The following is a 68,802-nucleotide window of genomic DNA, read 5'->3' as shown; positions in this document are numbered from 1 at the left end:
CCATCGATTATGCTGGTGATTAGACAAGTATATTTGTTATATAGTATTAATAAGCTTTGCTTAGCTATAAACAACGGTATCCAACAAATTAAAAAATCGCATATCTGAGAAATACACACATGTTATCCAACTCATGTGTGTTTTATTTTCATAACTGTATTGATAAGCATGTGAAAAATAAAGAGGACTTGTTAAAGAAATTAAATGACATTCTAGGCAAAGTTCGATAATTACGATTTATAGACTTTACATTTGATAGTATTGAAAATAATTAACTTGTCAACAAGGCCTATTATTTCATTAGTTTCATTGAAATGGTCATCGTGTCATTTATTGTAGGCCAATTAAGGTACATAAGAAACTTCTTCTTTGTTCATTCTTTTTTTATGGTGTGTTTTCCCAATTTCCGCTTGTTTTGTCTTTACTTGAACACAAGGAGACAAATGAGCCACATTGTTTGAAAAATTGGCTCAATGCATGTGTGTAAAGAGAAATCGCAGATTAGCCTTGGAAGTGTCATCTCAGATTAGCATAACTCTAATGCTAATAAAGGCCGATACTCTCCATGTTAACTGGAATTATGTTGCCAATAAGAGATTTCCTTTTAAGAAAAATATAATTAAAGCAGAAAGTGTCGTCCCTGAGTAGCCTGTATGGACTGCACAGCCTAATCTTGAATGACACTACGCATCTGTATGTATCCCAGTTTTTCCACAAAATGAGGAGAAAATGTTATTTTCCTGGTTAAAATGGTGGCTTATATGTCAAATAGCCTTTATAACCTTGCACCTTTAAGAATCGGTGGCATTTGATAGGCCACCTATGCTTATGTTCTAAGCATAACACTGCTTGCCAGTATTGTGTACATTCTTGTTTGGTCCTTTTTTATATGTTTTCAAAAACAAAGTGTGTTAATATGAAATATAAATATCAAAAGCAGTTGTTGGGTTATAGTAAATATATGCAACTCAAGGGAAGTGATAACTCTTTATTTTAGCAATATTCACTAGACCACAAAAATGTCCATCATACTTGTATAAATATTTTCAGCCGGTTTTGAAATGTTGAACAATGACTAACAAAAGTGCATTAAATATGAAAATCAAGCGCTGATAAACCTTAAGTTGATTTATATGTTAGTATCTACGAATTTTTCACTTAAAGGATTTACAAAAAACAAATGATGCTGCTTTAAGCCCCAAGCGTGGGTTCAATTGCCCATCATAGCTAATTGAAAAATGATAAACAATTTGTGCATGCTAGACTTTTTATATATTTTGTCCGCCCCAGCAGCTGGTGCAAGATATGGGACCCAATTTTGACCGTCTCTGGTCGTACACCTTGCAAGGGCATGAAGGAAAGGAACGTCATGTGTCTGTCCTGGAACAAGAGCAACCCGGTAGGAGACTTGTCTTTTTCCAAATAGTTTAGGGGGCAAGTGTCGTCCCTGATAAGCTTGAGGTAAAAGAAAGAGTTCAAAACGTTATAGATATTAATAACTTGTTTACAAAAGTACGTTCTATTACAATCAAGTCACTCCCTAACATTAATTTCATTTGAAAAGTAATTTAGAATCCAGATAGTTCAAAACTGGTATACAACTCGTATCACATACGTTTGTTCATTCTAATTCAGTCACTTTCAGACCATTATTTTATTTGAAAAAGTCATTTGGATTCCAGTCTGATTTAATGATAAAAACTTATAACATTAAGATCTAAAGCAAATTTACAAAGAAGCTTGTTAATTATGCTGATTAATGTACATTAAAACATTCAATTATATGATTTAACTGCAAATGCCAGATCAACGTTGGAAAACTAGTCAGAAAACAGTGACAAAAAGTCATCAAGAAGCTTTATGCTGAGTGACAGAATTGCAAATCTGTGCTTAACAGGTTATTAATAGAATACACATGTAGCATATGAGACATTGTCATGTATATCTGGCTGGGTTATAGACTTCTTAGCTCTATTTATTAGCCTTGTGAGACTGCAGTGAACCAACTACAGTTCATTTCTAACATCTTAATGATTTGTATTTATTTAAAAAAAATTTGCTAAATATTTGATTGCTCCTCCTTGTGTTTGTCAAATGTTTTTTTTATAACATGATTTGATGCTTATTATTGTATAATGCAAATACAGTGTAATGAGCAACAGAAATAAACAGCCATGTTTGTTCAAACCTATCCATTCTCTTTCTCATTTAATGATTTGATAGCTATTGGTATGGGCAGTTTGAATTATTCAATCAAAAGGAAGGTTTGATGATGTGCTTGTCTCTGACAAACCCAAAGGTAAACCCCAGTTGAGGCTTTTCAATTGTTTGAAAGTGCTATGTAGATGTTTATGCCCCCAGAATCTACAGTTGCCTTTCTATAATTCAGTTTTTGTAAATTTGAGTATGAGAATGATACCCACAAACATTTGAACGAATATTTAGCAATTGGAAGTTTAAAAGAATGTAATGATAATGCAGGAAGATAATATTTGTCTCTATATTCAAGCCTTTTTTGGCTTCAGTTTCCAGAGAGAGTGTACACATGCAAGGAGGGGTGAAAGCAGCTGACTTCTCCAAGGTCGATCCCAGTCTAGTAGCGGTGAGGAAAGCTTTTTTTGTTGATAAAAATGATTGATACAAACTTTGTTTGTGTGTGTATGTATTGTATACATGTATACAAATAAACATCGATAAACTAAATTTATTTTGCTGTGTATGTATTGTATACATGTATACAAATAATCATCGATAAACTAAATTTATTTTGCGGGGCATATCAATTCAATTAATTTGCTTGTTTGTCATAGAAGTGGTCATTGACAGTTTTCAAACTGTTTACATTGATATTTATCTCTTATTATCATTAAGAGATTGGATCCATCTCATCTGTTTGCACTTGTTCATTGTTTATTATAAGCTCTACATCTGTATCTGCTTGTATTGAAATAAAAAAAACACTTATTTTTAACCAAATGGATCTTATGCCATATGCCGCCAGTGTAGCTCCAGACCAGTATGTGCATTCACTATGAAACCTTGCTTGACCTAACAGCAGACAGATTAGCTATTGGCCAGACTGTGAATGTGCAGGTTGATCTTGAGCTACACAGGCCACATATTTCATTAGCATGTCCATCTGTAGTATCGGCTCTCTTAATGAATAGATACGAATTTTGGAAGTGAACAAATACAAAAATACTTTTTATGATAAACAGCATCCAAAATTAAAAGTTATCCTAGTAAATTGTCAATCCATAGTGAACAAAAAGCCTGAATTTATAGCTCGAATCGATCACCGTCGTCCAGATATTGTTGTAGGAACAGAGTCGTGGCTACATAACGATCATAAAGATAATAAAAATGTTCCATAATGTTTAGGTTAATCCTCTTTCAGACAAGACAAATCAAGCAAAGGAGGCGGAGTATTTATCCTCGTCAAAAGTTCCATCGTCGCCACCGATCAAAAACAACTAAAACAGATTGCGAGATCATATGGGTAAAATTGCTTTTTGAAACATGTAAACCTTTATACATTGCAGCTTATTACAGACCTAAAGAAGCAGACACCAACAGCGCCTTGGAATTTAGAAAATCTTTAGACCTTGCAGGTAAATTAAAAGGAAATCTCTGTATCCTAGGTGACTTCAACTACCCAAAATTCTCATGGAGTACAGATCATGTTCCATCTATTAAACCCAATTGTAATTTTGCTTACCTTTATGATGATTTCATTGACTTACTATCAGATTTTGGACTGACTCAAATGGTTACTGTTAGCACAAGAGGCGACAACATTCTTGATCTTTTTCTCACTACAAATCACACACTAATGAATGATATTTCTTGTCTTCCATGTATCTCAGACCATCAAATTGTTTCCTTTACAACCAGTGTTAAACCAAAAACCTGGAACAGTACACTTATATAAGAAAGCAGACTGGGATGGTTTCAAAAGTACATGGAGGATGTATCTAATGATATTTTGTCCAATCATTCAACAGCACCAGTGGAAGTCGTCTGGGAGAAATTTTGTAATGCCATATCCACAATATATTTCAGATTACGTCCCGACAAAAAGAATAGGTCCAAAAGTCTCCCTACCGTGGATAACACAGCCCATCAAACGTTTATTGAGAAAGAAGGACAAACTCTACATCAAAATGAAGAAAAAGAGAAAAACAACAAACTTAAATCTACATTTTTAAATCTAAAGCACCTGATCAATAAAACCATCAAATTATCATATAATAATTACATTGAATATATTTTAGGTATACAAGACCAAAATGGAGAAACAGATGAATCAAGCTCAAAATTTAACATAAAAAAACTTTTCAGCCTAATCAAGAGCGTCAAACAAGATGCATGCGGTATATCAACATTATATGATAAAGTTTCAGGTACCACAAAATCCTCAAATTAAGACAAAGCCAATATCCTGAACCAGCAATTTCAATCAGTTTTAGTCCCATGTTCCCCTCTAACTCTATCTCAATCTTGCTTTTCAGCCCTGGATAATTCTGATGTTCATTGTTCTTCAAGTAGCAGATACCCAATAATGCCAGAAATTACTATCTCGGTCAACGGCGTTCTGAAGCTCCTTTCCAACCTGAAACCCCACAAAGCTGCAGGTCCAGACAACATCAGGCCACTAGTCCTCTTCGTCATCAAATCTCACCAATACTATCTCTTCTCTTTCAGAAATCTCTTGACACAGGTATCTTACCGAAGATTTGGACCACTGCAAATGTCGTACCTCTGTTCAAAAAATAAAATAAATAAGATCCAGTCAACTATAGACCCATCTCACTAACATGTATTCTTTGCAAAGTTTTTTTGTATGACCTTCTACATGGTTTTAGGGAACGTCGATCCTGCGAAACTCAACATATCCAACTTGTTGACGAACTGGCTCGAAATCTCGTAAATGGTCATCAAACAGATCTCATACTTCGAGATTTCAGCAAAATTTTCGATACAGTCAGCCACCTTAAATTACTTTTTAAATTACAGCAACATGGAGTTAACAAATCTACAGTCTCCTGGATCAAGTCTTTTCTCATAGGTAGATCGCAAACAGTTGTACTGGACGGAGAATGTTCATCAGAAGTCCCTGTAACATCGGGCGTGCAACAAGGTTCAGTACTTGGTCCCTTACTCTTTCTTTATACATAAATGACCTTCCAAACTCTGTCTCCTCTCAAGGCGGATAGGCCTGTGCAGGCTAATTTGGAACAACACTTTATGCACACGCATTAAACCCCGTTTTCCTAGAGCGCAGCTGATATGTATGTTATTTGTTTTTCAGCTACCTTGCAGGTACAGATGATGGTCACATACACAAATGTTCTTGTTCTTACAATGAGCAGTTCCTTGAAAGCTACTTTGGCCACACTGTAAGTATCTGGATGTATTACATTAGAAGTTCCTGCTCTGTCGTACACTTTCTGTTTGCGGTTCCAAGTCAGTTTTATTATCTTGGAGCACATTTTTGGTTATTTCTCATCATATGACAAATTTACACTTATTATAATGCTACGAGGATATTTATGATATTGATTAAATCATCATAATATACAAATTGTACATGTAGGTGATTGTTACTGTGTTATCATAAAACAGTTTATTACAAACATAAACTGAAAATTTGACTAACTTACAATTCCACAATTCTTGCAGTGCATATTGATAATGAACAATTACCGGTATTTCAGACTTTATCATCACTGTGCAAAACCAAGTGATATTCGGAATATCACACATACATTATTACAAAAACGATACATTAATTTTCAATATTTACTATTTACGATAATTGTTAGTTACACTTCTACTTTCTCATCTTGTATGTACATGTGATACAGGGTCAGTAAATAAATATTGGGTTAGAGCATGTGCTTAAAGTGTCATCCCATTTTAGCCTGTGCAGGAAAATGTTGTTTCTGATTAGCCTGTGCAAAGTGCACAGGCAAATCAGGGAATGACAATTTACGCACATGTATTAAACCCCATATTTCCAAAACCCGGCTCATATTAACTTTTAAACCCTTCTTCCAGGGCCCTGTATACAAGATCAAGTGGTCGCCATTTGCCCCAGACGTGTTTTGAGCTTAAGTGCTGACTGGAGCATACGATTATGGCACCAGGACAAAGTCCGGCCCATCCTAAACTTCTTCTCCTCAACTGTATGTTCTTCTTTATGTTTTATTAATGATTATGGCTTACTTTTTTTTGCATCAAATTCAAACCTAATCATTTGTGAATTGGCAATACTTTTGAGTGCAAATCATGAAAAACCTAATTTAATAATCTTCTGTTTTGAATCATTTACCATGACTATTTGAGAGTTTGAAGATATATATTTTGTTATGTATACTTTTCATATCAATTGGCATTAAAACAATGCTGGTTAGCTTAAAAAGAAAAATAAAGTTTCTACTAACAATATGTGTCAATTAAATGCTTGCTTAACAATGTCCTCAAAGTGTCAGGTAATGCTGAAAATCCTTAAACAGCGTTTTGGGAAAACTGCTGAAAATCTCGTCCCAGATTAGCCTGTGCCTGTGAGCGAGGCTCCAATAAGCCCTGATCATTCCAGTTTGATCATTGGGATTGTATTACCCAGGAACTTGTATAATAGCATAGCCTGGCCACTGAATACCTTGACATTGTTCTACCATGTAACAAACCTAATGCAAGATTGTGTGTGCAGTTATTATCCTCACTCATAAAAAGATTAACCGTGTTTGTATTTCATTTTGCAGAAACCTGTGTATGACATCGCATGGTCGCCCAATTCTTCGACAGTGTTTGCGAGTGTAAATGAGGGCTCTGTGGAGGTGTGGGACCTCAACACCAGCACGTAAGTGGGCCTACAGATATATTTGGTCGTGCCCTCTGAAAAAAGGAGTTTTGATGAATTGTGTAAAGTGTTGCCCCAGATTGACCTGTGCAGTCCTTATAGGCTAATCAGGGACAACACTCTCCGCATTAACTTGATTTTTGCTAAGAGTAGACTTTATTATGCCCCCCCTTGAGAGAAGGGGCCGCATATTGTTTTGCTGGATGCCAGTCAGTCTGTCGGTTGGTCTATCTATCGATAAACCAGTTCGTTTCTGATCAATAACTCGTCAACGAGTTAACTGATTGGCTCGATACTTTCCATGTGCATTAGCCTTGAACAGTAGATGACCCCCAATGTATCTTGGGGTCACTTCATCAAAAGTCAAGGTCACTGTCACTATAATAGATGAAGTCATTTCTGATAATTAACTCTTCAACAAATTGAATGATTGGCTTGATACTTCCCATGTACATTGGTCTTGGAAAGTAGATAGCCCCTATTCAAATTGGGGTCACTAGTTCAAAGGTCAAGGCCACTGTGTTAAGGCCCTGTTTGGGAGGGGGGAAACAGTCTCCGACTGCGTAGCTCTTGTATAAACAAATGCTATCATTAAAGAGGAAAGTGTCACCCCTGATCAACACATATGCTTTAAACCTGGTTTTCAAAGAGCATGATTTATGGACCATTAGGCATCTATGTACACATAGAAGTATCCATATCACAGTAATACTGAATAAGTTAACATTATGTTAAAGTTTCAATATTGCAATTATTCTGCTAATAATTCAAAAGGGCCACACTGTGGGAGAACCAGGCTTGATGCATGCGCAGTCAACACAAGCAGTGACAACACTTTCAGCTTTTATGGAATCTTCATTGTAAAGGAAGTCTTTGCTAAATGAAAGTCCAGTCTAGGCAGAAATTGTCGCCTCTGATTAGCCTGTACAGACTGCACATACAAATATGTGATGTGACTTTAGACTGATGCATTGAGCCCAGTTTTCCAGTACAAGTTTCAAACATTATTTGAAAATTTCATTTATGCTGCTACTAATTCAAATTATTGTCCTCTTTCCATTTCAGCCTAGATCCCATTATCATAATGGAGACATCATCAGGAGCCAGACAGACGAGTGTGTCCTTCTCAAAGAATTCAGACGTGAGAATATTTCTGTGTTTTAGTTAGTTTGAGCCCTGTTTTGGAAAAAGTGGTGTAAATGCATAAGTGTCAAGTGTTGTCCCAGATTTTCCTGTGCAGACTCCATAGGTTAATTTGGGATGACATTTTATGCACAAGCATTAGCCAAGTTTCACCAGAGCGTGGCTCATTTGTAATGAAACCTTCCCCTCCACCACTCGCAACTAAGAGTGTGGTATCTAGGAAGTACTATTGATGTCCGTGTGACCATTTATTTATAGATATCTGTGTGCCCTTTTATTCAAAGAAATAAACTTCTCAATAACGTATCCATACATTTTCAATTCAACAACATTCAATATTAAATGGATGTTAATATCCTCTCCATCTACTGTTGCATAGTGGCAAACAGTTTTATTGCCTGTTAATTTGTTTATTTCTTTATTTTAGCCTTTCATCAACTCTAGGCATCACTGACACTTATCGTGTAATATCAATAATAACAACAGTGTTGATCTTGCTTAAGCTTTTAGCAGTTGAATGACCATAATGTGTAGATCATTGATAACAAGCAATTTCGGCCGCAAAACATTTTGAAGGAAACACAAACTTACATATAGTTGCACAATTTAGCTTTCCACCCGTTTAAATTACTGTATGGATCTTGCTTATAATTTAACAATAAAATAACAGTTATCTGTTGATGATTGTGGAATTGTGGCTGTGACTAATTTTTGTACAATTATGGCCCTTACTTATATTTTGCCTTATTTAACATGTAGTCCTAATATGTTGTGTTTTCATCTGATGTTTTACTGCTTGGCTGATTTTGCTAAAACTTTTACAGCTGAATAAACCTACTGTGTCAATAATCGTTAAGAAAGGAATTTGGCTGTAGTCAGTTTTGGATGAATTATGGCCATTAGTTTTGTCTTTTTGTCCACTATAAAATATATAATGATATATTGGAATTGTCCATGTCCAAAAGTCTGTTATGCGGGCATCATTGTCTGTGAGACATTTCGAGTTTATAATGAGTCTCCATCTGGAAAAACTGTGTGTGATGCATATACGTAAAGTGTCATTCCAGATAAGCCTGTGCAAAATTCAAGTTTAAATAATAAGTGGCATATATGGAAAGCACAGGCTAAACTGGGACAACACTTTACACACATTCATTAAGCCCAGTTAGCCGAGAACCAGGTTCATATGAGTTCCATTGACATTGCACCTCTTGTGTTCACATTTCAGTGTCTAGTTGGTGGGAGACAGTGAGGGTCAGGTGACGGTACTAGCAGCTGCGCTCCATGGCCCATCCACCCAGCCGTAACAAACAGGTACACAGATATTCTGTTATGTACAAGTTGAGCAGTCTGTTATATTTGTAAGCCTTATGCTTTTAAACCAGGTTAGCTAAATGAATTTTAAAAAAGTTTGAACAATTTTACCATAACAATATATTCAATGGTTGATCAAAGTGCTCAATCTTTGACATGTGTGTCAGATGGACTCACTGCTGAAGATAATCAACACCAGTCTATCAAGCCAGCTACAGAACCAGTCTGAATCAAAATAAACCCAACCTGACCGACAGGAAACACATCTTGAAGATTATTTGCCTCCTGATACAGACCAAAATAATTCTTAACCTGTTACCACTCAGATGTGCATTTTGATTCGCGTGTAGTTCTTTTGAAAATCTGATCAAATTACAGACATTTCGAACTAAATTTAAGTACCAACGGCTTTATTTCCAATCCTAATATACTGATGATCAGCAAAAAATGATTAACTTTAAAATATGATTCTTAATTTATTTTTGTTTTTCAGTTGAGGTCTTGAAAAAGACAGAAATAGTTATAACTTAAAAATAAACATTAGAAAATTTCATTTGAATTTTTAGCTCACCTGAGCAAAAGGGTGAATTTTGAACTGGGACCTATTCAAATTAGCGATTAAAACAATACTTTTAAGTCTGAGGGCATGTGTACTTAAACGCTGCATATTGTTTTTTGTATGGGTTTGTAAGTTCTCGCACAATAATCAAGACCGTTTCAATTTTTAGATAAGTTTTGCTTATTAAGGTCAGAAATTTAATGACTTCATCAAAAGAACATATACCAGTAATACCTAAAAAAAAAAAAAAAAAAAAAAAAGGGAGGTCAACATGAGTATTTCTTTGATATGTCATTTTGTGTCTATTACGTTGTAAGTGCCTTATTTTAAAGATTCAAGACCACACTTCAACAACTTTAAATGTAACATATTCTTGATAATGAATACTCCATTATGTCATACACGTACATTGATACTTGTTTATTTTCTTAAAATAAGGAAAAATAAATTATCAAAACAGATTAACATAATAGATTGTTTTAGTAAAAATATATGAAAAGCTATCAATTGAGAGTTGAAAGCAATTGTGTACTGTTCAATACTGATTACATTTAAATTTGCTCATAATATAAACAATATATATTACATGGATTTTAATTTGTTTTTTTATAGGAACTTGTATTGGTATTGAGGGGTATTTTATCTGTAACATTTAAGTTTTTCCCTCATTGTGTGAAATCTATTGGTCATAGTATTTGCACTTGCATTTAGGGACTTTTCACTCGTACCTCTCATCAATCCGTCCATAGGTTTTTTACTTGTATGTATATTATTTTATGCAAATTGTCTTTGACATATGTATGTTATGTTAAATTATTGTTTATAGATCTTTTTAAAAAATAAAATCTGTGATGCCACTGAACAAAAAAATAAAATTAAAAGAAATGTCAAAAAGAATTTTTTATTTAGTCACCTGTGCACGAAGTGAGCTTATGTGGTCACCCTGTGTCGGGCGTCAGTCGTCGTATATTGATTGTCGTCTGTAATCAGTTTGTACTTCGTTACGACTCTCGATGCCATGTTGTTCAACCAATCTTGAGGAAACTACGCCAGGTCCAATTCGAATTGGGTTACGTGCGTGTTAAAGATATGTCACCTAGTCGAATCCTAGAAAACCTTCATACCACTTCAGCAGCCATATTTGTGACTCAATCTTTGATCTTGGTAAGAATGTTTATCTTGACAATAAGAAGGCTGCATTTGAATCTACAACACGTGCGTCCAATTATAAGGTGACCGGGTCAAAACTTAGAACAACTTAAATACTGCTCTTGAGGCCGCAATTTTCATCAAATCTCCTGATGAAACTTGGTGTTTTTTTTTAACTAGATCGAGTTTGAATCTGGTGACGAATGTCCAAAACTAGGCCACATAGTAAAATGTGTGAAAAGAAATCACTTTATAAAAGTAGCCATATACATATATACAATATTCAATCATCATGAAACTTCTCCTTATTGGAGCGCCGTAGCAACCTTCTTGAGCTCCGTGAGGTGGCTGTACCGCGACTACATGTCTTGAGCACATGGTGTGCGCGCTATGGCAATGACAACTTCTTGCGTGCGAGGACGGTATAGGGACGTCGTGATGACTAAGAACGGGATAAGGACACTGTAAGAATGCAAAGTTAACGCCATAAAATACCAATTTAATACTTTTTCAAAGGTTTTTACATATTCGCTTCGATCACACGTCGATCGTACAGATTTAAGAACGAATTGCAAGCGATGTGGCATTAGTGTGTATTACATAACTAGTTAAATAAGTATCTATACTATAACATGGACTCAATGTTAAATGTTTTATAATTATTATATAAATAATGTACATTGTTTGTAATTATTATTGAGATCAGTATCCCACAAATCAAGACATGCACATCTTATAAGAAAAAAAGAAATACTTTCCAATTGTTATTGTTTACATGCAGATGAAAACAATATGGCGTGCATTTCAAAAACTTCTATTGGTTTAATATCGACTCATCTGTATGTTACAGAGCAAAGATCCGAATATAACAATACATGAAGATTAAATTTCAAGGTTAATGCAAGATTCATTTAGTCTTTCCTCGTCCATACATTGGAGTTCTTACATAGAAATATTGACTAACGGTATTATTGCTTTTTGTCTTTGTTCACCTGCTTTAGAATATGAAACAGATAACAGTTTAGACTTCGAAACTTTAAAAAAGACAGCGTATCGGCTACAGGTTATGCCTGTGCAAATTGGATTATTTTCAAATCAGGACAACATGTAAAATCAATCTGTTGTTTAAATGTGCATTTAAATTATGATAATTTTATGAATCACATTTTTTTCGATTGAAAATAAGCGCTTTTAATGATAACTTTAAAGGGAACTTGTTGACAGACTTGTGTAGTTTTGAAATATAACATAACATGAATTCCAAAACAATTACATAATATTTTGAATAGTCATATCAAATTATAATAGAAAGAGAAACATAGAAAAACAAATGTTTGTAAGTCGTCAAATTTGTTTCGCTTTAAAAAAAAAAGTACTATAAACTCTAAAACAATATTTGATGTGTACTTTATTTTCCCCTTTTTTTAAACAATAAAAACGTCCTTTTATTGCTTCATCTTTTTCTCTTCCGTTTTGTAAAATGTTGATTCAAATTACGTTGCAGAGTGGAACAAAAAGGGAGTATTTAAACAATTCACATGTTCAAATCAATATCGTTGCAAGAAATGTAGGTCTTAAAGTTGTTTTCGTGTTATAACGCTGTATGTTATCACCTGGAAAAGGGGACAAACAGAAATTCCAATGTCAATTATGTCACTTTTTAGATAAAATAAGAATGGCAGACAGAAAATACGTTCTTAATGTAATTTTAAACATTATTTGTAACAATAAATATGTTTGTATGAGAATATTTTCTATTGTATTATGAGTCATTAAAATAAATGGTCTGGAACAACTAATGTCAGCTGCAACATGCATGATTAAATGAAATCACATTCAGGACTACAGGAGAATTATGTTCTTAATATTAGCGCGGTCATTAACAATATTGCCTTCCATATTCATCCGTAGACAGACCTCTATTTCTATCTCTTCTGTGCGTCTGTATATCTCCTGCACGATGATTTCACAATCCCCGAACTCAAAACAACATTGAGTGCATTTGATATGACTCTCCAGGTCCAGCATCTCCAGCTCCATCCTTTTCCTGCTGAACCACAGCAGCGGCTCTGGATGGACCGATAATGGCTTGTCGTATCCTCGGCAATCTCAGTATCACCCTCGGACCTTCCTTAAGCATTTCCGTGATATCTGCTACCCATTTACGCTGCTGTACTTCCTGCTATCCACACGCTGCCATCAGATTTCGTTCAGAAATCATGTAATATGAAGCTGTGTATTGGATATGACAGTTCTGAGTGATCTCAGTGCGTCATGTAACCAGTGAATCTAATTCCTGTCTTGAAACATTGCGGGGGTATTGCTTTCAGCTTGCCAAAATATTATATTTTTCAGCATGTAAGATGTTAGTTCTTTCTTCTTTGGCTTTAATACATCTCGTATAATCATTTTCAAAATAACATACACTTTTGTCTGATTGACGTTCATATTGTTAATGAGTTCTGTTTCACCCGTGTTAAAGCAAATCCTCCACTCAAAGAATTTGAACTCACTTCCTTTAAAACTTACCGGGGTAACGACAGATCCCAATGATACGACTTTCAGGACGACATCCGGCGCCGGCAAATGTCGAGGTCGTTCAGCCCAGCGCTGCAAGATACTTGGACATTGACACCGTATTGCGTGAACAAAGTCCATATTAATAGTCGGTCCTAATGAAATCGGTAGTGACGGACCCACACGTCGACCCCGTAGGGTCTGAGTTTTCGCATATTCATCAAGATAACAACCACTGCTAAGTATAGCGTTTCCTTGTCCGTCATCAAACAGAGCATTCTGAATTTGATTTGAACGATTAGAACCTTGTCTCTCCAGTAACATCCTGCAGTGCCCTGGGTATGCACGTGTATCCATCCTGTATACTTCTATAGCGTCTGCTATGTTGTGTAGATCAACTCCCGCTTCAACACAGAGGACATCTTTCTGTACAAATAAATTGTCAATGTCGCTTTCGTTGCTTCAGGTGGGCCCTTCAGCCTAACTTCCAGCAGTGGTTATTAAGTTGTGATAAACTTTTGAATTTACTATACTATCCGTCTCCCTGAACTTCAAAATTCTTCTCCGTCTTATTTCCTCTCCGTATCCCAGATGTGTCATTATATTGCAGACTTCTACGGACGTTTTTTCGACATAATTCTAAAAATAAATAGACTGAATAGTTTAATCCATTTAGGTTGATTTAAAATATCACATTCCAGCATTTTACAAGTCGTTTTCATTAATTGATAAAGATTGTAATATCCGCTTCAAATTTTAATCGATACCATAAACAGTATGAAAGCCTTTGACCACTGAAAACGGTATCAGATCCACCGGAAATAACGAGAATTTCACTAAAAACTATTACGTTTGCGAAAAATGTTTTAAATTATGTTTTTATGTTCGAAAGCTCTTAGCGCGAATGGAATGGGTTCAAGTGCTTCTTAATTGTACACTTGATACAAACGTAATGTACTTACTTGATTTAAGCCAAAGACATCACCTGCTATCATATGTTTAGAATAACGAATACCCTATGTTTATAACGTTGCAAGCGCGGATTTCTTATTTTTAAGACAACGACATATCTATCGGTAAGTATAATAATCAAAGGCAAGCGTTATTATCTGTGGATTTTAGTTGCAGAATCGGTACTGCATATGATAAAATATGAAATTGCGGTAACTTTACTGATGTCATTAAGTTCAAGCCCTCTCCTTTGTACACTTAGTCCCAGCATCCGTCGATAAGTCGCACAATAATCACGGGTTTAAACATATACATCTTTGTAAATCCTCGTGGTACCGAAATGGGAACGGCAGAGTAGATAACAATCGGTGCTGTTATTGTAAAAACACATATTTTACACGTGTTGGATTATCTACAATTGACTATTTGCTTTACCAAGAATAATCTTTTTTTAATTGATTAGTGATTTTACGGTGAACAATGTTTACGAGTTAAGTGATCATGCTTTATTGACATATTAGGCCGATATATAACATATTATAACAATTATTCAAGCTCATGTATTTTTTTTCCAAATTTGAGGATTTTAACAGAAACTAATGTTTATTGTGGCAATTATAACTCAACTAACATCGCGCTTAACAAATCACCAATTTTGTTCGCAGCGAAGCGGACCCGTTATTTCAACAACAACAAATCGTAACTAAAACGGCATTTGAAAAATGCGACAAGGTAAAGCGTAAAGCTGGGTTCCCACTGCCGATCATATCAACTCGATCAAGCCCGACCAAGCGGCCGAGTACTGGTCTGGTTCGGTCGGCATGAGTGGTCGGGGCGGTCGGGTAGGTCGGCATTGGTCGGGCTTCCTACCCGATATTTTTGACATGTCAAAAATATCGAGTAGCGGTCGAGTAGGAAATAGATCGAGAAGCGCTCGGGAAGTGGTCGTGTATTAGTCGAACAAAAGATCGAGTTGATCGTGAAGCAATCGTGTGGCGATCGGATTGACATCTTTTACACGATCTGTACCCGATCCGCTCGACCTCTATCCGAGTTTTTTTAGATCGCAACACGATCCACTCGAGCTCTATTCGATTTGATGTACAGATTAACTAGACTGCTACCCGACGGATACTCGACCGTACACGATCACTTCCCGATTGCTATTCGACCATACACGAGCTCTGTACCCGATCCGCTCGACCTCTACCCGAGTTATTTTAGATCTCTTTGTACGACTGTAGTACGACCATCACGATCTGGTCGTGTAAGATCTGGTAGCGATCGAGCTGAGGTCCACTTGGTCGAGCTGAGATCGTATATGGCCCGCGTATAGGTCGAGATGATCGAGCGGAAATCGGAAAGATGGTTGAGTGGTCGTCGTAAATGAGTCGTGTGGAGGTCGTGTGTTATCGACAAGATGTCGAGAGGAAGTCGTGTATACCTTTTTAGTCGAGCTTGGTCGGGTTTGGTCGGGAAATTTCGGTGATCGGGATGACCGAGTTGATCGGATCGGCAGTGGGAACCCACCTTAAAGTTTGGTTCTTTATAATTAACTGTTAAATTTCCCATGAAGAGTTTATAAGAATATTGACGAATAAGAAGTGCTTATTACGTAAATAACTATAGAGGTGTTGTACTTCTTGTTGTTCATACTCAACCTTAACGTTCTTTAATAGTTTGGACATTGTTTTTCGGATGTTAAATTTAGTTTGAGGAAAGGGCGGTTCACTGCTGAATACAAAAATATGTTAATGTTAATATGATAATATATGTTATATATGCGTCTTAACTACAAACCCCGTTTGATGGCTAGGGTAAACTCGCACTTACCATAGAATTAATCACTTAAAATACTCGCGTCTCAAAAGTTTTACTAAAAATGTACATATGCCGATTGAAAAACATGCAAACGTTACAATCGACTCGAATATTAGTCATTGTTCTACCACGGTGCATTTACCACGTGGCTTTTTAAGATCTGTGTTGGGAGAATAAAGTGCGACCCAGTTAACAGTTTAGATGATGTCTTTTTTAATATTTCACCATTTTTCATGGGATAAAGTGGAGAGCCCGACTCATTCGCGAGAGTTTTCTATTGGTATCATGATCTTTTCAAACTAATAAGTATTTTGTAATTAAAATGCAACCGCGCGTTTGTAATATGAATTCCCCACACTGATCTGACAGTTTTCTAACCGTTCAAACGCGCGGTTGCACTTTACTGAAAAATACTTATTTGTCTAAAAAGTATATTAATATCTAGAGAAAAACTCTTATGAATAAGCGGGCTCTCCACTTTATCCCGTTCAAAATGTTGAAATATTTAAACAGAGATGCTAAAAAATGTTTACTGGGTCGCGCTTTATTCTCCCAACACAGATCCGAAAAAAATCACGTGGTTTAGGCAACGTGTCGACCCTAGTACCGAAATAACAAGACATTTATTCAAACGATTAGAGGATAAGTTTTAAAGTTACAGCCAGTGATGACAACCTTGAAGACATGTATTGGGATACGTTCTACTGTTTTCTTAAAGCACAAATCAAGCTGTTGAAGTATTTAATATTGCAAATAATTTAACTCAAGAAGCTATATCAAAAGAGAAATTTTAGTTCATATTATATTTATAGCAGAAAACAAACTTTAAACCTCAAAAATTAAAACTGGTATCTCCGCCTAGGGACGGTCAATGTGAAGAATTGGGAGCGTACCCGCTTTATAGGCTTGTCGAACCTCTCACGTATCCCAGTATTAAACACAAACCACAGCCGCGTCTCAAAATAGCACGTCGTCATGTTTGGTTTACAAACACATTCAATGAGCGTAAATCATTAAAATCAATAAGTATATATTTACTGATCGGGTAAATTTATAGTTAAATTGTGATCGTTTTGTACGGCTTATTAAGACAGATGTGCAATTAACCTTTATACTTACTTATCCGGTAGATGGTATACAATATACACTTGTAATTACCTTTCTCTAAGTAAAATGTAGGGAAAGAAGGGTTGATATACTTGGAAATGAATACATCTTACTTAATTTACTAAAAAAACAACAACAACAATATCGTCGACACGAGTGATGCGTATAGTATATTATAAAGCATATTAGAACTCCATAAACTTTTATTTGTATAGACTTATATAGTTAATCTCGTTATGTCGTCAGCAATTTAATTTTGTTGTTCTTTTTAGACAATATATGAGTAAATATAAGCTGATATAAAAAGCTGATATAAAAGTGGTGTGCTCAATGTGGATGTATTAATAATGAACGAGTTGACCGTAAATATATTATGTAATATTGCATTTGATTAATCAAATATTTGAGAAGTCCTGTTAATAGCTGCTGTATATTGGACTGAAATGATATCAGTGTGAAATGACGACTTTCTTCTTTTAAAGACATTTCGCCTTTATATCTCTCAAAATATCGGTATTAGTTCAAATGCAAACTTTGTTGTTTTTGCATGTATACGGCAAACGGTGATATGTCTAAAACTGAAACAATAAACTTTACTTCACCGAGACTGATATTTGTAAAGGCTGCTATGACTGGGAAATCCACCAAAGTCTGACCACCACGTGAGTGACGCAGTTTAAAGCTGCTCGGTCTGAAAACGCTGTCACTAGTTGACTTACCCGAGATGTTCGACTATACAGCTGATTTGTCTATCAACGCGTTCAGTCAATGACTTACCCGTGTGTGGTGCGTGTACATGCTGATTTGTATAGAATAAATTTCAGTCTCTGACTAAACTGTGAGTTACTCCTGCACAGGATTATGTATCCGTGGGAATAAACTATACACACTATACACATGTGTTTGGCAACGCTTGCAGTATTTGACTTGCCAGATAGTGACGCCTGTACATGCTGCTGTTTAAATGAACGCACTCACTTACTTTACTTATATTGACGCATGTCCAAGTTTCTTTGTCAGAGAAGACTTTCAGTCCATAACTCAATTGTGAGTGATGCGTGTACAGATCGGTGTACATGTAAATGTTTTTTCTTGACTTGCCTGAGAGTGACGACTCTTTAGGCAGTGATATTTGGGAATACTGTCAGTATTACTTACCGGATAGTAATTACTGGACTTCTCCGAGAGTGATGCTTGTTTAGGCGGCTGTAAACGAGAACGTTTTCAGTCTCTAACTTACTTCTAGTTAAGTCTGTACAGACTACGGTTTATGTGAACGCGTTCAGTCCCTTAAATTTGTCGTATAATGCCTAAGATATACCAATAAGGATGGTGTTAATCTGTAATTGTTTTGCATCAAGTTCAATATATGCGAGCAGACGCAAAAGGCCATATGGCCTGAGCATATTGTAATTCTTATTATGGATGTGGCTTAGCTAAGTAATTATACATGTTTTAGAGCAATACCAGATGGCTAGTACAGATGACATCTTCTAAATAACCTCAAACTCGACGAGAAGAACGCACCAAGTAAATTACGCATTGCTTATGTCGCTCATAAGTCATATCTTTGGTATGCATTCGGCCCATTGATTAACGTATAATTTCATGTAAATTGCGGGCTGACATCTATATACGTCCGTTGTATATATCATATTACGTCGCCACCTTTGGGTACGTGGTTTTATACACATGGCCGTCGGAAATTGTACACGTCACCATCGGGTGTTCAAATCTATATTAATACATTGTTCTTCAGTAGAGTATCAGACGCACGGCCGAATATTACGGTCACACAATTTGTTATTGTCATGGGGCCAATAGGCCGCTACATTAAGCTTGTAGTTCAGAATATTTTACGAACGAAAACGTTGTGTTAGAATTAAATCAATAGAAATAAATCGCTATGAACACTGAAAAGAAGTTGTGTACATCTATTGTGTTTCAAAGACCATGACACACCTTTCTTAATTTAGAGAGAGAGACAGCAGTACAAGGTGATTTGCCTGAGGACGCTTTAAGTCCCTGACTTACTTCAGTGCTACGACTGTACAGGCTCCTGGCCTTGTCTTACCTGAGAGTGACGACTGTTAAGATTACTGTGTCTGGGAACGCCTTCAGTCTCTGACGAATGTCCAAAAGTAATGACTTTACAAACTGCTGCATCAGTGAACTCTCGTTGTCTGACTTACTCGCGAGTGACGACTGTGCAGGCTGTTGTGTCTGGGAACGCTTTTTTCTGAATAAACCATTAGCGTACTTGTTTGTGATCGTTTTCAGACCGTTACTTACCTGAAAGTAGCGACTGTACATGCATTACATAAGGATTTTACTTTTTGTCCCTGACTTACCCGATACGGTCAACCATACAGGCATTAAAGGCAATTGTATCTAGGAACGCTTACAGCCCCTCACTTACCCGTGAGTAACAACAGTAAAAGCAGCTTCATCTGAGCACTTTTTTATTAATTGACTTACTCGTGAGTGACGACTGCACAGGCTATTGTGAAGGGCAACGCTGTCTATGTTTGACACAATATGCTGGATGCCTCCTTCTGTCATTTTCTGTCGGCTGCAAAAAGACATTCGTGAAGCAATTAAATCGATATGGGGAGATGATGATATATCAAAGTGTTAATACAAATAGTTCAATTCGTAAAACAAATGCTATTTTAACAGTGAAATATCGAATTTTTGTGATCTTGATTCGGATCAAGTTTTAAATACATGTTACATTGTATTTTTAGAGATTAATATTTTCGCGATGTTTATTGCGTATAATTAGAATAAGATAAGGTAAACGTCGACATAACTTCTATTTTGTACCAATTACAAATGATCTTACCTTATGTGTAATCACTCGAAAGACATTAAGACGCAATAAATAAAGGCGACCTAACCTTAAGATTATGTTGATAGCGTTCGCGTCGCACTACATAACCACTCCCGCTGAACTACGTTTCAATGGGAGGTGCGTATGTACGAAAACGCGATACGGAGTCATAACTACAACGGTTACAGCGTCTTGACAGTTATAGACATACGCACGCGTTTACACGCTTAAATTCTTTGTTTTAACTAACACGTAAAACGGGATATGGCATTTATTTTCATTTATAAATGTTTCTTTACTCGCTACCTAAGATATCATGACATTTTCTAGTGTGAAATCATGATAAAAGAAAGAAGTTCAAGCTAAAAACATAAAAAATCCAATTAATTCGTTGTTTCTGGCACGATGATTATTTTCAATGATTTGTATCAAGTTCACTCTTTTACAAACATGTGATGCCTATGTGTACACTATTATTGGTGATTTCTATCCGATTTTGCAAAAAAGTTGGAGCATGTCAACTTCGTGTACATGTTACGGTATCTTCTCTTACGACTAAGAAATTTATAAACATGGAGATTTCGTTCCACGATAGTAGCGTTTTGGACGTGAGTATGGCGGTCGTAATTGATTGCAACAACAACAGTTACTAATTACCTCAATTACTGTAAAGAATTTAACAGGACTGTAGAAAATATTTCACACATCGAAAGTGGGGAATTCAATAACATATTAAGGTCATTTAAAAGCAAGACTTCATTTGGGTTATATTTATTTGCATTTCTTTCTGGCGTTTTTTTTATCAATCAGTTATACAATTATAAAAGATTTGTTACATTTATTTTTAGATAAAATAATAGTAAAAATATTTAATTAAAGACTGAATTAATCTTAGAATCGCAAATTCATTAAAATGTGTTTATGTCTTTTATTTTTAATAAATCAGTGCTACAATACTTTACAAGACTTTGAACATTTGTTAATAGCATTAATCTAAATTGAAGATCTTCTATTAATTCAGTCTTTAAATCCACATTTATTATTCCTATTTTTTTAATAAATGCACCAAATCTTCAAACATTTAGTATTGATTTATTTAAATCGTAAATTTACTTTCAATAAAGTTACATTTTAAATTCAATCTGCAGTTTTTGGTTTGGTACCTAAAATGATTATTTTTAAAAAGTTCAGTGGTAGCTCATTCATGCCCCTAAATTCTTCACTGTATGCATTGCATTAAAGTCCAACAGTCAAAAGCGTCGTTCGACGCGAATCGATATTTTGGGGAACTACGAGGATTGCTTATATAGCTAAAAAATACCTCCGCATAAGTCGTGAGCGTGGAAGGTTGAGAGGTAAAGTCGTGAAACAATTTACTCCATAACTCCATGACTCTAGGGGTCAGTGGTTCGAACACTGTGGAGGTTAACGTTTTTTCTTCTTTTCTTAATTTGTATTCTTATTTTTTACTGGAGATTTTTAGTTCAAATGTTTAAATTTATCAATATAAAGCATTTTAAGCAGTAAATGACAAGCTTTAATACATGCCAAAATCTGTTGGACAGTCCCTTTAATTAATCAATTTAAAATTAATTACCAGTTTGCAAATATATGCCCCTGATGTAAGACAAAAATAGGTGACATTAACAACTCATTGTAGGTATACCTCTATAAAGATTTTTACCGAACCCTCCACAACATTTACTATATAAATACAATTTACCGTATTGTTATTTACCGAAACCTCTAGTACCCGTCGATACTATACCGTAACCTTAAACATGTTGTACTAAATGCACTGTAACACTCTCTGTAAGACGCCGTAACATTTTAATTAATCAAAATTTATCTCGTTATACTTTTTTGCAGTAAATTTTGAGACGGATCTTGATAAGATTGATTCAGTATTCGTTCTTGCTTACGTTTGTTTGCATTTTCTTCTGTTAAATGTCAGAATTTGTATTATATTCCAATGATTTTATGAGTTGTCTATACAGGTCTGTAAAACTTCCATTGTATCGGTAACATAGGAATAAATTACATGGCAAACTGTGAAAAAAACTGTGAAAAAGGAACACAATATCTGTATTTAAATTAACATTGGCTTACAAATATAAAAACTATTTAAAATAACCGTTATTATCATTTATTTTAACAACGTCCCATATCGTCAACAAACTGTGTAAAGACGCCGTAACCGTTGTAGTTATGACGCCGTATCGCGTTGTCGTACAGACGCACCTCTCACTGTAACGTAGTTCAGCGGGAATGATAACTAAATATCATAAATGTTATCATAAATTACCTGATGTACTCGCGTTAATGATAAGTTAATCCACTTTGCAATGTTGTGTAACTGGAGAATGGTGCAGGGGTGTGATTGTACGCGGATCGGCGGATCCAACTGACCATGCAGTTATTTGTGAGTTTCGTGTAAATTCGTAAGAAAATCGGTTTATGGTTATACCAATGCAACGGCGTATTTCTTAAGCGGCCCGAAAAATCCATCTTAAAAGCCTTTATTGCACTGGAAGACATATCCTCTTGTGTCAGATGTCATTGGCTTTTGATTTCAAATCTTCTAATAAAAAATATGCGTATGAAATTATTTTCGGGTTTTGCTTCTGATTATATTGCAAATGGCGTCGTTCAAACGATTGTCGAAAGAACGAATGGCTTTCCACAAATGTTGGTGATTGACAAATCAGTTAAAACAACCGGATGGGAATTACTTAAAAAACAGACGATGTATATAAGAAAGCAATGACAATTTCCGAATGCTTTAACACGATCAACTGTCGCGGTAAGATAAGTTACTTGTTAAAAATTCGTGAACAACGGATCCCGTGGAAAAATTGCCTACATTGAGGTTTATTTAAACATTAATCTGGTGTTATTATTTTCGTGGCAGTGTGTTAAGTGTATAATGCTAATCAACATAGAAATTGAAAATACACGCACAATACTATTAAATGCTATTTAGGACTATTATATTACTTTTTCTATTGCTAATGTCTCGCCTCGTGTAACCAAGAGAAATTAATATGTGTATTTACATTTTTTATTATACACAAGTACAGTATGATTCTTTTTCTCTGATGCATATTAAACCAGCGATAAATTAAATCGATTTTAAATTTTATTGTATTGCGTTCTTATGTAAATGATTGTGCTATGACTATATGGTTAATTTTTTATTAACACGTGTGTGTCCGTGATTAATTCTTGGCTAAATGTGAGGTTCGGAAAACAAATCAACTGGTTGAAATCATCGGTGTGTTTTTGAATCGACCGGTGAAAGATGGTGACGCTTAAATAAATCACTTTGGGGAATGTGTTTGCTGTGTGCTTGCTATGTTGTCAATTTCGTAGTGTTTGCGCTCCGTCAAACCGTTTAAAACCCCCAATGATTTGCATCGTCAATTCCAATGCGATGAGCCCTGCTGTACATATTTAGTTTACGTAATGTTGACGGTATTGGCCTGAATTGTCTATGCAGTTGGTCACTAACTTTAAATAAAAGACTCTCAGTAGTTAATAAGAACTTCTCTCCTGATAATGCTTCAGGTCTTTTTCCATACATATACTTTATTGAAATGCACAATTTAACGCAGTATTCATATCTTATGTTGTACAACATATGTCCAGGACAAGGATTTTTTTAGAACTAAAGAAGTACACCTTTAGAAAATTCAGACACATTGTTATTACAATTTTAGTGCAAAGGCTTACATCATAAGCATACATATTTTGACTTTTCATTTTCAATTGTCAGGACAAAACAAAATCCAAAATTAATCGACCGGAAGTTGAATAAACTACGGTATACTTAATTCAGCCTAAACTAAGATTATTTACAAAGAGGTACTAGTTATTAAAAAAAAGGTTTTTGATTGGAAAAATTAGCACTAAATACTGTGTAGTTTTCGTCGTAAAGAAGTCAGACTCGAGGTTTTAAATACTTAGTAATAGCACCCATATTTAATTTTAAGTGCAGTGGCCATCAACGCCGTGGCTACGCTATTTGGGCGCTGTTTAGTCCCCTAAAATAACATGTCGCGGCCATTATTCTAAACATATTCAAAGACATCGCCGCGGCTGCACTTTAGAACGTCGTGCTGTTGAAATGCCGTAATGTGTGGGTGTCTTCGTGTGCGCCGCGAATACGCCGTATCACAATTCACTTACGTTACTGCGCCTACAAATATGTTTTGCCGTGATTTAGGTTGAATCTAAATATGCGGTCTTTGCGTCTTAAAACGAAGTGCCAATGCCATTTCTTATAAAAACCGGGTTACCTTTCTAGATGCTCGAAGCTTGAATCTGAATCACTTGCATCTCAAAGCTTTGGTCACCATGTCAAATCTTATAAAAACATTGTTTGTACTCTAGAAGTCATATCCAATAACATAATATTGTTGAATATGGTAATAATCTTTATCATGAAAATTAATAAAACGACATTTGAATCTGGATCAGTTGGGTCTCAAAACTAAGTTACTTGGTCATATCTTATAACAATATTGTAACCACTGTAGAGGACAGCTGATTGACTTATTCTTTACGAAACTAGATCGTAACGTTCATCTTGACGACATCGGGGCAGATTTGAAATCAACGTAAAGTGCATTAACAGTAAGTCACCAAGTCAACATGTTACCACTAGAAGTCTCAATCTTGACAAAACTTTGTCATAATTTGTATCTTGACATATCTAGGTCATGTTTGAATCTGGGTCAAGTGGGGTTAATAACTAGATCATCAGATCAAGTCTTCAACACTCGGTGTATTGTCAACCTAACAATTAAACGCAATGCGGTGCGTCGCCATCAGGCGGAATATTAAATAATACCTTTGTATGTGTGAATTTTTCATCTCTCTCCCAATAAAGCATAACCATTTTTAACAAGTCAGTATAAAAATAACCAGCAAGCAGTGTGCAGTTTCAACTCTTGGTATTAAGTAATTGGAATGTTTATCGTAAAATGAACAATTCTTAAATATGCAAATTGGTCGATGTGGTTCTTGAAAACATTAATATAGTGGAATGTACATAACATCGGTAAATGACTGCAAAAGTGCTTTTTAATTGATATCATGATGTATACTGAATTTTTTTAAACTGTTATTTTAACCACTGCTGTGCCTCCTTTGAATTATACAAGTCAGTTACATGCACATGGTAGCCTTCTAAAAACGTACTGTTTTCCGAATGTGCATTTCGATGTTAAAGTCACCCTTGGTTCAGCTGTGGGTCGCTTGATATGCGTATATATTGTAATTTCATCAAATATAATTTCTACCCGGAAATCATACACATAGATTATCTTGCCATCTTAAATGTTTCCGTCCTATCCTATTTGGGTATTTTATGCCCATATGGTAAAAGCATTGGCCGGCCTTGATAGGGCCCATCTAAAAGGTAAATATTTTATAAAATCTTCGAAAGCGTAGAAATTTATTGGCAGAATGACTGCATACATTTGGAGCTTTTATTGTGTTCCTTGAATCTATATAAAGTTAAATTTAAATAATTGTATAGCAAACCGGCTTTATTTCGAAACGGGTTGTTACAAAGCTACATTTCTCCTTTCTTTATACAGATATGGGACTACTTTGGAAGGTAACAAACGATACTGTTGTTTTTCTCGTTGTCTACACAATGCCTAGCGTTATAAAATGGGACATTATATTAAGTCTAGACTGCAAAACTTTCAGTAAAAACAAAGACCGCTTATCGGCAACGGTGTATCCCAGTTCATAGTGAACCAGGCGTGGCGAGGGACATAGACAAATGTTCACGATGGGTGCATTTAACTGCACAACGGTATACCATACACTAATCAAATTATGCAATGACTGTAAAAACGCATATTATAACTATTATCATTAATATAATAAAACACAAACTTGAATTGATCAAGGTTTTATTTTCGAATGAGGACAAACATACCCATACAATTTTAAGTATTAATATGTTCAATTGGTTATTTGAGCTTTAATATTTATATTCTTTTAAAGTGACTTATGCACTGATTTGTGTACTTTTGAAAATTTGATAAATTCACAAAAGATAATATTTTAAACATTCTTTATAATGATATATATTAGAGAAAACTGAAATAAAATGCTGAATTCACCGTAATCAAATCCGTGATCTTTGGTAGTAAAATCTAACGAGCTAGAACAAGATCACGCAGGCTGGCGAACATGTCAGCGAATTATACGTCCTTGCTTTCAAATTTATTGAAGAAAAGCTTTATGCACGTTTTTTTAACATTATTTTACCGATTTCAAATAATGATTATAAATAAACCAATCTATATTTTACAAAATTGTCAACGTCGTGAAGGTTATTACTCTTCTTTTTTTTAAATACTTTTAACATTTTGATTCGATTTGTTTAGGTCTTTCTTTCAAAACCTTGATACAATCCGTAATAAGTTGATGTATGTTTTTCATTTCGCTTCTTTAAAAATTGATGCACAGATGCAGAGTTGAATATATCTGTGAATTTAATCAACAATCCCATTATAGTTTGGTCACATATGGATCATATATTCGAACAAGTGTGGCCTTCAACAACAGGGGATTGTGCATGTTATAGCGGCATAACGGTGTATATTATCTCTGGAAAATGGGAAGATTTCCTGTGTATGTCACTTTTTAGAAATAAGGGAAACACTTTCTGACGCTACTTTGTGTATTTATAAAAAACATAACTCTTACAGTTCGCTATTAGCGTACAAATAAAAAAAGTTGTTACATGCGTGATAAAAGAAATATATAATTTCATCTCATTATTATCCTATCTTCGTCAATCTCGGAGTAACCCTCGCACCTTCCTCCATCATGTCCCCGATATCTGCTATCCATGTACTTTGCTGATCATCTCGCAATCCACACAATGCCGTCATATTTCACCTAATAATATTACAACTGTGTAGAGGATATTTCAGTTCTGAGTGTTCCAATGGCATTTTTAAATAAGGGGCTTTAATTCCTTTCTTCAAAAATTGCGGGTGAACTGCATTCAGAGTGTTTATATTATATTTTGCAGCACATAGGATGTTATTAACACTAAATTGTCTGGTTTCAGTACAATGAGTTTTACAATTACATACAATTGTGCCTGAATGTGTATATGTAAGTAAAACCAAACAGCCCTTGTATCATCCAAGTCATACCCGATGTGATCGAATCTTACCGCAACTTTTCATTTTAATCTTACTTCATACAGTATTACAAATCATTGAGAGGCTGTTATCTCACTATACTATTCTATATGCTTCAACATGGTGTAACAAATCTATTTCAACCCAAGTTAATTAATTTGTACATTCGCGATCAAATCAAAATATCAATATAATTCATTTCACATCAAGATACCTAGCAATTTGTCATCCAGATCGTCTGCAGCGCTGCATTCCATTAACATTCTTTGACGGACCTCTCTCACTATCTCAGTCTGATGTCTATGTATCTCCTGCAGCATGATATCCGAGTTATCACACGCCCCTTTCTTATCTCTACATTGAGCGGCTCTTATCCTCAATTCCAGCGTTAGCATCTCCATCTTGATCCTCCTCCTGCTGAACCACATCAGCGGCTCTGGGTGACAGATAATGGCTTGTCTTATCTTCGGCAATCTAAGTATTACCCTCGGTCCTTCCTCAATCATTTCCGTGATATCTGCCACCCATTTACGCTGCTGTTCATCCTGCAATCCACACGCTGCCATCAGATTTCGGTCAGGGATCATGTAGTATGGCAGCTGTGTAGAGGCTATTGCAGTTTTTAGTGTTATCAATGCGTCATGCAGCCAATGGAACAATTTATTTTCTTGAAATAGTGATGGTAAATTTCTTTCAGCTTGCCATAGTATTATATTTTTTAGCACGTATGATGTTACCTCTTTATTCTTTGGATTAAGTACATCTTTCACGATCAATTTTAAAATTACATACAATTTCGCCTGTGTGGAATTAAGATTGTTAACGAGTTCGGTTTCACCCGTGTTAAAGCAAATCCTCCACTCAAACAATTTATCTTCACTTCCTTTAAACCCAACCGGGGTAACAAACGATCCCAATGATACGACTTTCCTGACGACATTTGGGGCCGGCCAATTTCTAGGTCGTGCAGCCCAACGCTGCAGGATACAGGGGCATTGACACCGTATTGCTTGCACATAGTCAATATCTAAATTACCTTTTTTAAGCGTCCTCGGTAGTGACGGGCCTGCACGTCCCCGTGGGATCCCGTATAATTTAAATTTTGCTAGTTCATCAAGAAATAAACCACTGCTAAGTATAGCGTTCCCTTTTCCGTCATCACATAGAGCATTCTTAATTACATTAAAACGTGTAGAACCTTGTCTCTCCAGTAACATCTTGCAGTACCCTGGGTATACACGTGTATCCATCCTGTATACTTCTATGTCGTCTGGTGTGGTGTGTAGATCAATTCCAGCTTCCACACAGAGGACAGTTTTAAGCACGTATAAAGTGTCAAAGTCGCTTTCTAACCAGCCGGTAAGCCCCTCAGCCTTGCTTCCAGCTGTGATAATAGAGATGTTATTTACACTTATTGAATTCATTAAGCTATCCCACTCCCTGTACTTTAAAATTCTTCTCCGTCTGATTTCCTCTCCGTATCCCAGATTTGTCATTATATTGCAGACTTCTACGGAAGTTTTGTCGACATAATTCTAAAAATAAACATAGACTGAATAGTTAAATTAATTAAGTTTTATTTAAAATATCATATTAAAGTTTTAATCAAGTTGTGTTTATTAAATGATGCAGTTTGTAATATCCACTTCACATTCATATCTGGGAAAGCTACCAGTCTCTTACTTAACTTCAATTTTTGTGAATGCTTTCTGTCTCTGACTTTACCGTGAGTAATGTGCAAAGCGATGTGTCTGGGAATGCTTTCAGTCCCAACGCTTTGAGTCCCTTACTAAATACAGAGTTACGACTGAACAGGCGGTTGATTCTGTGGACGCTTTCATTCACCAACTTACCCTGAGGGTGACACTTGTAAAAGGTGCTCTGTATCGGGACTCTTTCAGTTTCTAACTTACTCGACAGTTACGGCAAAACAGGTTGCGGTGTCTAGGAACCTTTTCAGCCGCTAACTTACCCGTGAACCGCGGCAGTGCTTTATATCTCAGAATGCTTTGATTTCTTTACATACCCATGAGTGATCACTGTACAGGCTGCTGTGCCTGGGAACGCTCTCAGTGTCTGACATACTATGTTCGATTCCTCCTTCTGCCATTTTCTGTCGGCTGCAAGAAGACGTTAATTAAACAATGAACTTAGGATAAGGAAGATGTTGATAACTCCAAAGTTAACGTGTAACCTCAAAAATTCCAATTCGTAAAAGATAAATCTTCGAGCAAATAAACATCCCACATGTGTCATTATTATGATCTGTAATATCAGCGATGTTTGCCCAATTGGGAAAAGTAGCAGAACCACGCCCAATGGGAAAACTACGTGCGCAAGAAAAAACTTAAAATTGGAGAATTCCAAATTCGTGAAATTTTCAGTTTGTGAATGATGAGACTTTTCAGTTGTCTGGTAATTAATTGCACAAACCCGTCTACAAAGTATTGATGAAATGTTCAGTTCCAGTGCTTATGTTATTTTGATTTTGCAGATGATGAGTTTTATAACGAAATTGAAGCAATATTCCGTGTTGGATCTAGTCCCACGGGAATTAGAAATTTTGTTATTGATCCTCCATGCGTAAGGTGCCTTGATCGTGTTCTTTATATAGAATTGTACTATGATTCGACGGTTTGCATATCAGTCGATATGATCTTAATGTTGTTTTCGTTTCCAATACTGTACACAACCATTACGCAATACATACATGAAATTCCACATCATTTTTTAAAAAGTAGGTTGTGTCTAAACTTGATTATTAAAATAAATGCCTAGCTTAGTCAATAAAGTGTCTCATTTGGGTGATATAAAAAGTCAGAATCACAAATAATACAACTAAAACATGCATGATAACAAGCGAGCCGTTGACAAAGAAAACTTTATGAATTGTCGTATTTAAATAAACGTATTTATTTTCAAAGTGTTCCTGCACTTTCGATTTATAAAACGCATTTTAGTATTAGTATGTTTTAACAGTGTTCGTGTGTATGAGTGTAAGTATTATCGCTTTGTGAAGTGTAAATTATTGAGTCATGCAATACAGATTTCATTAAAATATGATTTGGCAAAAAATCAACATAACATGTTTTATTTACTAATTGCAAATGAACTCACCTTCAGAATAATCGCTCCATAAACATCGAGCAGCAGTAGATCAATACCACGTGATCTTCACATTCTATTAATAGCGTTCGTCTTACACTTCATAACAATTAATCGATTTGGTATAAATCAGAAGATGTACTCATGTTGATAAATATTTACCCTGCATATGTCGATTTTCTGTAGGTGGAGTATGGTTTAAGTAAACTTTCCGCACCTCTAATGCACATATTACGATAACTTAAACATCAAAAATGTGTAACACATACTGTTCAGCAAGTTATACGTCTTTATTAAAAACAAGAAATATCCTTTAAAAAGATAAACGGCGTTGATTGTGGTTGGAGTTGGTGAAAGGTAGAGTTTAATTAATGAGATCAAAAGATAGCGAATGTCTTTTTCCATGCAGTTCTTAGCTGCATCACATGCAGAACGGGATATTACGCGGAGTTTTTGCGGCTTATTTTACATTATTACACATCGCTTATCATATATCTTTAGATACAAACAGACAAAAACAAAAGAAGAATGAAAGTGAAATTAAAACATATAAGTCTACCGGCCACACGCGAAGTAGCCGTACATACTTTTAATATTTTTACGCGCGTTCTTCGAACAAACCTGATTTAGTGGTTTGTCGGGCATTGCTATTTGAATCAATTATAAACATCGATTAACATTTGTATCGGGAATCATCGCGCTCATGCTTTGCACATTTGTAAAAAAGGTGGAATAATGCTTGTTTAATTAATAAAAAATATGAATCATGGTATTGTTGAAAGCACATTAAGAATCTATGATTGACCTACCAAAGTTATATCGCCGAATATCTTCATTTAACACATATTTGGCTTAAATACAATTATAGTTCACCTAGTTAAAGGCTCTATATAGGTTAGAAATTAAATTATTATGCATATAGACTGGTCTAATTTTTACCGGATTTCAGTTTCCTGTGCATAAAAAATGCTCATAACACAGCTTAAGTGCAACGTTGTCAAGACTTATGGAAGATATACCCGTTTCATTATTGGTAGAAATGTTTACAACTTTGCAACTAACGTGATGTGAAGCCTCAAAGCGTTTACGTATGCTAAAATAGCCGAAAGAAAATCAAATTTTAATTCTGTTTGAAACAATTTTTGACCAGCAGAAAATTACTTATTAGATCACTACAAACGTTTTAACCATTTAGAAGAGACCAACTTTGTGAGTGATACCGGAAAACGTTGAAAACCAACGATATATATTTTTGGTGACCTGAGTGACTTTCACTTTCCGATTAAACAGCGATGTAAATAAACTGATTGTTTGTAAACACAATTGACTTGGAGGACAGTATATTTTGATCTCAAAACAAGTTACATTGCTTATTTTTGTATATTGTTTTTTGATAACCTTTATAAATAAAATATGAAAAACAATAATTAAAAACCGGTAAATAATTACGGATCGTGACCTTTATAGAGCCTTTAACGCGATAGCGCCTATGTTATCTAACTATCCGTTTACTGGCCGCTAACTGACCCTGATACCTTGCGGGTTGGAATGGGATGCATTAAAGTGAGGTCACGAATCCAATGCTGGAACGACGGCTTGTTTAAAACTTTATACTTTTACATGTATACTGTTCAATATCTAAAATAATTAAAAATGGTTCGGCTTAAACGAATTTCAGGATGTGGAAAAACGATACTTTAATTAACTAAAATATACTTGTACACAGTCAACAGTATGGTAGTAATTACTTAATATGAGAACATAGCCTTTAAATGCAAACGCTCTGGCGGTGAAAATACTCTGAATATAAAGGGGCACACACAGCTGTATTGATGTCAAGAGATGAGTGTAATACTGTTCTATCCATCAAGGTGCTTCATTAGAAAAAAAAGTTTCATGCTGAACTCGCAGTAAAACATTGTTAAACGCTTTACTACAAAGACGCGGTCATGTTTCTAATTGTCTAATGCTCAAATCAGCCAATGGAATAAAAGAAGTGTATTAATTCGTATCAAGCCGCGGGAAATTTTATTTGAATTTTATTGGACACAAAGGCCAGGTCAGGTGAAAAGCTGGCTTAGACAGCTACGCCGAAAAATGGGTTAGAACATTCCCACGGGCGCGCTCGGCATCTCGGGGACGTGGCTGTTGTGTTTACTGTTAGCATACTCATGCTCAGCGGAAGGCGACAGTACGATGGTGATACCACGGCAACAGGATGTCAATGAATATAAACAGACATTAAAATGGTGACAACATAAGAGCGATTTTATATCGTATTATCATCATCATGTCGTTGCATCGTATCTTCGTCATCGTACTGCCGTGTTGTCGCGTTTTCGTCATCGTGTTTTCGCGTTATCGACTTTAAAATTAGTCAATTCATAAGCAATGATCCAAACGGAATTCCGTATTCAATTGCCTCGCGCCGTGCTATTAAGAGTTAGATCAGTTTCGCTTAGCATCGCGATGATACAGAGTTTACACGTATTGCCTTTCTAACTTGTGAAAAGTATAAATAACACTTACTTGATCATCGAATATATTGCTGGTGCTAAGACAAGTCTATTTATTATGTAGTACTCAATATGATTTTCTCAGTACATTGCTTATTGATTAAATGTTGAAAAATGTGTATTTCTAAACATTATTATTGTATAATGATCACGTCAGTCATGATAAGCCCGTCTACCATGTTGTGTTGCTGCATGCCTATCGCTGTATCGGTGTAGTATTAAACTAGTCACCAAACTGACCGGTGTTCTCGCGTTGTCTTAAACCCCTATACACAGAACTTATTAATTCTCGTTACTTCTTTTCCTCATTTGATTGCCATTTTATATGTTAAGCTTCATAAATCTTAAAATATTATATTTCAGTAATTTTCTAGTCGTTTTGATGCACTGATGCAGTTTTAAATATCTACTTCAAAGTAATTAATCGATACATAAAATATAAAAGCCACTGACCACTGAACATTGCTTAGGAGCAGTTAAACTGGCATTTGTTCTACAGTACTAAAGTAACATAACGTAAATTTATCTGAGAACGTTTTTATTTGCAAAAAATGAGTTAAACTAAGTATTTCTGACCGAAAGCTCTAAACGAGAATATATTACAAACAATTATAACTTGAATGTACGCTTGGTTTGAACATTATGTACTTACTTAATTTACCCCCGATGAAATAAGTGCTATCGTTTATTAAGAATATATACCATTAAATTTAAAATAATCATCGTAAAGTGTTATTCGTTGTGGATTGTAATTTCGGAATCGGTACTAAATATTATTTTACAACACGTGACGTGGTGTATAATTCATCTGGTGACATTGATTATAACCCCGATGTACACTCATCCAGAGCATCAGTTGATTAGTAGCACAATAATCACTGGCTTAATTAACGTCTTTATATATGTAAACCCTCGAGTTACCGTATCTTTTGATCATTTTTAGAAATATTCAATGAGTATTATACAATTTTTAAATAATATAACGTGGTCTAATGCATGCATGATAACGATGTGTTAAGATGAAATCACATGCACACAACTTAATAAGCTGTATCGTCTTGTCGTTGTTAAGTGGACGATTTCAATTAATTTAAATAATGACGTCATAACCTCTCGCTCTTTATATTTGTAAAATTAAGTTGGTACATATTTTTTTGTTTCTTAAATGTAATACATCTTGGTTTCAACGTATTTGTTTTGTGTAATCAGATTTATGAATCGCCTTTCCACTAACATTGTGACTTTCACTACCAGGGGATTAGGGCGGAGTGACGAAGAAAACTTATCTGAGTGAATTAGACATTTATTGCAAAATGTCGTAAACTTTAACATAACAACTAAATTTCCCTTCTACCCTGCTGGGCAAGCAAGAAAAACCGCCTAATTACATGTAAACGCAAAAAACATACATGAAGGTACATAATACAATGCATACATGAGAAGGCAAGAAAACATGATAGGCAACATAAAGAGAATTATAAATGCATAAATCTGCATGACAATGTAAAAGGCCTAAGTCAAAAGCACACATAGAAGGAAACATGAATGAAGAGAAAAAAATGTATATGTGTATAGATAAATATATAGCGGAGGCGGAATGGAGGTACGATATTTTTCCAAGCAACTTTCTGCTAACAGCGTTCTCTAAGACTGCGAGAAGAGCGCGTTCCTTTGTCTGCGAAAGGAGGCTAGGCGCGGGTGACGCTAACTGTCACGTGACTCAGATCCCAGCGCCCGATTGGCTGACCTGCAATGCAAAATTAATCAACCTATTGGCACCCGACCCGCGGTATTACATAACTTAGAACCAAGTTCGATTCATAAAACCTGTTATGTGTGCATAACATTTCATTTATTTCTATCTAAAATGAAGAACTATTCGTTGATTCGAGAACAATGCTGTAGGCCTACATACAAACATTTACTGGTTAACATGCCTACTAACCTGAAAATACACCATCATGGTATCATGTCGATATACATTTCATTGTCAGAATTGGTGTTCGTGTGTCGTATGAATAGATATATTCGCGGGAATTAATTGTGGCCACAAATAAATAAAAACGAGCATTTTGTATCTACAAAAATCTATGTAATCATACCACATCTAGCGTTCAAATTTTGGCTATTGCTTTAAGGAACACTGATTTTTAAGGTGTTAACTTTATTTTACGAAATACTTAACGAAATTTTTGTTCATTTTGAGCGTTATAGAGACTTTAAAAGCGGGTATATACGATTTTTTATTTGTGTTTGATTGTAATATATTGATAAAATATGTTACAATAACACAAAATAGGCATGAAAAATTATACATTAAAGCCGAATTTTATAAAATGCAGCAAAGACAAATTAGCGCCCCGAGCCGATTGTGACGTACATATTTCGCTACAATAACCGAAGCATTGGTCTTTGTATTAGGATTGGAGTTAGTGTTCGTGTGTCGTATGAATAGATATCGTTGCAGGAACTCAAATAAACCGTTAAACTAAGTTTAGATTCACATCGTACATGTATGGTATACATGCTGGCGAATTCGGCTGTACAGCCGTTTTCAATTTCAGAATTGAATATCTGGCTTATTTCGCATTTTTCGACCCAAGTTCTTTTTAACTTTTATTTTAATTTATATTGAAATATATATATAATAAGTTTTTTACACATTTTATATAAATTCATAAACATTTGACAAAATCGTATATACCCGCTTTAATCAATGACAATGTTTGATTTTGTCACGCAAAAATATATTTGATACAATCTAAAACATGTTCTAATTAACCCCCACAAGTTAAAATTTTTAGTATATATTATATCATTTCAAAAATTCATAAGAAATTGTAACTCCCCTTTATGTCGCTTTTACATTTTTTGATACAATGTGTTTGTTGACAGATAATGTGATGCAACTGTATGTAAATTGCTACATATCTGTCTAAAATAAATCAATCGACCAAACAAAATCAAATGTCCTGAGTGCATATCTGGGAAATATTTATATTCTCTATAGCTACTGGACCTCGCGAAAGGCGAGCTGACGCAGTCAGTCAACTTCATCTATGCTGATGATTTAAACAGCTGTGTGGTTAACAAGCTGTGTGGTTAACATTGATAGTAAATACAAGTTGAAAATAAAGTAAAATAGACAGCAATCCGTTGTTTTTCCATAATGTTTAACAAGCTACGCAGCATATTGTGTTGGTAAATTAGGTATTGAGTCTCTACTTCGTAATATACAACTGTGTAATATGTTCTCCTTACGAAGAGATGTAGAGTCAACTTCATTTTGTAAATAAGCCGCCATATTTGTTATGGCATATGTAATTGTTTTTTTGCGAAGCAAGCTGTCACATCTTTAAGACGTTAACATATTTATGATAAAATTGGTCGGTTGTATTGAAATAAAATTGTATGGGATGTTAAAAAAACCGACACACTGTATAAAACATAGCAATGTCAGTAGGTTTCTACGTAACGTTTTTATATGTGCTTCGCGCCTGTTTAGTGCAAATGTTCTTAAAGTTAATGGTGAACAGTTAAATTTTAAATGGAAGAATGCTCTTAATTTAAAAGGGAATATATAAATAATCTTAAATTCTATATGTTTTGCATTTCCTATTCGAATTGTGTCCAAATGGTATTGCATGTTGTATTTGACTTCCCAAACTTTAAATTCATTATAGCTGGGAGAACAAATTTAAAGTATTCCAAAATGAAAATAACCTTCTAAATGTAGCAAATAATGAAGCTCTTTAAACTATGCCAAGAGATAGTGTTTGTTCATATCTATTACATTTTTAAGAGAAGACCAACTATAAAAATAACAGATTACCAACTATTCATATATAATATTTAAAACCGATTTCACAGCCTAAGAACGGCCAGTGCAAAGCATTGGGGATTCAAGCCGGTTAAAGGGCTAGCCGAACAGCATACGTACCCCAAAATCAATCACAAACCATACGCGCGTCTTGAAAAAGCACGTGGTCATGTTTATTCAAAAACATTTAAATGGCGTAACTCATCTAAATACATTGAGAATTAACTAGGATGCATGCATTGATTGTGTTTATTTATAGTTAAGTTGTGGCCGTTTTGTACATCTGATTAAGGCATATTTATAATCACATCTTTAATTATACTAACTCATCCAGTATATGGTATTAAATCTATAATGGTGTACACATTTCTTTAAGTAAATTTTGGCGTTAGAAGTTTTGTCATACTTGGAATTTGCCTTTGTCTTACCTTATTCACCTATTATAAACACTATATTCGACACGAGTGATGCGTAAAGTTTGTTATTTAGCATAATTAGATCTCCATAACCTTGTTGTGTATATAGAGAATATTAGGCTAGCGTTGAATAGAGAGAAGTTTATGTTGCGCGGCTTAGAACACCGGAAGCGCGAGCCTTGGCAGTGTTTGAACCGACTAACATAAACTTCTCTCTAGTTAACGCTAATCATAGTATTCTATGTATCCCATTGATTTTTTTGTCAACGTGACATTAAACATAACTAGATCCAATACACAGTTGTGTATTTTGACAATGACCGGGCTCTCGTGTTTGTTTTTTTTGAAAATGGTTTTGAATTAATGAAGAAATTATCAGAAACGTACCTGAAGCGATGGTTTGTTGACATCCGATTGTCCCACACATAGCCGAAAAAGTCACGTGGTACAGGCACCTTGAATCAGCTGATTCATTATACGGATGGCGAAAAATTTTGTCCCTTGACTAGAACTAAAGGTTGAAGGTCGTATAATTTTAATTCTAAAGTTTTCTCGACTCTAGAGATTTTTTATGAAAAATCATTCAGTGGTAGAATAAAACGTAGTTCGTGCACTCGACAGGTATATTCAACAAGGTGGGATAGTTTATTCCATATATGGCCGCATTGTTTCGCATTGTTCCATATTACACATGTTTGATTTATCATATGTTTAATAAGTCTTTTCACTTCTTTATATTGTTATAAACTGTACATTATATATATATATATACATTATATACATTGGATGAGAATTATATCAGTATACATTTCAACGACAATTGTCCTTTTTAAAGACAATTTTACCCCAGCAAACTATCATGCCATGTTCAAATTCAAAATATTATATAAAGTTGTTTACATTTATAATCAAAACGGGAGTGTTCGTTTATAGTGACGACTGCCCATGCTGATGTGTCGTTAAATGAGTCTGACTTTTTGAAACTTCGGACTTTACTAGCTGCTGTGTTCAGGAATGCGTTCAGTTCGTGATTTATCCGAGAAATACGATTGTCAAGTTGCTGTTTCTTACAGCGCTTTCAGTTACGGACCTACCCGTAGTTGACGACTTTACAAGCTGCTGTAAGGGAACGCTGATATTGACGCATGCCCAAGCTACTGTGTCAGGGACTTGCTGGGGTCCATAACTCAAGTAAGTGAAGCCTGTATGTAAGGAATTACAGGTTACTGCCTGATCTATTTGTAATATATCAGTCAAGGCTTAGAATAATATAACGGCGAGGCTTGTCGAGCCGTTATTTTATTATAGCCGAGCCTGATGTATTACAAAATAGATCAGGCAGTAACCTGTTTTCCTGTTTATCATACAAACTGCAGTTTTAGCGGGAAAGAATGTAGATTGTGTCGTTTGACGTGTTAATAACGACGTCATGAGCACGCGCTCTTAATTTTTGTTAAAAAAGTTGTTATATATATATCACGTAACGTTATATCAGGCAGATATCAATGCGGTGGTAAGACACAATCTCCTTCGTCTGGGGACGCGCTTAAACTTAACAGAGAGTTACGATTATACAGACAAACGTGTTTCAACACCTTAAGTCCCTGACCTACGCGAAAAAGATGACAGTCATGGCTGTTGTAACCACGACTGCGTTCAGTCGTATGTGTCTGGGAACGCTGTCAGTCCTTAAACTACCCTTGAGTTATGACAGTACATGTTGCTATATCTGGTTACTACTTCATCCACATACTTACCAGTGAGTGGCGACTTTACAAGCTACTGTTTCGAGAAACGTTAAAGCTGGATTCCTCCTTCTGCCATTTGTTGTCGGCTGCAAAAAAGACATTTATTAATCAATGAAACCCATCATAAAGGAAGATGTTGATATCTCCAAAGTAAACGTGTTAGTCTTAAGATTTCAATTCGATTGATCTTCTAACACTTAAACAGCTGCCTGTGTACTTCTGGTGGTCTTTAACAGGATCTACAGGATCGCGAATATGTCGATATAGTGTTTTCAAGATATCTCCCGCTCTTAACGATTTCGTAATTAATACATTAAGTGCCCTATTCAGTTATTCAGCGTGTCCAATCTTAACTATTAGTACAAATGCAAAAAAAACTTGTATAATTTGTTTTATATTAAAAGCTTGATGTACAAATTAAATAAGCAAAACATGTATGGTAAATCACGCGCAATATTGGCATAGGAAAATGTAATGAAATAAACTTCTTAGGTGTTTATGCAATATCGATTTCAGAAAAAAGCGTCTGACTAATCATTTAGTTTCAGTCCATACCAATTAAACAATACTCGTTTTAAACAGACTCAAACATATTGAAAATCTCACCAGTTATAACAGAAATTCGATTGAACACTGATCATGTTAAACACTGTGCAAATAGCAACATAATTAATAAATGGTTAAAATTTTATTCATCATTTAACTCTTATATTAAATAAAATTGCTATTTAGATTTACGAACAATTAATACAATTTAAAATTTCAAAGTAATCATAATGCCAGAATAAATTAAATGTTGGCCTGATGTGTATGACACATGTTTTAAGTTATGAAGTGTCACCTCAGTTTTCTTAGTTGACGGTGCCATTCACTTTCACCACATCCACACCATGGTTAATATATAATGCCACAACAATAGTTTAAATGAATAACGTTTAGTAAGAACCTCTTTTTTATTATTAGTAGGGTTATAAGGGTTCTTGAAAACAAATATAACACATCTTCTTTCTTACTTATATAAATATATTTATGAAACTATGCTTTGATTTTATTTTCGATATTTTATGATATTCTTTTTATCTAAATAGACACAGTAATTCTTAATACTACAAGCGCTAACCATGTTGTGACCAACATTAATGATATGATTCTGAATTCTATTTACGATCACGCATAGTGTTATGCTTCTCGTTTGTTCCCGTGGCACTTAATTCAAAGCTGATATAAAGCGTTGCAATACGATCTATAAAACACCCATCTTTAAAAGTAACATAATACTACAGTAAATATGTTGATTTATTTAGGCAAATTACATAAATACCATTCTTTGCTAAATACATATTTTGTGAAAACTTCTCTTCAATACGTAATCATCAGTTGAACTAAACAATGCGTAAAATAACAATTTCCTGTAAAAATTCTTAATTGACGATAATTTAAGATGGCTAATTTATGATTATAGCAACGGAATTGTATGATCATAGCAACGAAATCAAGCACATCACCTTTGCATGTAATAGGGCGTACTTATATATCAATATTTCTCTGGATTTCACATAAAGTTAAACTGTTTAAAGATTTCACGTTGAGGAGAATGTCGTTCAATTTTTAGCCAGTTGTACATTGTATAACTAATCAATCGTTGTTTAAGTGGCATTACAATTTAAGTCTACACTTTCTAGCTAGTTCTTGCCCTAGTCAATAAAAACAAATCAATAGCCATAAAAATATGTTTTTACAGAAACCTCAATTATTTATTTGTTTCGATGTCATATTTTCCATTGTTCATTTCCATCGTGAATAAAAAATGTATTTTTGATAAAAGCATATACTGTTTAAAATTCTGTTTACAAAAATTAAGTATGTTTGTGTCAGGAAGTTGATTTTTTACATTTTTTTATCATACATAACATATTGACGACTTTATTAGGTGCGAAAACATGTGTCAAAATAGATTGCATACATGGTTAAATGGTGTATAAAGCACATACTAAATAAAAGACACGCACATGACACGGTGTAATTATTGGGAATAGCAAGAACTAATATGCTGATTAGCCACACGTAACTGCAGTGCCCAGTATGTTGACTTACCTTCTAGTGACGACTGACATGGCTTCTGTATCTCTGAAAGCTTATCGTCCCTGCATTTCCAGGGAATGATACATGTGCAATATGCTCTATCTGGGAACGCTTTTAGTATCTGATTTATCAAATAGTGATGACTGTAAAGGCTGCTGTGTCTATTAACTCTTCCCGTTACTGATTTACCCTACAGTGACATTGTACTAGGTGCTGCTGATAACGTATTTTGTACCAGCCTTCCTGGTTTGTGATAACGATACAGGCTGTTGTTTCTAAGAACACTTTTGTGTTCTCCGAGAGTGATGATTGTATCAACTGCTGTATCAGAGAAGTTCCAGTACCTTCCTTACTCGAGATTGAAGACTGTACATGTATCTAGGGTAAGCGTTCTGTCCCTAACTTACCCGTGCCTTATGAAGTAAATTATTTTATATCTGGGAACGATATCATTCGTTTACCTACCCGTTGGTGATGACTGCACATGCTGCTGCGTTTGAGAACGAACTCTCTCCTTTCCTAATAAAGAACGCTCGATGTCTCCTTCCGCCATTGTCAATCAGCTTTTTTATTAATAAGCATGTCTAGTAGTATTTCTCACGTTTGTTAAAGATAGTAAGATTGAATAATAAAAAAATTAAACATGCATTGTTAAATATGCGCACTATTGCAATAGCATATTATTTTGTCTTTTTTTACAATCTTCATTAGAATATGAATAGGTACATATTAACAAAACTTCAAATGTTTACTTTTAACACAAATTAACTTACCTTCTGTGCTATCACTAGACAAACATGCAGCTGTAAATGAATATGACTTAACCTTTCTATTGATATTTTTCGTGCTATCTCACTACTATATATGTTAATTCAACCGACGTTCGCGCGTTAATGATAAGAAAACCCAGCATTGGTCATGTGATGTTTATGGATAAGGATAAAAGAAAACTGTCTACAGCTGTCAAACAATTATTTCGGTACGCTTCACAGTAATTGAATGCCACGTATAATTATTATGTATACTGTTCAGCTTGTTCTTTAAAGTTCAGGGAAGAGAAACTGAAGGTATTCCCCGAAAACATGTGGTGATTAAAGTCGCCAGGAGCCTTTATCTGACAACAAATGCGTACGGCCATAGGCGTAGGTGTCTCAAGAATTAATCAATCTTCCTATAAAATTAATAAATTTGCCTAAGGAATAATTCGTGACGTTGAAATCTCGGTGTACAAAATTAAGGCCAACTTACAGCGACAGTAATTTGTAAGAATCAATTAACCCATCATTAGCAACATCAGCTTATAAGCAAAAGCCTATAGATAAAAATAATTATAGCGAAATACGGCTCCTTTTAACAGATATGCATGAAACAGGTAAGTAAATATTTTTTATAGATATAGTTTAATTTGTACTCTATTCTTAAATATTGCCTGGCGATATCGCATGGTGTGTATCAAATTTTAGTTCCGACCCTTAAACGTTTGTTTGATATTCCAGATTGAATTTTTAAACATTATAGATTAAAATTATTGAAAAATAAATGTCAAAATTAATTTTGAATATAAGTGTTTTAATAAGTGATCTTTCGGTCAATGAAGATCCTTATTGAACTTAAAAATAACTTGTGTATTCATGAACAATGAGCTTAAAGCCACACACCTTGAAATGAAATACATGGCATAGTAAATTAAAGTATAAATAAGAAACATATTTTATATTTGCAAATAAGAATATATCTGGTGGTTACTTTTCATAATTCAACTATTTTCTGAAAATGTTTTTGTGTTTACAAATATTTTAAGAATGTCGGCTATTTTTTAATTGGATTTATTGATTATATCACCTTTTTAACAGTTTTTAGCTGAGTTGGTGTTTTATATATTTTAAAGTTATAACTTGATGTTAATAGATTATTTGCATGTTCTGTTTATTTTTGGGTGTACATATTTACGATGAAGAATAAATAATCATTTTAAAAAGGAATATTACCTACCAAATTAAGAAACATGTGATGATTATATTATGATTTGAATGTCAAATCTTGTATCGTTCATAGGCGCCACCAATTGTCTTGCCTTTCTAGCGCATACTCGTGTTCTTTACGCCAATCCTTGGAAACTGTAAAATTATTTTTGAAACAGCGAAATGTAGTAGATCGACCATAAGAGAATATGTTTAAACAATATTTTAAATATGATTACCTATGATCATACCAAGCTATTTTTAACGTGTTTTGTTGTGGCAGAAAACCGACTTCCGTACACCCATGTAACAAGGTTCCTGCCCCTGAGGTCCGCCTATGCAATGAATATCAAGGACAAGCCTTTTGTGTAGAACTTGTTGCCGTTAAACGCTTTAAAAAAAAAACTAACATAAGGCGTTAAATTCTACAAATAATTTATACTGATAAGATTTTGTATATTCCACTGTGTGGGAACACATGTTGTTGTATTAAGCCTAAAACAGTTGTTTTACTAACCCAATAATAGTTGGTCTCGACACAAAGCTATTTTAAGGTATTTGTGCTTGATTTTTCAATCACGTTTAATAATATTTGCAAACTGAAAAGTAATGAAAGATATGTTGTAAAGGGATATACAAATGGCCGTCATTTAACATATTTACAACAAAAAACGTTGGGCTTTTTACCTACCATATTAGTGAAAACAAAGGACATTTTTATCTTACCGATTTTAGGAGTGTACTCTTGACTTCATTCACATCCCTAACATGACGGTGGAGAAACAGGATGTTCAGTAGTTAACGGCCGACAGCAGTGCAGTTAAAGGTATCAATTGAGAGTGGTGCAATTTTTTAGTGTTCCACATCTATTTAATTTACGTTAGCCAAAATTTATTATACATTATATGATACTTAAGATGTTAATATGTACTGTTCTTTGTTATTGTATTGGTATTTTTCATATTGTTTTAGTATGTCCCGTAATCGTTCATAGTTCATGGACGACACATAATTACTAGCAATGTTCATTACTCTTAAATTACCGGTGTGTAGCCTATTATTCGATGTCTCGTCATGCGCGAATTGCCAAGATGACGAGTTTTGCATTAACTACCATTTTCTCGTGTCGCGCATGGGACAAGTCGGTCCCTCTCTATTTATGTTAATTTCTCTGCATTACGTAGGATAAAATATTCAACAACACCATATATCTGTTTCTAATCCAATTTAATGTCTGACTTAACTAATATTTCAGTTATACAAATACGTTGTGATTGCTACATGATTGTGTCCTTTCCATCTGTCCACCTCTAGGTCTAAACGCTAACTGCACTATTCCCCTCTAACATTTGCCCCATGAAACTCTGTTATGAATCCCATTGGTCAGTGTTCTATGTAAGTTTATTTCTGATTGGCTGAATTACAACCTATGACTGGAAAAGTCACTATTCAAGTATGCACCCGCTAATCAGCATTGTGATACCAATAAATAATGCAAATACAGCCCAAGGCTTGTGTTATCAGCATCGTAACCCCTTTGTTGTTAAACACACACCAGATCCAAATATTTAATCTTTTTGATATACTTGTCACTATTTCGTACATAAAGAAAACCCAAATATTTCACCCAATTTCTCATCATTATTTGACACAACTTATCCTCTCAATTTGATTTTTATGTATTTTAGGATACAGAAAAATCTTTAAGAATTCAAGTATGGAAGTAAACGAAACATATTAACACAAACGAGGTAGAAAATGAACCATGCAAACATGAAAACATCAGTGACTAAAACATATATATGATAAAAATCTGTAAATTATTAATGAAATTTGTTACGAGTGTTTCTGCTGAATTAATAAAATGTTGAAATATTTAAATAGTCAATGTCAATCACAATGAAGTGAAATGCGTCACTGATTTGGGAAATCCAATGCGAATAGTGTCCATTTTTGACATCTTTGCTGGAGGCGATGTGGCGTCTAGGTGAAGAGATGAGACGTCCGGTTGGAGAGTATGTGACATCTTGTTGCAGATGGTAACATGCAGTCGATTGAAGACGGCGGCTTCCAAATGAAGACGATGATGGTCGGTCGGAGAAGCTGTTGGTCCTCGGTTGTCGCACGATTTAGAATACTTCAAACGTTTATTATATAGTGTTCTGAAGAATGACTGCGCTCATGACTGTAGCATCATAATAATTGTTTTATACACGTAATTAAGGTAACACACATATATATATAAGTTCATAGACGATAAAATGTTCACCTAATATATGTACAACGTACGCGCGATTTTTCATCATTAAGTCCTTTCATATCATCGTATCTTTAAAAATCATTTTCGACGACGCGTGAAATGTCCATTAACAGTCCACTCGTTGTATGGTACTGATGCTGGTTCACAATTTGGATCAATGTCGACAGTTTTGGATCCTAATTGAAGTCGTCTGTTTCGTCATCGTTATCTCGACGGATACATCGTCGTCGAAGATATCTGTATGTCGATGACATATTCTTCTTCTTTGTCGGGGCGTTAAGATCTGATCACGATCTCAAATGCGTTATGAACGCATGTTGCTGTAGGCAAACCACGCCAACGATGTCAGGAGCGCTGCTTTTCTCCTTAACTTGTATCGCATTGGAAAATCTTATAGGGTCAATTACATGAAATGATAAACGGGCCTTTTATTTACATATTAATGGAAATTGCTATATAAGCACTCAGATTACTTATCACACCTATTTAACGTCCTGTGTCCCGTAATCGTTCATAGTTCATGGACGACACATAGTTACTAGCAATGTTCATTACTCTTAAATTACCGGTGTGTAGCCTATCATTCGATATCTCGTCATGCGCGAATTGCCAAGATGACGAGATTTGCATTAACTACCATTTTCTCGCGTCACGTATGGGACAAGTCCGTCCCTCTCTAATAATATTAATTTCTCTGCATAATGAAGGATAAAATATTCAACAACACCATATATCAGTTTCTAGTCCAATTTAATGTCTGACTTAACTAATATTTCGGTTATACAAATACGTTGTGATTGCTACATGATTGTGTCCTTTTCATCTGTCCACCTCTAGGTCTAAACGCTAACTGCACTATTCCCCTCTAACATTTGCCCCATGAAACTCTGTTATGAATCCCATTGGTCAGTGTTCTATGTAAGTTTATTTCTGATTGGCTGAATTACAACCTATGACTGGAAAAGTCACTATTCAAGTATGCACCCGCTAATCAGCATTGTGATACCAATAAATAATGCAAATACAGTCCAAGGCTTGTGTTAACAGCATCGTAACCCCTTTGTTGTTAAACATACACCAGATCCAAATATTTAATCTTTTTGATATACTTGTCACTATTTCATACATAAAGAAAACCCAAATATTTCACCCAATTTCTCATCATTATTTGACAAGTAAAATGCTATGTTTTTCCCTAACAGTATCTTTCATTTATAATATATGCCATTGCTTTAAGGAACTATAGACTTATCACTTTAATCTATCATCAACCCGTCCAAAGGTATGAATTTTTTACCTATCTCTTTTATATATAATTAATCCTTCAAAAGTTTGCGCTTCTTTAATGTATTGCATGTTATGCAATTTGACGGTAACATACAATGAGGTGTAAAATTATTGTAAATGGATTTTTTTAATCTGTTATTCCACTGAAATCAAAATTATAAATATATAATTACTTTACTTAAAAATTATGAAGTCACGTTTAATATATACAGCAAACTTATAACACAGTGGGGCTCAGCCATGATCAGGCTATAAAAACTTCATTAACTAGGAAATTGTCGAGTAGTCTGTCACTATGTTTAATTGATATTAAAACTTACATGACTGACGCATTTCTAGTGATCATACATGCCAAAAAGAGAATCACTTTTTTATTGGTTAGTATTAGAAGCACCTACAACAATTTAATATTATTCAAAGTTTCAAACAAATCATGCTGGTTTGTAATATATCAGCCAGCCAACGAAAACATACATATACAAAAATGAATCTACATCGATAGTGTTGTGGTAACCGTCTTTAAAAGCTCAATGCAAAGCATTGCCAATTTATCCGGTGTAATGGCTAGCATAATGTCACAACTTATCACAGCATTAATAAGCATTAATCCTATAGAATTCAGATCAATAACATATTTGGTAAGAGAGCAAGGTAAGTGATGAAAATAGCAATGACACTTTCTCAGTAAAAAACCCCACAACACTTTGTGCGTTGAACATGTTTAGGGAACATTATTGAAAATAGGATTTGCAAAAGCTTGACTTTGAGCCATTGGCGTCAGAGTCGTGAGAGGTGGTTATTAAGCTCAAAACTTAAACGAGGGGTTAAAGCCAGAACGTGATAACTCCATTTTTCAAATAGTGGAGAAAAACGCAAAATTAAAGTTTGACAGACTACAACTTTAAAATGAATATGAATATCAGCATAATATTTGGTTATAATATAGGTAATAGTATTGTTATGACATTGTAAACATATTATATAATTGCATACAATATTTTAATGCTTTTGTATTCAAAATAGCACTTACTTCATTCTGGCATAAACGTAAAACATATATATTTTCAGAGTACAACTGTGTTAAGTGCACTTGGTGCTATTTTGCATAAGAATTGAATGCTGCTTTTCCTATGCCATACAGGACTTAGTGCCATTAAAGCATCACAGCCTTGTGCTATGCATCTATTTTACGAGACTAAACGAAACATGTGCACTTAAAACAAGTTTATTTTAATAATCATAATGGTAATTCTTTTTGTAGAAGTACATACTTATTTTCTTTTGCATTCTAGATTTGAACAGGACATGTGTCTCCAACCTAAACAATGGAAGAAAGTTAAGATTCAGATATTCTATTCCACATCTGCATCTTATCTATCTTCTATTGTATCTGGGTATGGAATATCCTTGAAATGCTGGTGATATTCTGAAGGAATTATCCCTTCAGAGCAAAGTGATGGCAGGTCTTTCTTCTTTGTTGCTGTAATTGGAAGTTTAGAATCTACAAGGGTTGTATGTCACATTTTAGAGAAGGTCCTTTGATAGAGGATTTGATTTGATTTTATAGAGGATATGAAAACTGGTGTCATCAAAACTGCACTTAAAAAACACACACCCGGATCACAATTGTAGTTTTATCAATTTTGTTTTTGTCCATATAACCTTTTGTCAACTTACATTTACAACATTTGGCGGCATTACAGTTTAAGCTACATGCTTGATATAAAAAGCGTCATAGTATTTCATAGGCACTCCAACATACGGAGTTCTCTTTGGTGTAACCCTCACAATTGGTTCCCATTAGTAAATATACCAATGTAAATTTCTTTGCTCATTCTATGGAAGCAGGTTCACTATCACACTTCATCTGGGTATGTCCACTTTCTAAATACTTTTGTTCAATGGTTTCTATGTTTTTACATTTTTCAATGCAACAGTAATAACCTATTTTCGATTTTGACCACTACAACAGTCAGAATAAAAACAGACATTCTTTACTGTGGTGGGAAGGAATTTCATGTAAGTCAAAAGACAGGTTCCCACTTCACAGCCGCATTTTCCTTCAGTTTCGTTCCACAATAAACATGTCAAACTTGTGTTTTGTAAACAGTAAAAGAAAATATTGAAACTTTTTCTTTTTCTTTTATAATAAACTTGGCTCACACGAGAACATGGAATCGGTAAAACAGCCTCTAGATCGAATCTTATTTTACCATCTTAGTGGGAGAATAATGTCTTTTAGATAAGCACCAATAAAGGAATATTCTCCCTATCTAATTACAAATTAGCACACTAGTTTGTGTATTCCTGTTTAAATAAACAAGATGCAATAATTCCTTAACAAGGTAAGGGCTTCATATTTTGTTTTTACCTTAAATTATGTGCACAAATGGGTTATGTTTAAATGATTTAAGTGCACTTAAATCCTTTTGGCACATGTTTTTCCTCTCAATATGTATGAAAACTTATTGTGCCAAAATGACTTAAGTGCACTTGAAGCATTCTGGCATACACCAGATTTGTCGAGAAGCACTTTGTGCACCTTGGTTCTTTCGGATAAACTATGTTGTATTCAAGATGTGATTCCAGGGAATAGTGCATATTGTAGAGCGTTGGAATAACTTAATGAAAGTGCAAAAAAGTGATTTTTGATAAAAAGTGCACTTATCACGTTCTGGCTTTAACCCCTCGAAAAATGGTCAGGGTACCAATTAACTACGTGTAGCGTAGCTTGTTATACAAAACACAAATAGCGATATGTGGTGTAATTTGCGGAAAAGTGTGTTAAACAATGAGTAGCGAAGACGTGTTAAACAATGACGTGTATCGTCATTCACAACCATGCCAGTTGACAAGGTAATTCAACATAAATATAGTCGATTCATCTGTTTAACAACGTATTATGATCTTTAAAGATAGAAGTATTGAGTAGTACAATTTTAATATGTGTACCTGCTTTATTTGTTACATTATTATGCCTGCTAGTTCAGCTTGTACTTGTACTGTATATGTTTTGACGACAAACAATTATTATGAAGGAAATGAAAAGGAACTGACATTTTTACTTAACTAATAAAATTAACAAGAGTACTACATATCAGTAAAAATCGTGGTTAATGTTGGTAGGAAATAATTGGTAACATTCACAAAATATATTCTATCTTAAATAGTCTTAAATCACTATAGCAGCAAGATAATACTTGGAAAACAATGTTGCATTCACCCGTATCGAACCCGGGGCCCTTTCACACTTAATCTAACGTGCTAACACTACATCACTCATGCTGTTTAAATTTCTGCTTTAAACGCTTTTAAAGAAATATACGTTTTTTTCTTAAATTTCTTGATGATTTACTATCGTTTTTATTATTTGAGAGTTTAACCGATTATTACAAATTAAGCGATCAATAATTTACAAATTTATCTAAGTAGTTGATGCTTTTTCACTTCTTCTACTGTACACGTCTTTAATTGTTTTCTCCAAACCATTAAAATACTCATTCAATTAATAGTATTGCTTTATATATTGATTTTGGTTTTATAAAACATTGATGCAAATTATGTTGCGGAGAAGAATAATTCGATACTTTCAACAACAAGGATCCATTAAGGCATTGACACGTATGCGTCAGATTTTCGAGCCAGTTTTGCCTTCAAAAATCGTTTTTAAATGCATTTTAAGGTCGTGTTATAACGCCGTATTTAACTACTAGCATGGAAAAAAAACTAATGGAAACTGTGAATATATACTATTTATAGATACAGCAAATACATGTATATAAGACCAACAACAGGCTCCACGTGTGAATCGTTTTTTAAAGATATGTATAAAAACTTTTATATATTGTCTTTAATACTAATGCGGCCTAGTTCGTTCGAATAACTTAGACATACGTACCTTTATATAATAATGTTATTCGTATAAACTGAATGAATTCAGGTGATAACTTAAATTGAGCAAGTCGATTTTATCTCTCCAAAAACAATTTACGAATTCGTCCGTGCATAAGTAAGATAACAAACAGTCTTTATCTGCAACGAACTACATGGCTGGGCTTTTGCTTGTGTTTTCCAATCCGCATTCCACTTGCGCTGTCCAACCAACTGAAATAATACATACATGTAATACTCTTTATAATTTGGAACATTCGATGGTCATCTGTGCAACCCCTATTTTATATAACGAAATATATTACGTAGTACATCGTGTGCCGTCATTTCTGTGGTTTAAATAAATTCTCTGGACTCAGTTGTTCGTACACTAGGTTGTTTTATCCCCTTGGTTAGCGCTAACCGCTGGTTAAAGTTATCCAAGCTAGATAACTAACCAGGCTGGATAAATGCGTCGCTGGAAATATTTACCCATGCGGGATAACTATCCATGTTGGGTAAATTGATCCACTGGTCAACTTTTACACATATCCCATAATCCAATGTAAAAGCAAAATGGTCGTCAAGCTATAAATAGGACAGCATATTCTGGGAAAAAGATTTAATAATATTATGAAATCGTTTATTTTAAATCAGTTATATTAAATTCATTATATGTTTATAGATCAATGAAACAACTATGTATTTTCTGTATTTTATTTGACATTTGTCGTGATTCTGTAAATAAATTGCGAATGAAATCGTGTACAATTAACCTTTAACGCGATCATGGGTGTAAAGAAAACGAATTATTTCGAACCTTCTATTTGTAAACGGTATAGCGAGCATGGTATATAAACATGGAACGCTTGTCGATCTTTCGATATATCCTCTATTTAAATTACAAATTCTAAAAACATTTTCATTTGAATCGACCCCGCATTTCATGTATAGGTTATTATATGGAGGAAGTGTGCCTTTAGTGGTTATTGGCACACTTGGTGAGTTATTGAATCATGTACAATCCACTGCGTCTGGGGACGCGCTCAGCCTTTGACTTAAAAAAGAGTTACGATTATACAGACAAGCGTGTTGCAATACTTTAAGTCCCTGACCTACGCGAGAAAGATGACAGTAATGGCTGTTGTTACCACGACCGCGTTCAATCCATATGGTACCTGAGCGAGACGGCTGTCTTGGAACGCTGTCAGTCCTTAAACTGCCCTTGAGTTATGACAGTACATGTTGTTATATCTGGATACTACTTCATCAATTTACCTACCAGTGAGTGGCGATTTTAAAAGCTACTGTTTCCAGGAACGTTCTCTGTCAGACACAATACGCTGGATTCCTCCTTCTGCCATGTGTTGTCGGCTGCAAAAAAGACATTTATTAATCAATGAAACCCGTCATTAAGGAAGTTGTTGAATTTTCCTAAAAGTAAAATGATTGATCAACGTAAAAACACCTGCCTACTAATTCAGATGATCTTAAGCAGGTTCTAAAGGGACGTGAATATGTCGATATGGTGTTTCAAGACATCTACCGTTCTTAACGATTTCGTAAGAAAAACATTGAGTGCCTATTTCATTTTTTTTATCTCGTCCAAACTTGACTATTAATATAAGCATTCTTGTATTATTTGTGCGATATGTAAAGCTTGATGTACACATTAAATAACCAAAACATGTATAGTTAATCAAGCACACTATTGACATAGGAAAATGCTATAAAATAAACTTCTTAGGTGTTTATGCAATACCGATTTCGGAAAAAGCGTCTGACGAGTAATTTAAAGTAAACGTGTGTAGATTGTACACTCGTGTTTTATGTGAATCATTTAAACATGATTATGTAAACATTTACACAACGAATGCTTATTAATCATAACATGAATTTACCTTTAGTGTACTGAATCGATTTGTCTGGATAAATAGCCCCTGGCATCACGTGCATGAGTCAGGCATTGACGAAAAATCGCCGAACAACACCAAGCTGTGATGGGTGACTTTATCCGATGTAAATATACATATTTATAAATTAGCTTGTTAAAACTAATCAATCAGCCGCTCATTTGATACCAGGCATAGTTTGAAACGATAAACTTAAACGTTATTCAATGCATTGTTTTGTTTTGTGCAGATCTATTTTAGTGTTTAGTATTAATTAGTGTTAAGATTTGCCTTACTAACGTACGCCCGCTAAGTAAATAACGTTTTGCCCAAACAATGGCTGTGGAAGGTATAATATATCTTCTATTTATCTTGCGTGATCGTTAGCTGACAGTAAATCACTGGGTGGGGAATATCATTGAATATATCCAAGGCTTATTATCTCTTCTCATGTACTTTGCTTTGTTTCTCACTAGCGGGTTCAAGTTTCACGGAATTATTTGTCTAAAAGATTTATTTAAGAATAATTTGTGTATTCACTTATGACTGACTTTTGAACGCTGACATTACTTTTTAAATTCAAATTTAAAACTGTAAAGTCATTTGAAAGCAATATAACATTATAATGCTATATTACTATACACAAATCAATATAATGAGCCAATGATACTAGAGCAATGCAGACATATATTAGTATTGAAAACCCAGTCCATACCGATTAAACAATACTCGTTTTAAATAGACTCAAGCATATTGAAAATCTCACCAATTATAACAGAAATTCGATTGAACACTGTCCATGTTAAACGCTATACAAATAACAACATAATAAATAAATGGTTAAAATTTGATGCATCATTTAACTCCCATATTTCATTAAATTACAATTTAGTTTTACGGATAATGAATACAATTCAACATTTCAAAGTTATCATAATGCTTGAATAAATTAAATGTTGGCCTGATGTGAATGACACATGTTTTAAGTTATGAAGTGGCACCATAGTTGTCTTAGTTGACGGTGACATTCACTTTCACCATATTCAGACCATGGTTAACGTCTAATGTCACAACAATAGCTTAAATGAATAACGTTTAGTAAGAACCCCTTTTTATATTATTTGTAGGGTCATTAGGGTTCTTAAAAACAAATATAACACAACTTCTTTTTACTTATATAAATATATTTATGAAACTATACTTTGATTCTATTTTCGATATTTTATGATATTCTGTTTATCTAAATAGACAAAGTAATTCTTAATACTACGAGCGCTGATCCTGTTGTGACCAACATTAATGATATGATTCTGAATTATATTTAAGATCACGCATACTTTTATGCTTCTCGTTCGTTCCCATGGAACTTTTTTCAATGCTGATATAAAGCGTTGCCATACGATCTAAAAAACAACACCCATCTTTAAGAGTAACATGATTCTACAGTAAATATGTTGACTTCTTTAGACAAAATACATAAATACCTTTCTTTGCTAAATATATTTTTTTCTGAAAACTTATCTTCAATACGTAATCATAAGTTGAACTTAACAATATGTAAAATAACAATTTCCTGTAAACTTTCTTTATTGACGACCAGTTTAAATGGCTGATTTATGATTATAGCAACGCAATCGTATGATCATAGCAACGGAATCAAGCACATCACCTTTGCATGTAATAGAGGGTACTCATATATCAATTTTCTCTGAATTTCACATATAGTTAAACTATTTAAAGATTTCACGTTGAGTAGAATGTTGTTCAATTTCTAACCAGTTGTACATTTTATAACCAATTAATCGTTGTTTAAGTGACATTACAATTTAAGTCTACATTTTCTAGATAATACTTGCCTTAGTTAAGAAAAACAAATCAATAGCCATAAAAAAATATGTTAAACAGAAACCTCAATTATTTATTTGTTTTGATCTCATATTTTTTCATTTTTCATTTCCATTATGAATATAATGTGTTTTTTTATAATAACATGTTCTGTTTAAAATTATGTTTACAAAAAATGAGAATGGTTGTATCAGGAAGTTGTTTGTTTACTTTTTTTATCATACATTATATAAAGACGACTATATTTGGTACGAGAAAATATGTCAAAATAGATTGCATACATGGTTAAATGGTGTATAAATGAACAAACAGATTTACTATGTAATATTGAAAAAATGCTTCGTTAACATTCTTGAAGTCGCATTCAGATTATGTATAAGACTTTGTCACGTTGAATTCGTGGACTAGCTGGAAACTGTATCATGTTGCATTAAAATGACTTTTTGTAAAGAGTTAATGATAAAACTACATTGATTTGTTGCCGAGCCTGTTCTGTTTGTTATGTAAATTTGTCGTAACGTATAAAAATATAGCTTGAATGGATTACCTCATGATATGCATTCACAAAGCATTATAATGATGTATAATTAAATTAATTCTTTATTTCATTGATGGTCCACAGGGGCTACTGACTGCCGAGAGACTGCAGGATGTAGGTACACGTGTTCAGTATGCGGGGCAGAATATTCCGAGTTTCAGGAGTTTAGAAAACACCAACATATACACAATGGAATGGGCATTACATCACCAAATAAAAATCCTCTTTAAGTCCATGAAGGGTTTATGTCGTCAAACAACCTCAAAAATCATATAAGTATTTTAAGTGGAGAGCGACCTAATGAGTGCAGCGTGTGTCGAAAGGGCTTTCTCTTTATCTCCGATCTCACTAGGCATATGACGATTCACATAGAAGAGCAGCCACACAGTTGCAGCGTGTGTGAGAAGGACTTTGTCTCCAAATGAATCCTAATAAGGCGACCGTGTTTTCATACAGGGAATCGGCCACACAGTTGCAGAGTGTGTGGAAAGGGATTTGCCATCGGCTCCAGCCTCACAATCCATATGCGGATTCACACAGGAGAGCGGCCACATTGCTGCATCGTGTGTGGAAAGTGATTTGTCACTGGCTCCAAGCTCATTTGGGCATATGAGTATTAACAACGGAGAGCGGAAACATAGTTGCAGCGTGTGTGAAAAGGGATTTGCCACCGGCTCTAGGCTTGAAAAGCATATGACGATTCATACAGTGGAGTGGCAACATGGTTGCAGTGTTTGTGGAAAGGGATTTGTCACCATTTCACACCTTACTAACCATATGAAATATTATACGGGAGATCGGCCACACAGTTGCAGTGTTTGCGGAAAGGGATTTGTCACGAGCTCCAAACTAACTCTGCATGAGGATTTACACGGGAGAGCGGCCATACCTGTACAACGTGTGTGGAAAGGCCTTAGTTACAGACTCCTCTCTCAAACGGTACATTCTGTGTCACAGGTAAGAGTTGCAGTATTTGTGGAAAGGTATTTTTCACCAGATCTTAAGTCAGGGTGCACTTGAGGTTTCATACAGGAGAGCGATTTCACAAATGATGCCTACGTGACAAAAGCTTTTCAATAACATCCTGCACACGATTAGCCACACCATGAGCACACCTTTCAAATATTCCATGTGCGGGGTGAAGTTCCGCCAAAGGTAAATCTGGAAAGACATATACGGAACCACAATAACGAGTGCATATATGAGTTTCTGTTAGAAGAAATCTGTGAAGTCATTTTCATTAAACGCTCATAAAACACGCTTCCATCATGGTGAACAGAATGGCGCGGGCTTTGCAGTTAGAGATAAATGTTAAATCACAAAAGATCCGCGCACATGGTTTGGCATATATTAGTTTATAATGATCATGCCATTTGTCGATCATGTTGTTTTATTATTTGGTCAAACATAAATCTTATTGTTGGATGAACTTGCATTAGATATACACAAATATCCATATTTAATTGACTTTACATTGCTTTAAAAAACCTTAACTTGAGCTGTTATGCTCATTACACATGACCTCACCGAAGTGAAATTGGGTTGACGCAGGGATTTTAAGATTATATGTAACGCTATGTATTTCACTTAGGGATGTTAACGAATATTCAAAAATCGACCGATTTTCGAATACTAAATTCCTTTAATAATTGTAAAAGTGTAAATGTATCGGTTTAGTACAGACGACATTCGTGTATCAGTCATTGTTTGAATAACATGTGCCATCAATTAACAACAAGAAAATTGCCATAGGATATCGGGGGAGGGGGGATAGTGTCTAAAGAGGTTATCTATAGTTGTGGAAGGGTGTTATTACAACGGGTTTACTTGTATGTCATTGTCAGTTAAGCGTCTCGCAATTAAGATACATGGTAACTCGACTTGCGTTACCTTCAGATGGGCATTCATTTTTATTGCTATATACGTATTTATTTTAAATCCATGAATATCTTGTCAGAATTCAGTAGCTTAAAGTGAAATTATGTGCATTTTTTCATTGTTGAAATTGAGCTGAAAAGAATAAACAGGTTAAAAGAGTGAGTTAAAATGTGGTAACTAACCAATTATCTACAACTGATCTTGCTACCAGTTGTTTATAAAAAAATATATTATATTCGATATTTTACATGACTGTCCAAGTTCTCTAAGCCGAAATGATCCGTAAAAGAAAATTGTGTCTTTGTGTCGTATGAACGAATCTGCACTAAAACTAAATTTAGATTCACATCGTACATTAAATCATTTCTGTCGTCAGTTGTCAAAACGAAAGTACGTATAATATTCAAATGCATTATTTTTCTCTTTTCGGGATATTATTTTAGTATGTTTGATGCTTCATTAACAAATATAAGTGTATATAAAGTGAAAATACCAAAAAATAAACATCGGTTGCGATAGACACCTATAAACATAGCATATACAGTTAGATGCGCATAATATCACTTTAAATATGCACTTACAATTTGTTTTTAATAAGAATCAATTTATTTAGGCGCAAACACGTTCATTGCAAACTAGCTATATGTTGTAGATGCATGTACAATTTAGATTCTAATTACTACAAAGTTAATGCAATTCTCAAATCCACTCTCGATTGATAAAGTACTTAGACATTTATGAAAAATGTTTGTCTGAATGTTGTGTCAGTATTTTGTTGTTACGTTTTCTTTGTGTAAATAAAATCAACACTTGCATATGTTGTGTTGTTTTTGTTAGAGAACAAAGTAGGAATATTATTTATGTATATTCAAAGATTTGATACCATCGTGGTTGTGGAGTCCTTTTTGAAAAGAAATGCGCACAAGCATTACCTGGGAAAGTAATCAACATAATTTAGTTTAGCAAGGAAGTAAATGAGGATTCCGTGCATAAGTTTACCGAATGTATCTTAACAAATGTATGAAGTAAAAATTGACGACCGTAACATCAATAATCGTTCTTAAACATTATTACTATATACCTCTTTGTAAAGATGTATATAAGATACTTTGTTTAGTGATATGTGTGGCAATCAAGAACAGTACTTAGTTCCGGACGATCGTTAGGTCGGACTTAAGAATCACCGGAGTTGTCGTATACCTTATGAAAATAAAATATAGTAAGTGAAAAATGACGAATATATATATTTGTCTATTTTCATTATAAAATTATAACAATATCGCATTTTTTTCGAAATGCATAATATATTGTACTATTTATAGTGGTATATGTGACAATCAGGAACAGCACTGTGACTATCGAAAGTTCAAACACTCGAGTAGAGAAACAAAGAATATTCGAATATATATTCGAATAATTAATTTAAAAAAATCCTAAAATAACTTTTAAGGTTCGTTTTCTTTCCTTATAATTTCCTCATTTCGATAGTTTAAAAAAATAATGAGTCAAAGGACTCTTAGCTTGAAATTTTTAAGAAACAAATTATTTTATTTTCAGTCGATAAACAACTTATATTTAAGCTTTGTATATTTTTTATACATATCCCTCTACAGGCATGGCATTTTAGAAGTCAAAACTGAATAATGTGCAAATGCTTGAACAACACTTGGGATAATACTTCAAATGCAGTCCTGTACTGCACATGTCCGTCAAATACGTAAATGCGTAGAGAAACATTTTCCAGTCAAGTGGTTTCACTATTCTTAAGGTACGTCTTAATTGAATAGTGTGATATTGTGACAGCGTTCAGACCCAGTGCCGAGCGAAATATATATGTGTCCTATAATTAAAGATGCGGAATCTGTATCGGTTCAGAAATGTGTTTATACATCTACGTTCAAACAAGATTTTGCACTGTTTCACTTTCCACAAGTATAAATACACCCCTATTGACAAAATTAACAATTTTCTTTACGCTGAAAAAAAATGGATTTGAAAAAGAAAAAGTTGCTAGTCGTTTTGGACTGTCTTTGTTTAGATTTTTAATCACTCTCTTTGACAAAGTTCTCCGGAAATATTTCGCGTGACATAATATTGTTAACCGACGGACAGACACGGAAAAAGTCGACCACAGCGGCAGAATCAAAAACATTCGGATGGCCAACGGAATGTAAACTATCTTTAGAATCAAGCCGCAGTTACCACAAACTCATCATATTATTCATAATGAAAAATGTTCATGTCCACAATTTTCTTATGAGCTTTATTCTAGCAGTAGATGGAAGGTATTTTGGTTTATATGTCTTTGTGTAATTGTGTTCCAAATTTCGCAAGTATCAAATCTTGCCAATGGCTGTAGATGGCAGTTATAGCTCTTCTTTTCCACATGGGATTGTCCAAATTGGTTTCTAAGATTTCTTCTGGATCACACAAGTCGTACAATGTACAATTGTTTGAACTTCAATTAACCAGCATGTACTTTTCCCTGTCTTTACACTAATTTGGCGCAGAGCTAAACACCTTTCGCCTACATTGTTTTCTGTTGACACACTGATTAGAATGTCACAATAACGCTTTTATGGATCATCAACTGGGAGAGGTCCGCTCAGCAGATAGATGGCTGCATCATGTTTTTTATTTTAGCAAAAACAACGTTTTGATACACCGTTTCTGCGCAAGCTCTAGCTCGTCTAGGAGACTACGCCTTTGCAACACAACATCCAGACCTTTCATCATAATAGGACTGCCTTTAAATGTTGTTCTCAACGTAGTGTTCGGCTATTATTTTGAGTGTAGATACCCGCATAGTCCAAGATGTGTAATACAGAAGTCCTTTGTGATTTTATTCATCGAAAATTGAGAACGTAATATATTTATGTGATTTGCCGTTAGGAGCACCTAAAGGCTTCAGTTTTCTCGGCTGTAGTACATATCTTTCGCAATTTGAAAATCTTCAGCCACTTTTATAATGCTTTCAGCATATGCGGGTTATTTGTGCATTAACAGTAATATCGTCTGAACATGCACTTGCATTTTATTTTATGGGTCATATAGATCACCCGAGATTTTCGGATTCAAACGGTGAGAAAAAGGATCTATTTAGACGTAATAAAGTTCGGTACCGAGCAGAACTACCTGACGCATACCTTGATTTATGTTGAATAGCTCTGACAACTCACCGCTCCATTTGACATCACTTCTTGCATCCGTAAGGATTCTTTGTTTGATTGACCAGTATATGTCAGTTTTGTCAGCTTGATTTACCATGCGGAGTAGATGGAAGTTATCAACGACATCGATTGCCGCTTTTGCATCAAGTAAGATTAGATTCACAGGTTCACAACTGTCCTTGTACTCCCATGTCACCTCCTCATTAACCACCCAGCCGCCTCCCTGCAGATACATGGATATGGGAGGCTGTGGACAATCCTGTCTCTCTTAGTTTCCGGAAAGACGTTGACCGTCGTCATATGTACGGTGCAGTGTTGTTTTATAAACATCAAAAACCGGTCCGTCTAAAACCGTATATTACTCATATCCGCGGATATTAACACAACCAAAAATGATCGAATTAAGGCAATATTGATGCTTTTCTGCTATGTTTTGATCCAAAAAATATTTTATACTGAAAACGCACAGTTTCTTTTAATTAAATGCATTCACATTTTCTCAAATTAGAGCATTTCACTAGACATGACGGGTGTAGCCTAAAAGCAGTGTCCTGTCGGTCTTATTCGTGGATATGAATTTTGTGTTACGAATATGATAATGTTGAGAAAAACACTTACATGTTTAGACGATCTTAAAATTATAAATATGTTAAGTGAATTGAAAAAAGCCTTTATCTGTTCATATTTGGTATTGTTTGTCATAGACACGCAGATGAGTCAGATATAACAATTGATTGTTATTGTTTAAATTCGGGATTTTCAGCGCTATCACACTGACGGATTGGAAACGCACTGATAACATTAACGTAAAACATATGCAACAACAACAACAGCAACGTTTAATAGCTCATAAGCATACAATTGTTTGTTTTTGCCAAATGCATGCAGTAATGTTTTTAGTCAATAAGTCGATAAGAAATTCGACATACCAGCTTCATAGTGAAGGTGGTCTGGCGACTAAACACCGACATTCGCCTTATAAGGACTTAAGTGAATAAAATTACATTGTATAAAATGGTATGGGTTTGCTAGTCTGTTAGTTTTCATAAACGATTGACAGTATATGTTGTGCATTGAAACAACCACTAAACTCAGCCCTATAAAGCGATGTTCATTACAATATTTAAATGTTGCTTTCCTGTAAGCGCAGTGGTAGGTTCACGCGCTTCTCACCTTCGCGACCCGGGTTCGATCCCCGTTCCCGGGAGCAAGTGCGTTTGGTGAGTTGTCACTATACCGGACATGTTGTGTTTCTGCCGGGAACGTAGGCTTTTCCCACACAACATAAGACCTCGTCGAAATTGAAAATATTTTAATAATAACTAAGTAGCGGGAAATTGCAGTTATAATTCAACATTCGTCCCAACTTTCGCGAGTCGAGAAAGATAATGAGGTAGGAGTGTTTAGGCACATTCCCGGTCCACTATTAATACAGCATCAGGCGCGGGAGGAGTTTACAAACCTCGAAATAAACACACACTTAAAGTATTTAAATCTTATTTATATGGTCTATTACATGGAGTAAATTTTCTTTTAAATTGAATGATAATATCGATTAATTGTAACTTATAACTGGTTTTTTACACGTGATAAAAATTGAACTGTCAATGAATGCGTATTTGATTATGTGTGATACATATCTAACATTTTATATCATTCATTTATAATGTTTTAATTTTTGGCAAATATGAATCACCCTCTTTGTGGCCAATCGTAATTGCATGTTTTTATGATGTTGTTTCGTTCCTTTTATTACGAACACTATTTATAAGTAATGACGAAATTCAATTTACTGGTAGTCAATAAGTATTTAAAATGTTAAATAAATATACCAGTTAATTTGTAAAATATTTAAATTTAAAGATACTTAACAGTTTATTATTATTAAACTTGCACATATCCATGCAGTATACAGTTTCTGATAATCTATTTTGGACAATTCACTTTTATATTTTACAAAACAGGTATGTAACATTTAACATAATTAAAGCAACACCGAAGTATTTTGGCGTAAGATAACTCCACAAAATGCTCACTACTTCTTCTGATTGAAGACATGGAAGGTGATCAACCATGTTGTAACTTAATAATTTTCTTGACAGTATCTGATCATAAGTAGACAATCACATCGTGCTGAACAAAGGGGCAATTAAACACATGACTAAAATGTGTGAGGTAATTATACAATTACGCTAATAAAATTACCAATTAATTACCGGCGAGTATTATTATTTCTTTTTAATTTTCGTTTTGAAGATGTACACACTGGCAGGTTGTAATAAGTACATAATTAATGTTGATGACCCTTCCTGTTAAATTGGCAATATGCGACGGAAATTGCCGCTGGTGTTTCAGGGTATATAGCTTTAAAAAATACGTGTAAGCTAGTTTTTGAGTAGTCCAGAATGAAAGTTCATAACGGATTAAAACTGTTGTTAGACACGGAGAGAATAGGGAATATAAAATTCTCTTTATTAGGAGAGAAAAGTTGTTGACAAGGAAATTTGAACGGTAATTAAATTATATTTCAAATAGTCATTGTTATAAAGAACGTCGATATATTAAATAATAGTACCACTTGTAAATGTTTAATAGTTCACAATATACTAAAAGATTTACTCAACAAATTCAATGTAAAACAATAACTTTAATTAAAAATAAACTCAAACGTTTGCGCATACAGACCCCGTAACCTTAGTTTTTCTTAACGAGCATTTCAAGAGGTATTTATTTAAACAAAATATAAAATATAGGCCATGCGTTATGTCATAAAGAACTCGACGTGAATCAACGGTCAGTTTTAGGGCTATCTTTTTACCGGATTCTCTCCAATTGATGAGAGTTTCCGCAAATTTAAAGTAGTCACTAAACTAAAAGCAAAGCAGTGGATTTGTAGTGGATTTGTAGTAAACAGCAATGTTTTTCTTACCACATACCAAAGACATAAAGTCAAACGTTTGCGCATACAGACCCCATAACCTTAGCTTTTCTTAATGAGCATTTCAAGAGGTATTTATTTAAACAATACAAAATATATTCTATAGGTCTTTGCACATTCACACAGAAATATAAAAAATAAAGCAAAGCAAATGCCCATACAGAGATTTGTGTCTTCGAATAATTATGTTGAGTTTTTTTTTAGAGAGTATAGCATTAAACACCAAAACTATCACTGTGGGTATGCAGACGATTTATTTCATAAATCAGCCTATCATGCGGAGCATTTCGGAGATGTCGATAAATCACGATTGCAAATCTGTTTAGTATACTGTAACCTATCCGGTATTTAGAAGAATACAACAACAACAACTACCAGAAATATATATGTAACAAATTAACTATTAAAACACGTTTATTGAGAAATTTCAATATCTACAGAAATGACTAGGTGAGTATGCAATGACGCTCATTTGAAGGCTTAACTGTAAGTAAATTTATTGCAGTATACAGATGGCAATTTCCATTTTAAATGACGATAAATGGATGTCGAGTCATTTCCGGACAGAGTTATTTTCCGGACATTTTAACATATTTCATGACTAATTTGCGAATTTTGTAATCCTGTCGTATAAGTGCTTGGATAATTAAGAAAATATCATTGGCAGGGCTCGACATTTGAAGCCACTTGTCCGGGCGGACAAGTAGACCAAAATTTCACTTGTCCTGAACCAAAAAAGCAACTTGTCCTGACCATTATTATGCTTAGTACTTTGCAAAATAATGAAATAATACAAAATGTTCAAATCATAAAGACTTTAATCATTCAATATACATGTTAACATAATTGTAGGCGATTTCAATACAAAAGGAACTGACTAGAATAACAGGAAAACGCATTATTGATTTTTAATCATTATACTAGCAATAACCACGCACCTGCTATGCAAATTATTGCGCAATCGGTGTTCAGGCAAAAAGTTTACTGAAAAATGTGGGGTGTTTTTAACCCTTCACTATGAGCATGAAAGAAGTAATCCAAATGAAAAATTTGCATATGTGGGAGGAGTTATGTCCAAATAAGCAGTATCTGACCTTGCCATGACCGGAAAATAAAAAATCATTGCTCAAAAGTGAAAGTAAAAAATTCGAAGGCCAATATTTTGCAGAAAGAAGGCAGATTCACTTGAAATTTAGCTTTTAATAAATCAATTATTGTGTTTTTTAATAAATTCTAACCATTTGAATCAGGTATATGCGCGTGAAATAATATATATTTATTTATTTCCAACACCACTATTCCTGTGCAGTAGAGTTACTCCCCTTTACGCGGAATTATTACATTGTTGTTACGGTGAATTCGGGAGCGATCTTTTGAGCAGTTTTACGGATATCCGTACGATAAACACAGTATTTGTTTGGCAGGAAGAGAAATCGTCTCATTTGGTATCGATGCAGGTATTAATTCACTTAAATCACCTAAATTATTGTGTTAATTATGTCAAAGAAAATCTGTTCCAGATCGTACCCGCGCCATGTCGTACCAGACTTGTCTTCATTTGTAACAAATGTAAAATGTAACTTCTGTGATTGATCATAATCATAAACTTAAAAGCTAAGTTACGTTATTAGTTTTAAGTTGATTATACATTTAGGGAGCATTATAATTCACACACCATCTCATTATTAGTTTTGTTAACGTGTTAAAACTGCTATAATTAATTTCAGTTCTTATTTCATTTACATGATTAATATACAAAAAATAAATGGATATTATTATATATAAAGGTTAGGTTCTAGAATTAACCTTTGCAAAATTGAGGATGCAATGCTAAGACTCGGTTATTATGTGTCGCAGGTTTTGTGCATACCGGTATTGAAATTCTATTTTATTTACTTTTTATTTTATAGAGAACATGACTGACAAAGATCTATTGGACAGTGATTATGATGGGATTTCACAAATACATGAGCACAGTTACATTGTAGTAAGTAACATTTTAAGCAGTTGCATGTTGAAGACATTGAATTTGATGGTTAACAATTATATCCTGAATTTAAACTTAATTATTTAATAATACAGAATATACACATGCCCCTACTGTAAGAAATAATATTATTGTTGGAAATGTACTTTGTAAGTATGATGACAAAAATATGTATGTGTCTGTTCATTTGCATAGATATCGGACTCTGACGAGACACAACCACCTTCACCTTTTGGTTGACAGGAATATTCCAGTGAAAGATCAGTTGTTTAACAGCCTTTTTGACAAACAGTATGTGTGACTGCATCTTATTATTAATTTTAATATTACTATTAAAATTAAATTGGAAATTACTTCAGTTGGCAAAGGAATTCCAGTTATTTCATCATATGGCGCTACATTAAAAAGATGACTTAAATGGATGAAATATTAAATGCCCTTACAATTGGCTAATTTTGATCTCAGCATGATTTTTTAGCAAACTTTGAAAAAAGAAACATTGAATCAGTAAAAGCTTGTAGAAAACATTTGCGGTTAAATGTTCTGTTCTTTCAGTTTGTCAGTATCACTTAATTAATGTTTGCATGCAGTGCACTATTATATTTCAGCATCTTTGGAGTTCCTTTCATGAAGAAAACAAGCTCATAATTAATGTATCGACAATGATTTACTAAATCCAAGAAGTTGTTTAAAGATATTGAGCTGTTACATACATTCGCCTATTATGAGTTTGAAACTTCTTACAGTAATTATTATAATATTTTTTTAATTATTTTATTATATGTTTATCTTTTTTTGAATAGGTGTGTGTTAAACTATTCTAACAAATAGTGTTTCTGTTTCATCTTACAAAAGTATATAAGATCTAATTTAGCAATGCATTGTCGATCTTTCAGAATTCCTGGTGCTGCCATTCCTAATCAACCGACATATCAAAATTTTGGATAAGAATTCAGATTACTGGCTGCATATTCAACCGTAAGTGTTTTTCCTGTTCAATTTAACTGCTAGTTCATAAATAAAATTTTGTTTAAGAGAAATAATATTACTTAGAAAATGTTCTTAAATACCAGGTTGTATCACATTTGTATTGGGTGGGTGAGGCAGTTGTACATGTTTTGGGTAATGTTTTTTTTTTAAATACTAACCAAATAAGTTTTTGTTTTTTCAACATTTATTCTTGTTTTGTTGTACATTATTTCAACTGTGATATTGAATCACATGCAAATTTGCAATTTAGAAAAATCAACTTTTTATTGTCTATTTCAGGAATTTTTGGGTCCTGGGTTGGTGGGGGGTAACGTGTTTCAGACCAGAATCCTGCCGGACCATCCAATTGCAAGGACATCTAACATAGCTGAAATGTATCTGTAATGAATTATTAAAAGTTTGGATAAAAAATGTGTTATAAATCATTATTTTAAACAAATTATACACCCAGGTTGACTATTTTGAAAAAATGAAAAATGACAATTTTTACACATGGGATTTTTCAATGTTTCTGCATTCACTAACATTACTTTAGACAATGTAAGATAGACAAACCATACATATTTGGAAATGGTTTACTAATATCTATCAGAAAATGTATAATTTTACTGGGTTTATGTCAATTTTCAAAATCAGTGGTTATTGCTAATTATACAAAGCCATAATACCTGACGAAAACTTGTGTTTTGCCACCATAAAGCAGAAAATGTTCAAAGTGATATATATATACAGTACTGAACTGATATTTTAAACAACATTAACACAACTCACTGACCAACTGTTACCTGAAAATGTCCCCTCGCCTTGGGCCATTTACAAAATAGGATTGACAAACCAATTAATCGTTAATTGTCTGTAAGATCGGTGTGTACCGGTGTCGTAAAATGCATATTCTTTACAAGGGAGAATATTCTTATTATCTTGACAAAAAAAATGTTAAGGGTTGCTTCCCTTGTGAACAGTACGGTGTAGTATCATATGGAACTATCAGAATATCTTGCTCTTTGTCGTTTAAACGTAAACAAAATATAATCAAAAGTTTTCTGGTTACTCCACAGAAATAACTGATTTAAAGGCATTTTTTCTAAGTAAACATTAAAACGACCACTTGTCTCGTCGGACTAGCAAATTCTTTATTTACTTGTCCCGACTAACAATTTGGTTGTCCCGGACAGTCGGACTACCGTTAATGTCGAGCCCTGCTATTTGGTCAGATGTAAACATACGATAAACATTTGGAAAAAAGGTAAGAAATCATAAGACAAAAGGTTAATAATTATTTTTGTAATGATTCATGGTCATATATTTATAAAATATTTGAGATTTAACACATTTATGAAAATTGCACATGACCCAACCAACATGTAGCATATTAGAATTTGTCAATTGTTTTTATTTTTTTTAATGATTATCCATATTTTATTGACTCAGCATACAATGGCCACTATGTCAATGGGAAGCATTACAAGCGCAAAAAAGATCAAAATGGCTAGAACCTCAAGCCGCGGGTTTAAAGACCCCAACCACTTAGCCAGTGCGTTTTCATCCTTAAATGATATGAGAAGGTAAGTTTTTGTTGCGATGTACCTGCTAATAGGTTGATTGAACTCGATTTGATAGGCACATAGGTATTTTATAACATGGGTTTTGCCTTCACCAGGAAGAACTTTTGAGCTGTTTGTATGTACTCAGTGAAGCTCTTATCTTCCAAGAAGAACTACTACATTAATTAGTTATATAGCAAATGGCACCAACATATTTTATCCTTTATTTCTATCCATGAGGGTATTTATTGATGAAGCTGCTTCAGCCAAGCAGCTTGTCTGAGTTATCATACCTTGAAAAAATTCTTCACAATGGCGACCTATGTAAAAAACCGAGCCAGTCCGAGTTAGTTGTAATTTTGTCAATCTGCATACCTCCCTGATTATCATTGATAAAGGTAAATGCAGCTTGGTTCCTGTCCTCTTTCAAAATTATCGAGAGGTTCAGGACAGGAACCAGACACGAACCTGCCAGGTGGCACTTCAAACGCTTTGACGCTGGGAAAACCCCTGAGTTATTTTTAGATTTGATCGAGAAAGTAACCCGCCTACCAGTTTCGCTGAATGGGTCAACTTCCCCACGGGTACTACTTCCCCGTACCCCCCAATTTTTTTTCATACCCAAAAATTTTCGTACCCAATTTCTTTTTTGTACCCAATTTTTGTGTACCCAATTTGTTTTGAACCCAAATTTTTTTTCGTACCCATTTTTTTTTTTTACACAAATTTTTGTTCGTGCCAATTTTTTATTCCAAATTTGTTGGGGCATAATTTTTTCGAACACAAAAATGTTTGTACCCAATTTTTTTTTTACCCAAAATTTTCGTACCCACTTACACAATTGTGGTGATGCAGATAAACTTAAATTGATGCTTTTATATCCATCCTCTTCAAAAGCATTGTCACACCAGTACTGTCAGTACTTTGATTTTGTATCTAAAATTCTAATCAATTCAGTTTTGTTCACTTTGTAATTACATGTTTCTTCAGAAGAGTATAAATTGTGTTTTCTTTTGCAGGCATCTTAATGATATAACATTTACATTTCACTTCATAAAATTTAGAAATAATCATGGATGAATGTATAGAAACAATAATTATATAAAATTAAATAGCGTACTTGGACCTTTGATCGATAGGGACCTGATATTTACAATTTTGTTTGACTCGTGATGGCATCACACGCATGCGCTCCGAGTATTTTGTTTCATTAACATTATTACGCTTGAAAATAAAGACAAATACAACAAACATGCAGAAAATAGATATTATTGCATTTTAAAATCTTATGTTTACTAAAATAATCAACATTTATCCATAGTCCATACATTTTTTTGGTTCTCTTCATTAAATTTCAACATCATTTGCAAAGTGAAGCAGACAACAGCACCAGTGTAAAAACAACACTTTCATTTATTTGATTTATTAAAAAAATTACTTTCACTTTCTCAGATATTCAGAAATGATGCATGAAATCATCCTAGATTCTAACATAAAAAACTGTGCCAAAACAAAGCATCA

The 68,802-nt window shown here is 34.3% G+C and overlaps 2 protein-coding genes and 1 long non-coding RNA gene across 4 annotated transcripts in view; 1 reads left to right on the top strand and 2 right to left on the bottom strand.

The window, feature by feature from the left end:
- Positions 1-12,736: 12,736 nt before the first annotated feature.
- LOC127850727 (uncharacterized) lies at positions 12,737-20,292 on the bottom strand. Its single transcript, XR_008035431.1, has 3 exons — positions 20,272-20,292; positions 19,905-19,998; positions 12,737-14,186 (listed from the first exon to the last, which is right to left on the bottom strand). It is a non-coding gene; the product is annotated as an uncharacterized LOC127850727 (long non-coding RNA).
- Positions 20,293-26,169: 5,877 nt separating this feature from the next.
- Positions 26,170-30,592, bottom strand: LOC127850724 (uncharacterized). Its single transcript, XM_052384003.1, has 3 exons — positions 30,552-30,592; positions 29,461-29,554; positions 26,170-28,969 (listed from the first exon to the last, which is right to left on the bottom strand). Exons 2-3 carry the CDS (start codon positions 29,542-29,544, stop codon positions 27,635-27,637), a joined length of 1,419 nt encoding a protein of 472 aa, XP_052239963.1. The 5' UTR covers positions 29,545-29,554; positions 30,552-30,592; the 3' UTR covers positions 26,170-27,634.
- Positions 30,593-63,126: 32,534 nt separating this feature from the next.
- The window catches only part of LOC127850726 (kelch-like protein 2), a 19,337-nt gene continuing 13,661 nt past the window's right edge, over positions 63,127-68,802 (top strand). Inside the window, exons 1-5 of one of the 2 annotated variants that reach the window (XR_008035430.1) lie at positions 63,839-64,217; positions 64,671-64,747; positions 64,943-65,038; positions 65,644-65,725; positions 66,017-66,148. The gene's annotated coding sequence lies outside the window, so the exon portion shown is untranslated. Of the gene's footprint in view, positions 63,211-63,838; positions 64,218-64,670; positions 64,748-64,942; positions 65,039-65,643; positions 65,726-66,016; positions 66,149-67,168; positions 67,303-68,802 lie in introns of those variants that run through there. The other variant, XM_052384005.1, reaches the window with a different exon arrangement.

Source organism: Dreissena polymorpha, chromosome 11 (assembly GCF_020536995.1).
Source record: "Dreissena polymorpha isolate Duluth1 chromosome 11, UMN_Dpol_1.0, whole genome shotgun sequence".
Classification (NCBI taxonomy): Eukaryota; Metazoa; Mollusca; class Bivalvia; order Myida; family Dreissenidae; genus Dreissena; species Dreissena polymorpha.
Note: the sequence above shows the minus strand (reverse complement) of the source record. Positions and strands in the feature narration are given on the sequence as shown.

Excerpts from the sequence above, each read along its gene's own strand:
- LOC127850724 (XM_052384003.1), bottom strand. The coding sequence starts at position 29,544 with ATGGCAGAAGGAGGAATCGAACATAGTATGTCAGACACTGAGAGCGTT. Across the intron at positions 28,970-29,460 it reads TGTACAGTGATCACTCATGG|AATTATGTCGACAAAACTTC; the intron begins GTATGTAAAGAA and ends GTTTATTTTTAG.